General features: G+C 36.2%; 1 pseudogene and 1 gene segment (V, D, J or C); both read right to left on the reverse strand.

Moving 5' to 3' along the window:
* Nucleotides 1–21,152: 21,152 nt before the first annotated feature.
* On the reverse strand, nucleotides 21,153–41,503 carry LOC127510210 (sodium- and chloride-dependent GABA transporter 2-like; annotated as a pseudogene).
* A 5,323-nt stretch (nucleotides 41,504–46,826) lies between these two features.
* LOC127509953 (Ig heavy chain C region-like) lies at nucleotides 46,827–50,876 on the reverse strand. The segment is given in 5 exon segments: nucleotides 46,827–47,615; nucleotides 47,830–48,147; nucleotides 48,246–48,536; nucleotides 49,211–49,501; nucleotides 50,717–50,876. Coding segments are annotated over 5 exon segments (1,323 nt in total).
* Nucleotides 50,877–69,600: the final 18,724 nt, after the last annotated feature.

Consider the following 69,600-nt stretch of genomic DNA (forward strand, 5'->3'; position numbering starts at 1 on the left):
GCAACCATTTAGAGCACCCTAGCAACCCAAATCCAAAGAGGGATATCTTCACATCTGAAAGACATAGAAGCATGGGGATTGGTTTGTATCATTAATACTGACAAGCAGCCTTTGGAGTATCATCATTGGCAGATGCCATGCGACTCCCTAGCAACCAAACAAAGTACCCTAGCAACCATTTAGCAAGACCTATATCTCTGCATCAGAACATCGTAGAGACATGGGGGTTGGCTCTTTTTGACTCATGCTAGCAAACAGGACTTCCAACATGCTACACATGCTAGCAGTGAATAGCTACATGCTAATAGCAATTATCTTAGGATAAAAACATGACACAAACAAGTCAAAATGTGCTGGCATCATGCTAGCAGCATGCTAATCGTGTTAACATCACACTAGTAGCATGTTAATCATGTTAGCATCATGCTAGCAAAATATGCTAATCATGTTAGCATCTTGTTAAAAACATGCTAGCAAAATGCTAATAATGTTAACATTTTGCTAAAACATGCTAGCAACATGGTAATCATGCTAGCATCATGCTAGCAACATGCTAATCATGGTAGCATCTTGTTAAAAACATGCTAGAAGCATGCTAATGATGTTAGCATCATGCTAGCAACATGCTAATTATGTTAGCATCATGCTAATCAAGAGTGCTGAATTTTGCCACTGCAAGCACCATTCACATTTTCTTCAGGAAATGTACATTCTAGTTATGATTTTGTGCTAGAATATTTGAGAGATACAGATTTGATTAGAATAATTTAGTTGTTTATTTTTATTATTATTATTATATATATATATATATATATATATATATATATATATATATTTTTTTTTTTTTTTTTTTTTTACTGTATATAATACTTTCATTCATCAAGGCCTCAAACTCCATCCCAGTAGGTGGCGGAAATGCACCTTAAGCTGGTTTGCCAACCGCCATTAAACACAAAAGAAGAAGAAGAAGACGAAGAAGAAGAAGAAGAAGAAGAAGAAGAAGAAGAAGAAAGAAGGAGTGATCTTGAGCGTCGTAGTCCAGGTGGAATTATTTTAAAATGATGCTATATAATTTTTTATTTATTTATTTATTTATTTTTTAGATGAGACTTTGTTTTTGTGCAAACCAAAGAAAATGTGAGGCATAAATTGAAACTTCTAGTTTGTTTCTGCTAACAAGTGCTTTAAGTGCAGAGTTTCCAAACACAACTTTTGCATACAGCGCAAATAACCATGAGCAATTGGCAAATAAAATGATTTAATTTGTTATATATTTAAGAACTACTTAGTAATTTATTCTTGTTAAATCTTCTTTTGACCTGATTAAATGTACAATACAATAAACTGTATTTGAGTTCCTTACTTGTTGAGTAAAAATAGTATAGACAAAAATTTACAGAAAATGGGCTTCATTTATCAATCTAACGTAGAAATTAGTGCAGATCTGAGCGCAGAAATCATCTTACGACTGGGCTTACATGCGATTTATCAAACATTCGTATGCTGGCAATCGTATGACTGATCGTACTTTGATAAATGTGGCGGCTGAAAACTGTCGTCATTTAAATATCACGCCCCAAAATTTAGAAGCCTCGCCCAGTTTACGACACAGAGAAACGTAACCCAGCCATGAAGAGGAAGTAATCTCATGAAAAAGAAATTTATCTTACTCTAAAAACGCGCCTCAATGCAACAATAAAATTAATTTAAATAAAAATACCGGTAAATAAAACGAAACACTTACAAACATTATTACAGTTTTTCTCAGTCACATTTCTCAGATCAGAACTGAAATTCTCAAAACTACTTGTTCAACCTCCACATCATCTAGTCACTTGTGCACATCATAAAAGTAGTTTCTTATTCTTTCGAACAAGTTGCAAATGCTTTGGTACATTCATGCAATTGATTATGTACAATTGTCTGCTATTTCCAACATTATCAATAGCTAATGTCATGTTGCTCAAAATGTATTATATGGTTCTCTGTTGAATAGTCTTACCCCTCAAAACATCTAGGCATTAGTTCATCACGTAAGTCATTAAATGCAAAATGGTTGACCTAGTTATCACAATGTCAAGTATATTATCTATACATTTCTATTAGACTTTTGTAAATGTGTCCTGAATTGATGAATTTTGCAGGTGAATTCTGAATTTCACTAATGTATTCAAGGGAATGCAAAGCATTAGATTAACCAATGACCCAACCAGTTCTCTAAAACAGCTCAAAGATGCATGTCATGAATCTTCAACTGGAAAGCATATATAGCAACGTGATCTCATGAGAATACGTGTGTATTTTTACGTAAATTGTGGTTCTACCACACGTACATTTACTTACGTTTTCATACACACAAAAACGTACAACATTGACTTATTTAGAGGACTAAAACGTAAAAATGCTTACGTATTAACAGCAATAAAAACGTAAATCATGTAACGTAAAGTGTGAATGTATATGAATTCCCATGTATTAATATTAAAATCGTGGCTTTAATGATTTAATTTTGTTTTTAGTCGAATTTATTGAAAGCAGTTTACTCATGAAATAACATTTCTGTTCGTGACTTGTGCTGCTCGTTTCAGAGGATTGCATAATGTTAAACAAGACTACAATTTAAAACCTTATGAATAAATTTTCTGTAATTGTTTAACCATTTTGTAATATTTAGTGTGTTAGCTGTGCGACACAGAAGGCGTTTTCTCCTATGCAGTGACTGACAATACAACCATAAGATACACCAAAACACAACATAAATTCACAAATCACATCAATTTTATGTGTTCGCTGTACTCCCAATCTTTAGAATCCATATGTTTGTAAGGAACAGATCCAAATTCAGCCCTTTATCCATCGATCTTCATCTTCATTCTCAGCAACAGCGACAGTCACAGTCAAAGCTCACGCTCGTTATGATTCAAATTTGAAAGTGGCGCCACCCTCGAGAAGCGTTACGACATGGTTTACGGCACTGATATCGAACGCTCATTGGTTCTCACCTGCTTCGTCACAGATTGCGACATGCCGTGTTTCAGTGGATTGATATTTGAAATGAGTGTCGCGCCTTCACGGAGAGAAGCCGGATTCATCATATTTTCATGGATTAATAAGTTAAATTCTGCTCTGTACCCTATAAAAACTATTACCGCCAGAGAAGACTGACTGGAACTCATCATCATTTTAACTACTTTTGGTACCACTTTTGACATTTTCGCAAAAAAATAAATTATTGTGATTACGCTTGTTTGTCTGTCATTCTTTTATTTATATTAGTAGGTAGTTTAAAGAAATGGTTATGGGTAGGTTTAGGGGTAGGTGTAGGATTAGTGGCTCAAAATATCGTTTTAATGTTATATTTTTACTAAAATTGTCATTTTCCTACACATTTCTGCCCATTATGTTTTATTCTTTTAACATTCTGTATAAAATGGGTAGGTTTTTAGGTTCGGGATGGGGTTTAGGGATCTTACATTTATCTACAAAACGATAAAAGGGAAATTATACATATATCTTTAATACATGATAAGATTCGTAAATATTTTACGTTTTTTTCGCTGTAAAAACGTAAGTATTTTTACGTTTTAGTGCCATAATTACGTCAATATTGTACGTTTTAGCACCTCTCTAAACGTACAAAAATGTACGTTTTGTGTCTTTGAAAGTTACGTATTAATACCTACGTATTAACAATGAGACCAGGCTGTATATAGACAGAGTACAACACAAGAGTTACAATATCTGATAATGGAAGAACAACATGGAAACAAATAGGGTCAACAGCTGGGAAGAAGAAGAGGAGTAAGGATGTGTAGTAAAACAGAGGAAGAGGTAGATAAGGCAAAGGGCGCAGGCAAGTTTCTGGTGAAATAAGGGCCACTATTGTGAACTATGTTCTCAATCATGACCTTACAATGGCTTATGCGGGTCTAAATGTGCAGCTGAACGTTTGGAGAAAAACCTTTTCCTCAATCATTCAAGCATTTCGTAGACATATCAGGTATGTATTTCAGCAATGTGCACTGTACTCTAATATGGTATGCATGCTGTAATCTTACAGTTTTTCTCGATTGCTTAAACACTATAACCAGGCTTTTGAACTAAAATTTCAAAACCTTCAATAGAACCTTCAATAGATAGATAAAAGAGCCCGAGTCAGTTTATTCAGTTTTGGAACAATGGATCCAGAGAGACATGACTGAAAAGGTCGAGGACACCAGAGAGGAGAAGGAAGAGGATGAGCAAGAGCGGTAAAGAGTGGAGGAAGAGGTGAGGGAAGAGGAGGAGGACGAGGATGAGGATAAGGATGAGGTGCAAGGAGACAAGGAGTCTCAGATGAAATTCGTGCCACTAGTTGACCATGTCCTTGTCCATGGTATGACTATGAGGGAGGCTGGGCAATGAGTTCAGCCAAACTTAAGTTGCTTCACCGTCGCCTCGATCATAAGAACCTTCAGGGAGGAAAACAGGTAGGTGTACCTCAGTGTATCTACTGTAACTTTTGAGTGTTACAACACATGCATCAAAGTGCCTTACATACCGATAGAATTTCTGTCTGCTTCCATTTTGTAAAAAGGATGTGTTACAGTTACAGTAATCAGTACTTCTATTTTTGTAGGACACAGAGACGATGGAATGGAAGAAGCCTGACTAGACATTTCAGTTGATGCGTGCCAGGGGTGGATCAGGCATGCTAGAGGATTTTCCCCCCGCTGCCTGAATAGGGCTGGTACAGCCTGTGAAGTTGAAAAGATTCTCTGGCCTGTCCCAGACCAAAAATGTGATGCAAAGTTTTGCGGTTTTGCGTTGTGTATAACTGCATGGTGGCTTAAGCTGTTGTACTCTAGTGACCTCGGGACAGGCGTCCCAAGATAAAACAGAAAAGCAAATGGAGAATAATTAGCGTAGCTGCTGTTCATAACATTAATCAAAGATAATCATGTGCAAGTGATCTGATATGAGATGCATTATGTGAATGCTTGGCTAAAGAGATGCGTCTTTAATCTAGATTTAAACTGGGTGAGCGAGTCTGAGCCCCGAACATTATCAGGAAGGCTATTCCAGAGTTTAGAAGCCAAATGTGAAAACGCTCTCCCTCCTTTAGAGAACTTAGATATCCTAGGTACAACCAGAAGCCCAGAGTTTTGTGATCTTAAAGAGCGTGAAGGATTGTAGGGCGATAGAAGATCGGTTAAGTACACAGGAGCTAAACCATTTAGAGCCTTATAGGTCATTAGCAGTACTTTATAATCGATACGGAACTTAATAGGTAACCAGTGTAGAGATGATAAAATTAGGGTAATATGATCATATTTTCTTGACCTGGTAAGAACTCTAGCAGCTGCATTTTGTACTAATTGTAGCTTGTTCATTGAGGATACAGGACAACCAGCTAGAAATGCATTACAGTAATCTAGCCTATAGGTCATAAATGCATGAACTTACTTTTCTGCATCAGAAATAGATAACCGTAGCTTAGCAATGTTTCTGAGGTGGCAGAAGGCTGTTTTTGTAACATATGAAATATGATTTTGGAAAGACAAGTTGCTGTCTAATATAACACCCAGATCTTTGACTGTAGAGGATGAAATAACAGTGCATCCTTCTAAATGCAGATTGTATTCTAAGAGATTGTACAGGTTTTTTGGTCCAATAAGTAATACTTCAGTCTTATCTGAATTTAATAGAAGAAAATGACTGGTCATTCAATGTTTTATATTTTTTTATATTTTTTTCTGTCAATTTGGATAATTTAGAGATTTCATCTGGTCATGATGAAATGTATAACTGAGTGTCATCAGCATAGCAGTGGAAACTAATTCCATGTTTTCTAATAATATTGCCAAGTGGCAACATGTATATTAAAAATAGCAGAGGGCCTAACACAGTTATTACTCAGTACTTAATTACACTGTACAGACACCTTAAAAAAAAAAAAAAAATACTGTCAGTCATCACTAGTACACAACTATTATGCAACAGCCACATGAATAGTACTTTATGAAGTTTTTTTTTTTTTTTTTTTTTTTTGAATGTGCAACACTTCTGATTCAATATATGTTAAAAACTAGAAAAATAATGAGCATAAATAACTGGAATTTATAATTTAAAACAATTGAACTCTCCACTTCTGTCTGTAAGACATTCATATTATAGTCCTATAAGATACAACAAAACATGCTATATGATATCAAAAATAATGAGAGAGCAGTAACATTAGAGGTGAATGAATAATGACTACAGTATGTGTAACTGCAGGCTTTTCTACTGTAATATCTGGAGCTTCAGTTCTACAGCTTCACCACAAGTGAGCAAATTTACACTTGCATTATTTGCAACTTAAACATTACAGTTATGACACTTGGTTTTACTTTTATGTAAAGCATGAGGGATTTATATAAAATGTCTTATATAAAAAGGTTCACGTGCATGAAACTTAATTGGGCTTTTCGTCCTGTTTACTGGTGTAATTGAAGTAATAATTACCTGAGAATCAAAAGACTTCACGTCCATCTCACGTTCTCCTCGTGTGTTTCTGCTGATTTTACTCATGAAGAAATTGAACATGATATGATAATATTCAAACAAGACAATGTGAAAAGTGGACACCCGTCAGATACTATACAGAACACAAACTAGTCATCAGTCATCAATTATAACAATATCACTGAAAACTGAAATAGACAGATTTTACTCCATCTGTTTTTGTTGTTGAAAGTCTTTAAGTTTTTTTTTTTTTTTTTTTTTCTGGCTTTGTCATTTACACAAATTATTCCTCATTCTCACAGGAAACATAGCTTGAACTTTTTGCTGCATTTGTTGTCAGACCAGACAGACAGAAACAGGTTTATTATTTTTTTCCTTCGACTCCACCCAAAAACTTCAGTTGCTTGCATGTTGGAAACAAGGAAAGAAACGTCTAAGCATGATGAGACCTTGGAAAACAGGTATAATATTTTATTATAAATACTCTCTTTATGTTTGTTCTATAAACGTTAATTGTAATGTGTAACAATAAATAATGAGTTTGTTTTAAATATGAATGTAATTATTAATTGTATGAGCTCCAGTAACATCAGTGAGTTTCACTTTCATCTTCTGTCACATAACTGAAGTAAATCTGTGTATAAAACACTGTTCAGTGTTGAGAAGCACAAATATTGCTGTTTTCATATTGTTTTCTTGCTACAAATCCATGTACAATTGTATTAAGAGATGCTGGAGCAGAAAATGATGAATTGTTCTATATGATGTTGCTCAGCAATGATCTCTTTTTATTTTAGATTTTATTATATGAAGGAGCAGATCATTCATCTCCTTCAGTCATTTAGTTTATTATGGTTCAGTATAGTTGATTATTTACATGATTGTGTGTGATGTGAAAAACATCCAGGCACAACTGATTTTTCTGTTGCACAACTATGGTACGGTGTTGCCTCCAGGCAACATGGCCTATTTTAGTTTGTTTTTAATAAAATAAGGCACCAATTGATTGATCAAATGTATCTCAGGACAGAATGACTAAAATACTAATCAATAAAAGTGCAAAAAAGACCAAACAGGGGTCCATTTTGTGTCCTGTTTCAGCACATGTGCATATATCACATGGCTCCATATTTTCTCCAATGAAAAGTGCTTTTTTCACATGTTTGTATCCATTTAATCACCCACAAAAAAATACGAGTCAACTTCACTGGCAAGTAAAGAAGTATTTTCAAGAACTTTACATTATATATCATCAAATGTTTTGGAGAAAATAACAAAAACCTGTGTGTTGCCTCAAGGCAACATTGTACCATACACTGTAAAAAAAAAAAAAAAAAAAAAAAAAAAAAAACGTAAATAAAAGGTGCAATGCATGACAGCACAGGGTGCCAAACGTTTGCCATTAATGGGAATAACAGTGATACACCATGAACTGAAGTTGTTTACACAGCAACATGAGAAATGGTACATTGACTATACAATCCAAAAAAATGCTTAAAGTGTAATCTGACATGACATGTTTTGTCTGTGTAATTAAGAAACATTCATAGACCATTAAATTAAATACCATTCTTTGACTGAAAATGTAAATAACATGTTTGAACCCTTATTTCATGAAACATGTTTTAACTGTAGATGTAAAAAAACATGGTTAAACAGTTACTTAACTAAACCAGTTTTGACTATAGATATACATAACATGTAAACCCATTACTTAAGAAAGCATGTTTTGACTGTAAACTGAAATAAAGTTTAAATCGTTGTTTAACAGATTTTGACTGTAAATTGAAATAACATGTTTCAGCCAATATTTTAAAAAAATGAACTGAAATACTGTGATGAGGAAGATAAAATCATAGTGACAATCCGTCAGGGAGAGAGTGAGGGTGAGAAAGAAGATGGAGATGAGGATGAAGATGGATATGATAACTTGATATAATAACATAATAATATGATGGTTTGGTAAAACTTGTGTTCCACTATGGTAGAATGTTGCCTGAGGGCAACAGCTGGATATAAAATGTTACTTTTTATCAAATATGAAACTTTTAATACATTAATAACTGGATAAATTTGTTTGTTTAAGTGTCTAGTTAAAGAAATTGATGTTTTCAATAAATACAGGTGCTGGTCATATAATTAGAATATCATCAAAAAGTTGATTTATTTCACTAATTCCATTCAAAAAGTGAAACTTGTATATTATATTCATTCATTACACACAAACTGATATATTTCAAATGTTTATTTCTTTTAATTTTGATGATTATAACTGACAACTAAGGAAAATCCCAAATTCAGTATCTCAGAAAATTAGAATATTACTTAAGACCAATACAAAGAAAGGATTTTTAGAAATCTTGGCCAACTGAAAAGTATGAACATGAAAAGTATGAGCATGTACAGCACTCAATACTTAGTTGGGGCTCCTTTTGCCTGAATTACTGCAGCAATGCGGCGTGGCATGGAGTCGATCAGTCTGTGGCACTGCTCAGGTGTTATAAGAGCCCAGGTTGCTCTGATAATGGCCTTCAGCTCTTCTGCATTGTTGGGTCTGGCATATCGCATCTTCCTCTTCACAATACCCCATAGATTTTCTATGGGGTTAAGGTCAGGCGAGTTTGCTGGCCAATTAAGAACAGGGATACCATGGTCCTTAAACCAGGTACTGGTAGCTTTGGCACTGTGTGCAGGTGCCAAGTCCTGTTGGAAAATGAAATCTGCATCTCCATAAAGTTGGTCAGCAGCAGGAAGCATGAAGTGCTCTAAAACTTCCTGGTATAAGGCTGCATTGACCTTGGACCTCAGAAAACACAGTGGACCAACACCAGCAGATGACATGGCACCCCAAACCATCACTGACTGTAGAAACTTTACACTGGACCTCAAGCAACGTGGATTGTGTGCCTCTCCTTTCTTCCTCCAGACTCTGGGATCCTGATTTCCAAAGGAAATGCAAAATTTACTTTCATCAGAGAACATAACTTTGGACCACTCAGCAGCAGTCCAGTCCTTTTTGTCTTTAGCCCAGGCGAGACGCTTCTGACACTGTCTGTTGTTCAAGAGTGGCTTGACACAAGGAATGCGACAGCTGAAACCCATGTCTTGCATACGTCTGTGCGTAGTGGTTCTTGAATCACTGACTCCAGCTGCAGTCCACTCTTTGTGAATCTCCCCCACATTTTTGATTGGTTTTGTTTCACAATCCTCTCCAGGGTGCGGTTATCCCTATTGCTTGTACACTTTTTCTACCACATTTTTTCCTTCCCTTCGCCTCTCTATTAATGTGCTTGGACACAGAGCTCTGTGAACAGCCAGCCTCTTTTGCAATGACTTTTTGTGTCTTGCCCTCCTTGTGCAAGGTGTCAATGGTCGCCTTTTGGACAACTGTCAAGTCAGCAGTCTTCCCCATGATTGTGTAGCCTACAGAACTAGACTCAGAGACTATTAAAAGGCCTTTGCAGGTGTTTTGAGTTAATTAGCGGATTAGAGTGTGGCACCAGGTGTCTTCAATATTGAACCTTTTAACAATATTCTAATTTTCTGAGATACTGAATTTGGGATTTTCCTTAGTTGTCAGTTATAATCATCAAAATTAAAAGAAATAAACATTTGAAATATATCAGTCTGTGTGTAATGAATGAATATAATATACAAGTTTCACTTTTTGAATGGAATTAGTGAAATAAATCAACTTTTTGATAATATTCTAATTATATGACCAGCACCTGCATATTTCTTTTTTTCTACATGAAAATGCCAAATGTTTAAATTTTTCCAATGTTGCCTCAAAGCAACAAACTTAAAAATAAATAAATTAAAAATTTATGAAAATGTTGATTGATATTGTTAAAGTGTCCAATTTTAAGCAGGAAAAACAACACAAATAATTTTTTCCTCATTGATATCATATTGCATACCATAGAGGGTTAAATGATTTTTTGAAAGCATACACCAATTTTGTTGTGTTAAAAATAAGCCAAAAAATAATTTAAAAGGTGATTATCTAAAGCAGATGAGGTTTTGTTTCACATAAGGTTTTGCTGCTTCTTTTCACTGACACTTCCCTCATGAAAAATGTCCTCCAGCAAGACGAGCAAGGAATGAAATGCATTGTTGATTCATTCTCAGAGTTGAGCAATGTACAGTAGAATTCGCCTTTCTTTCTTTTTTCACAGTTCGATTCTATATTATAATATTCTTTATATTATTTTTTATTACACCAATCTTCATTCCACACATTTCAGATGGCACTTTGCATCTTTTGCTACATTGTTACATTTGATTTTATTCTGATTTACTCTGAACTTATTTTCTAGTAGATTACGTTGTATCAATTGTAACCGCAAATCTACGACCAGGGTTAAGTACATACTAAATCTCGGATTGTATGGAGCATGAGGGGACATCAGGCGAGATTCTAGTTTCCTGACTAACTGCTTGACTTTAAGTTGTTATGCAGTCATATTCACAATAGGGGGCTAAATAAAAATACTAACGAGGTCATAGCAAGCATGGGGCGGCATTTCTCCTAGTACTGGCCATAACCATTCTTTTGTCACATCATATCTCCATAAGCTGAAGCTATGCAGTGTGTACCACCGGAAACAGAATTGATTAGTTCGCCTCTCGAGTCTTTGATTATTTTTGATTAAAATAACCATTATGACAGAAATTCACAAATGTATAAACTGTAAGAAATAAAAAAGCTACAATTTGAGACCAGAAACGCATTGCATAACTGCAAGAGTTAAAAAAAAAAAACTGACTACCCATGATTGTAAGGAATTGTTAACTAAAATTTCTGTATCCAATATGACTGTCATGTAATGTGACAAAAGAACGAACGTCCCAGACCCGAACTCAGAAGTGACCTGATCATTTCTCTTTCCGGTAAAGACAGCATAGCTACTATGGGGGTGTCACAGGATGAACAAACGACTTGGACCCAAACCCAAAGAATTGAGAGGTGAATAAATAATTAATTTTTCTTGTACAGAACCTATAGGATGTTGGTCAACCTAAAAAAATTAACCAATCCCTCAATGAGACAACACGATGTTCCCGAGTCATATTAAAGATTCGTTCAATTTGAACAAATCGTTCATGAATGCATCCCTAATGTTTGTTCATTGGGAATCAAACCCGTGACTCACAGCAGGTGTGCAGCTCCATATGACACAGTCTGATGAATCTTTTACAGGACAATGAACAGATAGACATCAGGAGTCAGAAAAGATTAAGCTGAAACTAAAGAAAGACACTGAGGAGAGAACAGAATATCAACATGTCAACTGTTGAAACCAGAGGTGAGAGTCACAGACAAATCCATTTTAAATTATTGCTCAAGTGCATTCTTAACTGTCAATACAAATTGTTTAAGTAGGCTATGTCAAGGAAATGTCAAGATGGAGATTTAAACACACACACACACACACACACACACACACACACACACACACACACACACACACATTATCACTGTTGCCTTAATAAACATAATTTTATATATATATATATATATATATATATATATATTTAATTATGTTTATTTATTAAGGCAACAATGATAATAACTGATTACACTTTCTGAAATGCAATTTCTATTTTCATCTCACATTCTCTGACTAATATAGCTATTTGCAAATATGATTAAAATTATTTCTGCTGGTATGTGTATACTGTGATGAAAGAACCAATTGTAATGTAAGACTTTTGTTTTATACAGAGAATGATGCTCACAATCATCCTGACAGGAAAAGATGGAGCAAAGACGAACCTCTTAACTGTAAGTCGTGATAAACAAGTAGATGAAATGATGACCCAGCTAACATAACATTTTCATAACTTTGGCAAACTCAAACTCCTAATGTACTGCTTATTAATAGTTGGTAAGGTAGTTTTTGTAGAATTTAAGTTTAGGTATGTGTAGGATTAAGGGATGTAGAATAAGGTCATGCAGAATAAGGCATTAATATGTGCTTTATAAGTATTAATAAACAGCCAATATCCTAGTAATATGCAAGCTAATAGGCAACTATTTAAAAGTGAGAATTGAACCTCAAAATAAAGTGTTACCATGATCTTCCAGTAACATTCATAGAATTCTTTGAACAACATTCTTTGATTCTCCTTGAAATATTAAGGATGTCACGTTCAGTTCTGTTTTGTTCAGTTTCATGGACTTTCAGTTTGTTTTCATTTGTCACATGTTCCTTTGTTCAGTTTCCCCCAACTCGTCTGTCTCCTTGGTTACCGTCATTATTAGTTCACATGTATCAGCTGTGTTCCAGTCTTTATCCTCATTTGTGTTTGCCTTATAAGTTGGTCCCTCACATTCATTCCTGGTCCGTTCACCGTAGCGTTTACTTGTGTTTACTTTGCCTGTCATCATCTTGCTGATGATGACTCTGTGGTCAGTCCAACAGTCAGCTCTGCACATGAATTTTGTCACCCGTACATTCTGTCTGTCCCTCTTCCTAACAATAACGATAAGTCAATAAGATGGTTTCAGGTATGATGCACAAACTTTATACATGAACACTTTACAGACTGTAATTCATTCTCTTCAAATACTATAGAGCTTTAAATTATGGTATATTTTGTGTATGAGCATACAGTAGGCTAAGTGAAATATATAACAATATTAACATATGACTTGACAGTTTATTTTATTCAATATCAAGAATCTAAAAGGTGTGCATCATACCTGAAACCTACATGAACACTTTACATTTGGTTTCATGACTGTAAGTCATTCTCTTCATATGCTATTGAAGTTAGAAATGTTGTATGTAACTTTAGAGATGATCCCTAAATTTGCGAATATCGACCGTCCAATGTCAAGCCAACTTTATGCCAGTATTTCACTTTGCGTCAAACTTTGCGCATTACATTCATATTCTGAGTCAACCTGCTTGCCTGTAGCCTATAGCCTACAACCTCAATAATGTGTGAGTTTGGTGGTCTTTTATATCACTGTATTTAGTCTATAAAGATAAGTTAAGCATTCTGTCCCGACGGCATGGGAATCCAAGAGTATGACATATTAAGGGAAATCCACTACTGCAGCACAGCCGCGATATAAGGAAAGTTATATGTCTATCTCAGATTTAACGTTTGAACTGTACATCAGCATCAGGGAATAACGTTATAATCTTGTTCACAATAGAGAAAGCTGCTTACATGTAGGCTACACAGGGAAAGTAACAGTGAAGACATTAAATTAAATGTAAACACAATTTTTGTCTTTTTCAGCTTTTCTGCATATATACTGGCCCTGATAATCATCACACATGCACTTACTGCTTGCTCTGTTAATGTAAATCCATTTTAATGAATGAATAACTGTTGCTCTGCTCTTTGTCAACATGCCCATATAAATGCAAGCCCTAAAAATACAATGTATTAAAATACAAGCACGGTTAATGCAATGCATATTTTTTTCAAGTTGTGCAATTCAAGATGCTTTTTGTTTCAAAAACATATGGTATTACTTTACTTCCATACACAGTCACATAAGACACATTTTAACCTGCTCTATATATAAAAATTATTTTATGTCTATTAGAGTTTTAATAGGTTTACATGTTGTATTTGCCATTTTATTCCTCAAACCTGTTTTAATGTGTATGTCTTTAAATAATACTGGATCTGCCTGCCATGTGACTGATCACATGACGGGAAACATGAAGTAAAGCAGCATAAAGGAGGCAACATGGCAAACAAACACTCTCTCTGTCACAAACTCGTGATCACTGACTGGCTGGACCGTGCAGTCACTTTTAAAGGACTTACCTTTCCAGAACTTTATTGGGTTATCACTTTTGTGGACTTTGAATATACACCTGACACTTTCACTTTAGGATTATCGACACACTGGGGCGTTGCTGGGGTCAGAAGAGATAACGGGCTTAGCCCCTAAGAACTTTTTATTATTGCACGCTATAAACACATGTAATGTCTGTTTCATTCATACTGTAAGCTGGAGGGCACCCTTGCACAGAAATTCCAAATATACCTCACAGAAGTAATATAACTTATGATGTTCCAGGAAATCGTCTCAAGTTACGTATGTAACCATGGCTCCCTGAGAACAGGGAACGAGACACTGCGTTTGACATGCTTTGGGGAACGTCATCACGTGAACCGGTGTCTGAAAGCAATTATCAAATATCACCAATCCTATTGGCCAGCGACAGCCTATGACATCATAATAGATGCGACCCGGAAGTATATAAGTAGCGCCTAGAGAAGCAGTCAGTACCTTATCGTCTGAAGGGACTGTTCAGCAGGCAGCCCCAATGCATGACAGGTAACACAGTGTCTCGTTCCCCGTTCTCAGGGAACCATGGTTACAAATGTAACCTGAGACGTTCCCTTTCGAAAGGGAACTCAACACTGCGTTTGACACGCTTCGGGGAACGATATACCCACGCCGCCATGCTTGAGGGGAGTGGATGCCAAAAAATGAAAGCATCTTGTGATGAGATTAGCCTGTGATCAATGGGCCGTTGATGTCATCTTTCCTGTCCTCCACCTTTGGCAGTCCTGATTACAATAGTCATTTAGTTGTCGTTGAGGGTCTTATCACACTCTTTTGTATTAATCAAAGTGGGACAAAAGGATGTTGTGAAGCTCTGGTGCCATCACGTCTGCTGTTCACTACAGTGTGTACTGGAAGCTTCTGTCACCAGAACAAATTCCTTGTGTGTGCAAACATACTTGGCAATAAAGCTCTTTCTGATTCTGATATTGTTTTTTAACAAATTTAGGTAGCCTATGACCATCAGTGATAATCTCTTAAGTAGGCTATATGTCCTTTAATACCGCATAGAGAGTCATTACCAGATAATGACTGCTGAAAAAATAGCCTGTGTACTGTGCACATACTAGAGGAAGATAATTGAATAAACATGGCTTTGATGACGTAAAAAAACAAAAACACTAAAAATAATCCAAATAATAAGGTACTAATGCAAAAATAGGAAAAACTAGTAACTATTGTGATGAGGAAATCTTTGTACTTACAGAAAATGCTCAAGAATGAAGCCGGGCAGACGGGAACTTTCGTTTTATCTTCTTTTAAAACGGCATACTTGATCGATATATATCTTTGTCGTCTCTTCTCTTCAGCCTCCACTTTTTGCCTCCTCCGTTTATATGGCATAGCATCCATATGAGACAGAAGAATGGCATCTTGTTTGACTTTGTCTTTGGTGAAATAGAGCTGTTGTTTGATGTATAATAAATCTGATTCCTTCAAAGTAATGGCACTGTACGAAGAACTGTTATGAGTGCATTCTACACTTGCGACTAAGCTATTTCCACTGTATCTATTTTCTTTTGCCGTATGACGGGCAGAGTTTTGAGGTGAATAACGTTTTTCTTCTGCCATTCACTGTCAGTAGGACAGGCTCACCATTTCATCGTACTCCATCTTTTATGTTAAAAATCTTAATCTGAATCTGAATCTAAAACAATCTCCATAAAAATCTCCTCAGCGCGCCGCTGTATTGAAACCGCTCAAAATAATATGATTCCATTCGCGCCTTCTGATTGGTTCTCGGAACATAGTGGCTTTTGCTGCCAAAGGGAAGTGGCGTCTAGAGGCTTTTGCCAACAAACCGATATTTCTGAATGGGCTGAAGCTGGGATTTAGAGGATTTGAAGCAAGTGATTTGTTGAACGTGTACTACGTGCCGTAAGCATTCGCTCAATGTCATTATCTCATTTTTGACGGAGATGGCGTTTAGCGGCTTTTGCATCTGAACTTTTCATTTTCTTTGAAAACATAATTAATCCACCTCTTCTTCAGCGGCTCAGATTTAGGGAGTAAATGGCGAGAGCTATGTGGACACCTAAAACGCTTAGGAGACTATTACGCCCTAGGGGGAATCGAAAAACTCCAAACGGGCATAATAAAGAAACTGGGTCATGGTAGTGGAATCCCAGTTACAAATCACTCCAGTTGATAATCAAACAAATGCACAAAACTACTTAAGGAAAATAATTGAATTTATTAAAAATAAATATAACAAGTGAAAGAGAGCATCTCTTCAGGGTGTCCAAAGGCTAAAATAACAAACAAAACAAATCTAGAAAAGAAAAGAGGGAGGGGTTAAATAACCTAAGTAAATATAAAAATAAAATACATTTACCTTCCCTAACTCCCTAACGAAAAACAAAGCACAAACCAAGTTACCAAAATAAATAGACAGGACATCCCTACGCTCCACGTTCTTGAAACATAACTTTAGGAACAGTTGAACATAATCAACAGGTTGTACAACCGGTACACTTTTTACTTGGAAGTAACAAGTTTGATCAGGAGCCAGGAGCGCTCAACCCAAACGCGGCCGAAACAACAATGAGCTCCATGTTGAATGCCGGCAGTGTCCTTATAAAACCCATGCCTCTTCTGAACCGCCAATAGAGAGAGTGTACACCATCACTGGATAACCTATTAGAACACTGACAGAACAAGAGGGAAAAGAAAACAAACAACACATACCAAATACAAGAACGCAGGTCGTAACAGACATTCTCGTCAGTGCAGCAATGGCGGACTGTACAACTCGCTGTGAACTCGCTCAGGGCGGTTCTATGTTAAAATGGCAGTGTCTGTCAACATTTGTGGGCGGGGCCTGTGGCTAATGTGATGTCACATTGCCAGGAACCTGAAAACGGCTTGTTCTGAGACACTGCTTATGATTTATGGGGATTAAAAAGAAAGTATATAGATATTATATAGTCAAATCGGTAACACTTTATAATAACGTTCAGTTATAAGTCATTTATAAATTATTAGTTAATTATTAACTAATCATTTACAAAACAAGACTATACATTCATAAATTATTAATAAGTGATATGTTAACATTTTATGAATGTTTTATTAATTCAGTTATAAGTCATTTATAAATTATTAGTTAATGATGAACAAATCATTTACAAAACATGACTATACGTTCATAAATGATTAATGAGTGGTATGCTAACGATTAACAAATGTGTGGTAAATTATCTTAAAGAAAAATTAAATCATGAAATAAATCAAACAGATCATTAGTAGATGGTTGTTAAGTTACTAGTTGATACATTATTTATCACTTATAAATAATTGAAGTATTTATGTCAAAATTGTTTTGTATCATCTCAATAAACAATTGTTAATCATGAACAAATGATGAAAAAACCATTAAATGATCAGTATATGATTTATTGATTAAGTTGTAAGCTGGTCTGTGTTCAAAAGCACAAACATGCAGCTATGCTAAAGCACTATTTTTAAGAAGAGTCATTTATTTGTTAGTGGATAAACATTTATAAATGCCTTACAGTCAGGTGATTCCAGTGGATTATGTTAAATCCTTTCACTCATCAGCACAGACTTGTGGAGTGTGTGGAGTGTGTGGATCTAGTGATAAAGTGAACCTCTGAACCAGTTTTACCATCCACTGAAGCTCACATCAGGTGCACAGAGTTAAAGACTCCATGTGTGTCAGAGAAGACAGTTGTCTATACCCTCACCAGTCAGCACTTACACTGCAGTACACACTATAGATGATGAGTAAACGCATGAAGAAATCATTTACAAAGCTTTCTGCATCCCCTATTCTAAAGTGTAAACTATCCATCACTTGTAAAAGTGTTACATATCATTTGCAGATCTTCCTGTTACATGATCCATCTCATTCCATCACTTTACCCAAGCCTGAACTTTAAATGTTTTAAAAAATAAATTAACACTCTGACACCGTTTTATCAGTGTCACGAATGTGGCTCCCTCGGCCCTTCCTCCGGACCGCCGGAGGGAGCCATCACCGGAATACTGATCAGTTCTCATTCGGACTACGTCTCCCATGGGCCCTCATTCCTGGGACTGATTGCACACACACCTGCACCACATCACACTCACACTATTTAAGACACACTCACACACACACACATCGCGAAGTCTTGATTTGCCTTGGTGATCATTTCTGAGCGTTTTCCCGTGGACTGTTACCTGTTATCGTTTGGACTGTTTATTCTCTGTGACCCTTTGCTGCCTGCCCTGATCTTTGCCTGTTTCTTGGACTGTGATTGTTTGCTGCCTGCCCTGATCCTTGCCTGTACACTGACTCTGTTTGTCTGCCGCCTGCCTCGACCATTGCCTGTTACTGTTTATGCCTCTGCCTTTGCCCTGTCTGCTCTGTAAGTTCTCTTAATAAACAGCTGCAAATGGATCCACATTCTGTCGACTCATCATTACAATCAGCACTTAATAATTTAATTTTTATTTTGTTTTTCACGGGACAGCTCCTCACCATAACACGAAAACGCACCATAAACTGATCATAAACGTAGTCCATTATTTTGTGAATTGTATTCCAAGTCTTCAGAAGTCGTATGATACCACTGTGTGAGGAAAAGATTCTTATTCCGTAATATAATCATTAAACATTAATAATCGTACATATCCGCCATCTCATCCATTAAAACTTTCAAAATTGGCGCTTCAAACAATACGACAGGTTTGCGGCAGTGACGTCAAACCTCGCTCCTTATTGGCTGTCACTTGTGTTTTGAGACTAACATTGTTTGTGACATGCCAAATTTGAGTTGCTGTGTTGAGAGATGCAGCGGTACGCTTTGGAGGACGGAAATGCAGATCAGGGGAATGTTTACAGCGATTAAACACTTTAATTTAATTCTGTAACTCAAAAAACAATAATGTTTTGCTGTCAAAGCACTAGTAATGTAGCACACGCGTCGTTTTATCTGTTCTTTATACTGCTTTTTGTAATGTTTTAAATAAATGATTGTGATTAACATACATTTATCTGCCTGTTACACTTAATATTTCAAAATGGTTATGCTTAAAGTTATACGGTGGAGTAGGGAGCTTAAAATTATACGTTTTATACGATAGTATATTAACTAAGATAACAGTCATTGTAAATATATCTATATTGCTTTTTTTTTTGTGAAGTGGCTAAAAAGTGGTCATGTTTAGGTATAAGGGGTGAGTTAAGGGCTTAAAAATATATATATATATAATAGTAAAATATATTTGCATGAAAAATTATTTATCATTTAATTATCATATAAGGGATTCGTATAGATTTTAATATCCTGTAACTGAAAGGTATACCAGAACCTTTGCATATGGCAAATAAATGGTAAATTTACAAATTGCACATAATATTGTACATAATTTATAAAGATCTGCAAATGATATGTAACACATTTGCAAGTTATGAATAGTTTACACTTTAGATTAGGGGATGCAGAAATCTTTGTAAATGATTTATTCATGCCACAAAATGCATGATGGGAGCCATACGTTTTATACTATGGTGTCTCCCAGCATGCACTGCAGCATGAAACATGTCACCATTGTTGAGATTCATATGCTGATTCTTGATGTCTGTGTGTGTCTGAGCATTTTTATCCTAAATATATTTAAAAATCAAAATTCAGAATGTCTTATCTCTACCAAACCAGTACTGACAGTGAAAAATAAAAGAATATAAGTAACCACTTATGATCAGTAATGTATTTTTTTTAAACTACTTTATGATGGTAAAAATGATATCACCTGATCATCTTTGCTTATGGCTGCTTTTCCAACAAATCATACGTTTCAATAAACACACTGTTAAAAAGACCACAAACATATAAATCCCCAGTTTCAAGAGCCCAACTACAGCAAACACTGGTCACGACAATGGTGAGTACAAACCAAACTATTACGAAATGTGCGCATCGTATCGAATACCCGGTTCTTTGAAATTTGGAACCGGTTCTCGATACCCAACCCTACTTATAACACTCTGAGTGTGGACTCATATAAACCATGAGCAGTGTTAATTTAACACTGGGAAATTTGCTGTGTAGAAACTGACTTGCCGAACACTAGATAACATTACAGTAACAAATGTTATCAGACAGGTGCCTAACTGGCTATATCATATCTATATAAAGATAGTACAACTTTATTTCACCAAAACTACACACATTGTATATCGTGAACAATTATTAAGCTTAGTTAGTAGTTAGAACTTCTCAGTTTTGTGGAACAGTTGTATTATTATTACCTCTTCAGCTCTTCTAATAATGAATGCATGACGATGGTTCAGTGGCAGGTTTTTTTAAGCTTGCTGTCTGACAACAGTCTCACCTGCCGGTAGAAACAGGTACTGTTTAACAGCTGACTATTTAAATACCCAACACAAAATCTGTGTTTGGTGAAATGTGCAAGTAAGATAAATGGTAATCTACCACATGTGCTGTAGCAGTGCAGACTGCTTTTCATCTCGGACAGACGGATTTTAAGTACAACGCCACTGCATTACACATTGAATAGTGTTCATTTAACACTGAGGATTTTGCTGTGCAGAATGTTGAGTTGCTAAAAATTAAGTTGAAAGAATGTTTCAGGAATATTATTCTAACCTTTAAGTTATGTTCTATGAACTTTGGAATGTAACGTTCTTAGAGTGTTGAGTTGTTAATAAAAAATTAAGTTGGAAGAGTGCTTCAGGAGCATCATACTAACCTTAAAAAAAGGTCCCTTTAACATAAAGAAAACTGGACATTTTTACATTTCTATAACCAAAACAGAATGTTTGGAAAACGTCCTCAGAACAAAATATTGTTAGCTGGGCAAGAGCGTGTGCTCAGTTTATCTTCTATAACACAAAAGAGATAAATTTAACCTCAAAAACACATCCAACTGTGATGTTGAATTAAGATCTAGATCTTGGTGTCATTGACTTGTTACATGTGTTTGTTTCAGTGAGTGATCTGAGGATCGTTCTGCTGGGGAAGAGCGTGTCAGAAAACAGTGAAGTGGGAAACTTCCTGTTGGGACGAGCAGCGTTTGACAGTGAAGCTCCTCCAGATGTTGTAGAGAGAGTTGGAGGAAGATTGAAGGACAGACACATGATAGTCATCAACAGTCCTCAGCTGCTCCAGACAAACATCTCAGATCATCATATCACACAGACAGTAAGAGAGTGTGTGTATTTGTCTCATCCAGGACCTCATGTGATTGTTCTTCTCCTCAAACATGATCAGTGTTCAGCAGAAGATCAAGAGTGTGTGCAGAAGGTGCTGGACTCTTTCTCTGAGCATGTTTATCAACACACCATGGTGCTCACCACACAAGAGCCCACTGAAACCAATGACATCCTACAGAAAATCATTCAGAAATGCTTCAGACACTTCAGTCTTCAGAGAAGCAGATCTCCTGATGATCTTCTGCAGGTGTTTGAGGAGATTGTGCAAATGAATGATGGACGTCACCTGGTTTGTGAAGGTTCATAGAATTTTTTTTAACTCAACAGGCCACAGAAAGATATGAGTGGGATAATATTATGATGATATTTGTTGTGATAAATGAACTTTAATAAGTGTTTTAAATTTCTTATCACAGTTTCAGATGGTGTGAAGCTGAATTTAGTTGTGTGTGGTCGTGACGGGACATTAAAATCCTCCATATCAGAGCAGATCCTGCAGCAAACAGACAGAAGATCAGAGTGTGTGAGGAGAGACGTGCAGCTTCATGGCCGTCTGATCAGTCTGGTGAAGCTTCAAGCTCTCAGTCGGCTCTCAGAGGAGGAAGTGATGCATCAGACTCTCCGTTGTGTTTTTCTCTGTGATCCTGGAGTTCATGTTTTCCTCCTCATTATTCCTGACGGTCCAATGACTGATGAAGACAAAGCAGAAATGGAGGAGATCCAGAGGATATTCAGCCCAAGGATCAACAAACACATCATGATCCTCATAATGCAGAATTCAGAGCATCAGACAGCAGAACTCAATGAAGAAACAAAGTCTGTCATTGAGAGTTTTGGAGGACGACATAATTTCTTTGGTCCCAACACACAAGTGTCCACATTGATGGAGAACATTGAGCAGATGGTGGAAGAAAACAGAGGAGAGTTCTTCTCCACAGAGACATTTTTTGATGCACAGATGAAAAAAATACAGACAGACATTCATTTTCAAGGTAATGATCATGAAGTCAATAGCTGTGTCCCAATTCAGGGGCTGCATCTTTTGAAGGCCGATTGAATCACAGCATCGTGATGAAGGCTCTCTCATTTCAAAGGGTCCTTCAAATGCAGCCCACAAACTTGTCCTTTTATTCCTGAGCCACAAAGGATAGAACGAATGAATCCTTCACGGCCCAGGCTATCTCAATATTTATTGCACACCAGTGACAGTGGGATATATATATATATATATATATATATATATATATCTTTTTTTTTTTTTTTTTTTGATAGATCATGCTAGATTATACTTAATAAATATAATATTAATATTAAGTAATTGGTTTCATTCTACACAAATAATACAAATTTTAAAAGAAAAAAAATATGTTGTTCAAGTGTAGATTTTATAGATAGTATATGTAGTATATAGTTTTATATACTTTTTATTACGTACATAAATGGACCAAGCTGAACATGGTTAGACAGGTTGTGAACCATGTTTTGTTTTCAGTCAGCTGTCACAGTTGCTAGGAAACAGGATTAACAATTCCATAGGCTAGATCGTCCCATTTAACAACTGTTGGTCAAACTTTCATGGACTGTAGTGGATTGCATTATTAAGACAGTAATGCTCCTGGAGATCTACCTTCCTACAAAGTTTAGTCCCAATACACCTGATTCAGTTAATCAAGGTTTTTTGATTAACTTGAACCCATTTCTGATTCCAAATGACACTGAGAAGGGCTCAATACTTGTCCAGGACAAGTGGATTTTTGAACTTGTTTAAATAGGTTTTAAGGACTTATGCAATTCTTCTTTTACAGGTTCAACAGAGAGAGAAGATAAAATAAGGATTGTGCTGCTGGGAAAAACTGGAGTTGGGAAAAGTGCAACAGGAAACACCATCTTAGGAAGAGACGCGTTTAAAGCAGAAACATCTCAGCAATTAGTGACTAAAGAGAGTCAGAGAGAATCATCTGAAATCAACGGTCGACACGTTACTGTGATCGACACTCCAGGACTGTTTGGTACTGAACTTACCAATGAGGAGATCCAGAGAGAAATCAGCCACTGCATCTCCATGATACTGCCTGGACCACATGTGTTCATCATTGTGCTCAATTTAGGACAACGCTTCACTCAAGAAGAAGAAACATCAGTGAAGATCATTCAAGAGACATTTGGGGAGAAATCTCTAATGTACACCATGGTGCTCTTCACCAGAGGAGATGATCTGAAGGATAAAACAGTTCATAAGTGTTTGGGGAAACCTGGATCTCCTGTGATGAAGCTGATTGAAGCGTGTGGAAACAGATTCCATGTGTTCAATAATAATCAGACTGGAGACCGAACACAGGTGTCTGATCTATTGACGAAGATAGACGCCATGGTGAAAGCAAACGGAGGGAGTTTCTACTCATGTAAGATGTTCAGAGAGATGGAAATAGAAAAACAAGAACAACAAATGAAGTTCCTGATGGACAGAGTCAGAGAAGAACTGGTAGGCAAACATGAAGAAGAGATTATGAAGATGATGATGGAGGAAGAAAGACAGAATCGTGACAAAGAGAGAAAGAGAAGAGAAGAGCATGATGATAAAAGGAGTGAGAGGGAGAAACAGATACCTGACTATCAATATCTGAGACTTACTAAGAGTAAAGAGATGAAGATGTGCTCTAAAACCGATGATTCAGTACAGGTGAGTGTTCAGTACAAGTTCTGTTATTACAAAAAAAAAAAAAAAAAAATTGTAACAGAAATAATAACCCACCAAAACTTGCCAAAAGGTTATTGAATGATTTGTGTTGCTTTTAACTCCAAAAGGTCACAGCCTACAGGAAACTGGAGACTGAACACAGCAAGTGGTCCTGGAGTCTTCACAGCACCATGATGGAAACTGAGAACAAACTATACAACAAAATAGAAAATGAAGCAATTCACGAGGTTGATGAAACTGATCTTCAAAGAGAACTGAAGAAGACAAGTGAAGAAGTGGAAAAATCAATGTCTGAATTCTTTGAGAAAAACACAGGTGCAGATATACTGATTCAGTGGAAAACATCATTTGAAATCAAAATCAAAGAGATTCAGGAAAACATTGTGAGAGAAAAAAAGAGGAAATTAAATGAGATTCTTCAGCAGCGAGACCTGAAGAAAATTATTGATGCTCAGAGGATAAATCATGAAAACACTCTCTATGAAAAGAGCAAAAAACTTGCCTTGAAACTCAAAGACAAAACAAATGATGAAGAAACACTGAAGAAAAAGTTTGATTTGTTTTTGGAACAATATGTGAAGAAGATCATAGACACTAAACCAATCAAAGACATTGACATAATGAGAGATGTGAAAAAGCACCACAGTGACATCTATAGAGGTGTTTTTTTCAATCACTGGATGGAGAGCAGGGACATTTTTTCTGTGGCAAGTTATTCTGATTATGTAAAGGGAAACCGGTCCAGTGGATTTACAGGAGATTTTAAAAATGCCATCAAATTAGCAATAGGGAGATTTGGTTATGCTCTTTCTAAAGAGGATGAAGCCCAAATAAGATCATTACTCACAGATGTTGATCAGCAAGCAGACAAAATTATTCAGTCATTTAACATTTCAAAGATGGGCTACAACATCAGCTGCATTCCACAACTCACAGATTACATCAGGGTAAGAGTAAAAGAACACGAGGAAGGACCAGTGAAATATGTGTTTAAGAGTAAATTTGTCATGGACTTGGTTTATTCCATCTGTAAGAGAGCAAACAAGATGATCAGTGACCAACATCGGCTGTTCAGAGAAGCCAATGATCCTGAAATATATGTTAAGAAGAAGAGAGAAGAGTACTATAGTATTTTCCAGAAATACTGTCATGAAGCAACATCACCTACCATTTTTGGTGAGATCATCTGTCAGAAACTTAAAGAGTCCATTGAGCAGAGTGTCTACAAGAAGACTGCCAGAGATCTGACAGATGAAATCAGATCAAACTGTGAATCACTGAATGGAAACAGATCAAATCTGGAGAAACACATCTTGAAGACACTGGCAGAAGAGGAAGATTTTGGAAAATACATGAACTACATTCATAATCCCAAAGATCACTTCAAGAGTTTCATCAGAGATGAAGTCAGTCAGTACATCATTCATAAGTTCAGTGTCAGTGTTTTACCCAAGATGAAGGAGAACATTAAACTCCTGCAGCAGAAGATCATGAAAGCAGCACATGAATCTACTGAACATGTTCAAGTGAACAGAGGAGATGTTGGTTTGTGGTTGAAGAGTTTCACACAGCAGCTCTCAGATGAGCTGATCTTCTCTGAAAAAGACCTCAGTGGAGTGAAACATGATGTTGTTGATGATTTTACGCTTCTAGAAGATGTGATGAGAAAACAACTTCCTGCTATAATGTCAGACATCAGCAGTAGATTCAACAGAAAGACATTTCTAGTAAATCTTGACTATAAGGACAAACCACACCAGATTCTGATTGATCACTTCAGTCAGTGCTGTTGGGTTCAGTGTCCGTTCTGTGGAGCCGTCTGCACCAACACCATAGAAAACCATCATGAAGATCACAGAGTTGCTTTCCACAGAGTGGATGGAATTAATGGCACATATTATGGTTTAACACAGAATCTTTGTACTGATATTTGTACAAGTTTAGTGGGAAGTGATCAGCATTTTAATACACCAGATGGTCAGTTTAAATATAAAGAATACAGCACAGCAGGAGGAGTTTATGCAGAATGGAGCATCACCCCTGACCACTCCGATCAGCCCTACTGGAAGTGGTTTGTGTGCAGATTCCAGAAAGATCTGGAAAAAAGCTACAGTAAAACATTTGCCTTTAAGGGTAAGATTCCAGACGAATGGAAAAAATACACAAAACAGGATGCTATTGAGAGTTTGGATCAATGTATCTAATGGAGAAGAATAGAAAAATGAAAATGAAACTTACTTCTCCTATGATCACAGTAAGAGTTTCTATTACACATGACAGAGATTCTGAAGTCATCAACATCTCAGCAAATATGAGAGCTTGACAAGATTCAATTACTCATAAAATATATGCTACATTTAAATGTGCAGTATGCGATTTCTGAGAAGAACTGTTTATCTTTCAAATCACCATAATAAACATGTCCCTACCCAGAGGGATCACACCTCTATTGTGGTAGAACTCACAAACTCTCAAACACCATGCAACACAGACACCTCCCCCATCATGAGTGGACACACCCCATACTGATGATTGGCTACAAGTGTGTTTTGGTGCTTGGTCTGAACCACTTTCAACAGCGTTTCTCAGAAATCACTTACCGCACTTTCAACAAAATTTAATTTAAAATTGAATTGTTTTTGTGGTGGTGAATTTTACAGAGTTTTTTCCTGATTTTTTTAGAGGTGAAATTAGCTGTAGATATACAGATAATGAAATAACTTTAATATTTCATATGATGATATCAAAATTGAAGATTAAAAAAAAAAAAAAACCTATAAAAAAACATTTTGCCTAATGCTGCATTTGCTTGTGTAAATCATGTAACAAGTATAGTAAAAAAAATAAAAACAAAGAAATAACACATTTTCCCTCTTGTCTTATTGAAGCCCTGGACAAATCCTGCATGCAGCTCAAGAGATGAAAGACAAAATGTTCTGACCACTGTCTAAACGTTTACTTAGTGTATGAATGAACACTAAAGAAAAACATTTCAGAATATCTAGATTCGCCCCAGTCCAGAAAGAGACTCTGCTCAAAAATCCAGCATAAATAAGCATTAATTACATGCTGGTCCAGGTTGGTTTATGCTGGTTAGTGCTGGTCTGGCTGTTGGACCAACATAGTCATACTGTTCTCAATCAAAACAGAGCTGGTGAAGCTAGTTCACAAGCATTGTCTTGCAGAGTTGAGTGTGAGTAGACCAGAGTTTGTATGCAAGCAGTGTTTTGGGAACAAGCATTGTTTTTGCTTGTATATTTCTATATTTAACACACTATGTAAAGGAAAACAATATAAGACTAAAACATTTAATTTATTGTAATATACATAATTATCTTTATTTTTTGCTCCCTCTTTTGAAAGTAAATGAAAATACAAATAGTTTCAGTTATGATTACGTTATTAATCAATGTCATCTGTAGTTTTGAATAAAGTAAAAATTCAAACTGGTAAAAATTTTAAAAAGACCAAAGAGATTTGTCTCCTGTTTCAAAGGATCTGTTCACAAATCAGTTGAAATCAATTAAAAAAGCTTGTGTGTATACATAGCAAAACAAAAACATTTTGAGATATGAAAACAAAGAAAAACGTCAAGTTCATTGCCGTTTTTAGACTCATGCTTCAAACACCAGTCATATCAGAGGCATTACCCATTGTGCCCTCCAGTGGATGCAGTGAGTTCCCATTCAAAAGAGAACAGCAGAACATCATGTGGATTTGATAGGTTTAAAGTGGGGGGAAGTAAATGATAAGCGCAGGATGAAAGCAAGAAGTATCATGTAGGAGATCACGTGACCTACTGACAGAGATTCCTTACAAGAAAGAACTGCAGTATATTGAAGTACACCTCTTAATCAGTAACACTTTTGATAACATTCAATCAGCGGTTCGGAAAGTAAAGCAGGATTCGGCTGAAGTTAAGCTAGCCGTAGACATGCTACAAGACAAGATGGCGAGACTGGAAGATAAGAGTTGGCAATCCAACATTAATTTCGTTGGCCTTAGAGAAGAGGGCACCGACCCTGTGGGCTTTGTGCAAACACAGCTATCTAAGTGGATTCCTTCCCTTAAAAACAAATCAGTCGAGATAGAAAGGGTGCATCGCATCTACACTAGTGACAGTATGTACATTTCTGAAATACATTACTTGGACACAGTGACCTCTAATGACAGATCACTCTAAATTGAAATGTAGATACATGAATATCCGTAAAGCTGCTTTTGAAATATGTATTGTGAAAAGCGCTATACAAATAAATGTGAATTTAATTTTACTGCCAAAGCAGGTATTTTGGCCATTACTCCCTCATCAGTTTTCAGAATAAACCTTATTCCCCACTGTCGCAGCAGTGATTTCGGCCACCTCTCTTGCAACACTCTTCAGATCAAACTTTATTCCCCACTGTCACAGCAGTGATTTCAGCCAGCACTCTTGCATCAGCTTTCAGACTAAAACTTTATTTCTATCTACCACAGCAATGATATCTCCCCCACTGCTCTCTAAACTTATTTCTCACTGCTGCAGCAGTGATTTCAGCCACTGCTCTCGAAGCAGTTCTACAACCATCTCTAATCATTCTCTAATCATCTGTAGGAACAGGAAAGTATTCCTTCACTACCCCAGCAGTCATTTCTCTCTCTGTTCCTGCAGGAGCCCTCTCTTTTCTCTTTTAGCTCCCATAGGAAATTCACTGCACAAGCTGCCTTATTTTTCCCCCAATATGGCAACAGCAAAAAATATTCTGCTCATTTTTGTAATTTGATGCTCTCATTATATAATAAATAAAAGTAACATGTTATCTAACCATATTATAGCATTATTAGAAACATCTCACAGAGAATGTGATTTTAAAAAATAAGCTCTGTAGTTTTGTTTTCCCCAGACCCCTCTACAATGTATAAGGCTTATTTTAAGATTAAATGTGGTTAGGCCTTTGTGATATCAGCAGGTGACAATCTAGGAAGACCCCCAAACTTTATGGCACAGCAGAAATGCCCTCAGTCAGGTTACGGTTTAAAAATGTCAGAACGACATTTACAGACATTTACAACAAAAATCTTGACAGGATCTTTCACAGGACATTAGCTGTTTATCATCCACTGTTGTGCCATTGCTATGTCTAGCAGGAACAGAGGAAGCCCACAAGTAGCCACAAACACCAGGTAGGGTATCAGGAACGCACCTGAGAACACACTAGTACAATAATATATTATTAAATTACCACTGACACAACGCTAAGACAGAGTGTGTTGTTAAATGTATTGAAAATAATTTGATTAAAAATCATTTCTTTTTGTAACAAAACAAACAAACAAAAACCCAACAATTGTGCATTTGGACTGCCTCATACCTCCTCCGTACTTGTAGCAGAGGTAAGGAAACCTCCACACGTTACCCAGTCCGACCACATTTCCTGCCACGGCTAAAATAAACTCCGCTTTACTCCCCCAGTAGCCTCTCTCTTCTACCTGTCCTTCGATTGTATTCATACCGTCACTCCATTTTCACCAGTTCACTCAGATCCTGCTGTCCAGATGGCAGTAATTCTACAGTGGTGAAGAATGAACTGAATTCTGACAAAGGCATAATTTGAAAAACAAATAAGACAGTGGGGAAGTCGGGCAGAATTCTGGTAAAATATTTATTTCAAAGAAACTTCAAAGCTTCAAAAATATTTACTATAAATATGTAAAACCTACAGCCCTGCCCTACAAAGGCAAAAGACCTTAACTCACTAGAGTGTGGAACTGTGAAAAAATGACTTTTAGTTAGTTTTTTAGTTGTCCAGCCAAATTATTTAAAGGTAGACACTGGAAATCTGGCAATTCAATGTTTTAGTAATGAAAATTTTCGGTAACGCTTTAGATTACAGCCTGGAAAATACTGTATAATTACAACGAATTTACAGCGTAACTTTCTATAATTATAGTGTACCTATAAAGTAAGTACGTGTACGTATAGGGGAACAATATGAAAAGTCTTGGGAATAAAGGGGTAACAACCAGGAAAATAACAAATTATTTATACTGTAAGTATTTTAGAACTAAGGGGTACTTATACTATTATGAAAGACAACAATCTTATGTTTGGGAGCAATTTAGCGAGAAAGTGCACTGATTAAGTTGTTTCAAGGCAAGTAGAAAGAACTATTGCAAACTTTTTTAATACATGGGGAAATATACTTTTGTTTCATATAGTTACAGGGTAAGTATGACATTGCGGGCCGTAAATTAAAGTGGTGCTTGTTACACTTTTGTTTCATATAGTTACAGAGTAAGTAATAAAACAAAACGCAAACAATCTGATTGTCACGATCACCGGCTGTTCCTGCCGGTTCCTGGACTCCATCTCCCATAATCCTCCCTTCCAATCACATGCACACTCCACACCAATCACCAATTGCCACACACACCTGCAGATCATTACCTGGTCTATTTAAGTCACACACACACACTCTCTTACCGCGAAGTCTTGATTTGCCCCGGTGATCATTACTAAGCGTTTTCTTGTGGACTGTTTCCTGGTTTCCGTCGGATTGTTTATTCTTTGTGATTCTCTGCTGCCTGCCCTGAACCTTGCCTGTGTACTAGACTGTGTTTGTTTGCCGCCTGCCCTGATCTCTGCCTGTGACCCGATACTGTTTGTCTGCCGCCTGCCTCGACCATTGCCTGTCCTTGTTTTTGTTCCTGCCTTTGCCCCTGTCTACCTGTGTAAATACTATTCTTAATAAAGCTGCAAATGGATCCCCGCTCTGCCGACCCTTCGTTACACTGATATCACTGACTCCGAAACCTTTATTTGAAAAACAACTTAATTAAAAACAGGTCTGCAACACTTATTATTCATTTATTCATTTTTTTTAAATCAACTTTTCATTTCAAGTTCTAAAGTCCTGACAGAAAGTCACACGTTTTTGTTCCTTTTTTTGTTGTTGTTGTTTCTCTTGCTTGGCTTCCTCCTCCTCTTGTTTCTCAACTGATGAATCTTAAGAAGGAATCCCTTTAAAAGAAAATACAGTACACCCAGAAATGTTCTCATGGTTTAGGCTATTCATCTTTTCGCCTCCGACCAACTTTCACCAGCGCCTGCATGAGAGTCGACTTTGAGTTTGACGAAGCATATTGTAATGAGCAACATGAAGCTTTCATGAAGTTTCACTTCAGAAGACATTGATTCATCCATTGGGGTCGTATGGATTACTGTAGTTATTGCTGTATGTAGTGTTTGATGCTTCGACTTTTAGGAACACACTTGCATAAAGCGTTCCCAGAGATTATTTGTTTTTCTAAAAAACTTTGTTTGTGTTCATCTTAAGAAGGAAAGTCGTATACATCTCAGATGGCATGAGGGTAAAAGATGAGTAAACGGTGAGCACATTTCCAGGTGTACTGTATTTTCTTTTAATACAGAATAGCAAATGACATGGGATTCCCTCTTAAGATTCATCAGTGGAAAGAAAGAAAAAGAAGAAGAGGAACAAGGAGGAGGAGGAAGCCAAGCAAGAGAAACGAATAAGAAGTGTTGTAACTTTAAATCTGTTTTTAATAAAGTTGTTTTTCAAATAAAGGTTTTGGAGTCAGTGATATCAGATTGTTTGTGTTTTTTATTTTTATTTTATATATATATATATATATATATATATATATATATATATATATATATATATATATGTATATATATATATATATATATATATATATATATATATGTGTATATATATTACTTACCCTGTAACTACATGAAACAAGAGCGTAACAAGCACCACTTTAATTTACGGCCGCAATGTCATACTTACCCTGTAACTACATGAAACAAAAGTATATTTCCCCATGTATTAAAAAAGTTTGCAATAGTTCTTTCTACTTGCCTTGAAACAACTTAATCAGTGCACTTTCTCGCTAAATTGCTCCCAAACGTAAGATTGTTGTCTATCATAACAAATTATAAATAATTTGTTATTTTTGTTACCCCTTTATTCTCAAGACTTTTCATATTGTTCCCCTATACTTACACGTACTTACTTTATAGGTACACTATAATTATCGAAAGTTACGCTGTAAATACGTTGTAATTACGCAGTACTTTCCGGGCTGTAATCTAAAGCGTTACCAGATATATTATTTCTATAAAAATATGATTGAAATGTTAAAACATAAACATTAATCCCGCATCAAAATGATATACATTTAACCACAAATGCTCGTCTTGTACTGCTCTGTGATGTGAAATTTTAATTCTGAAGTGAACTAATCCTTTAAGACTTCATGCATTCTACATAGTCCTTACTTCCTTACCTTATTTATTTTTACTATACTTCACATTTCATCACTTAGATGCAATACTTAGTATGTTTAGTTGGACTTAGTCATATTTTAAAATTAGTACTTAGATTAAGTAATAAACCCTAAGTGTATTAACATGATATAACCAATCAGGAGATTAAATTACCAAATCATCTACAATTTAACACATCACTGTTAGATTTTAGCTGTATTTGGCTGAGCAGTCTTTTGGGGTGGCTCGCCAATATATTGGATTTCTTTAATACATAAAATAAGTAAGCTTGACCATAGTTCATGTGGGGAGAAGAATTTATTGAAGGTACTAGTGTAGCACAGTTCAGCATGTCGGCCTTCAAAATGTCTTAACCCAAAGTTCTGTCTGTGGGACAGAACTTTATACATGAAGACAAATTGGCTACAACCAATAGAAAACTGTTAGGACCTCCCACAAGAGATTTATATATCATGCATTCTACTCTGAACAGTACTGTTTCTTTGTCATTCACACCCATTAGTTTCTGTGGGCCATATGTCTGTATGGGCCATTTGGTTCACACCTTTACAGACACAGGTAGAGTTGATTGCAACTAAGGCAAAGTCACAATGTAAATGCATCTAACTAAAGATGATGAAAATACACATAACAAGGAGCCATGAAGAGTATGTCCAAAGAAAATTTCTGCAAGACTAAATCAAAGGGACTCAAAGCAGCCTCACACTGCTGTTTCCAAACAGAGTCAGACTGGTAAACGAAGATTGGGTTCGATTCTCAAAACTGGCAGGAAATGACTGAGGTGCCTTGAGCAAGGCACCTAACCCCCAATCACTCCCCGGGTGCCACAGCAAAATGGCTGCCCACTGCTCTGGGTGTGTGTGTCCACAGTTTGCAGTGTGTGTGTTCGCTACTCACTACTCCTGATGTGTGTGCACTAACTTGGATAGGTTAAATGCAGAGGACAATTTCAGAGTATGGGTTATCATATTTGGCCTTCACATGTCACTTTCATTTTTCACTTCAAGTGAACCCTGGGACTCAGGGTGATAAGCACTAGAGACTCTGTGCTGAATACCCAATGCGTCCAAAACTTGTTTGAACACATTCGAAAGAAAGTTTGAACCCTGATCAGTCTGGAGGATTTTAGGGAGACCAAATTTTTTGTCAATGCTTTTACCACTGAAGTAGTAGTGATTTTTCGACTTACAAGATAATGTCAAGTCAAGTCACCTTTATTTATATAGCGCTTTTTACAATGTAGATTGTGTCAAAGCAGCTTTACATTGATATCTGGTACATTATTTGGCTGCACAGCAGCTCTTAAAGAATAGTGTCAATGCAGGCAGATCAAAGCACTGTTGAATATCAAATGTCAAGTCAAATGTCAAGTGTCAAGTAGAGACTGTGCCTCAGTCCAAGAGAAGACCAAGAACACTGATTATATGTTAAGGTAAGTGAATGATAAGTTGTATGTTGCTTTATTCAAAGGCAGTAACTGTGTAGTTGCTGATGCAGTGAAAATTTCTTAGTTAATTCCAGTTGCACATGCATGTGTTCTATTGTTAGCTAGCAGTTATCTGCAAGAGATTTAAATTAATTTGATGCTTCAGTTAATTTACCTTTAAGTAGTAATATTTTTAGTGGGCTCAAATTAAATAAATTCACAGCATTAATATGCTCACATTACTAGCACATTATAAATATTAGTTTAAAAACTTAAATGGCAGATTCTGCAAATAAAAATTAGTTAACTCATGTTTTAATTTAGTGCATGGCATAGATTATGGCAAAGAACTGTAAAATTAACAGTAAATTACTGGCAATTTTTTGTTAAGTATTTAACTGTTAATTTACAGGACTTTTTTTTTTTTTTTACAGTGGAGACATGTTCCCAATTATATTGCCATCTACTGGCTTTTAAAGGCTCTGCTTAATTAGACATATTTAAATTATTTAGAGACTAAATGGAAAATAATCAGGTCACTGACTTGGGAGTGGATGGTCGGACATGCTGTGCTGGCCACTCTTTCTCAACAGGGACTAGATGTGGGGGCCTTTGCTCAGATGTTTTCAATGATGGCAGCTGTCCTCGGGTATAACGATGCTGCCCTTAAAGACAGAAAGTGATCAAACAGAAAACTTGGCCTGATGCCAAGCTCTACAGACTCAGGTAAACCATATGCTTGCCATAGGGATAATAGTGGATTCCCACAGAGAATATATTTACCTTTATTCGTTTTGCACCTTCTATCCTAAAGCAATTTACAAATGAGGAACATCACAAGCAATTTGTCATAGAAGTATGTGCAGAACACAGTGTCAAGTTTTAAGTATATGTTTATTAGTATAAACATAAGCTAGAGCAGAAGTGAAATGCAGAAATTTATTTTTAGATTTTCTAACATATGTTTCTCAAACTGTGCTATATGCACCACCAGTGGTAGAGGGAGTGGAAGAAGCACAGTACTCGACTTTTTTTTTTAAAGTTATTTATAATTTTTCAGTGTATTTCAATTATTTTCTAACTTTTGATTTATTTAGAGAACAGCATATGCAAAAAAAGTGTTGAAGACTACATAGAAAAAAATTGTGCTAATTTCTATGCATAGTGAAATATTTCCTGATGAGAGCCAGAAAAGTTCCAACAAATAATTCACAGGGAAGGTCCTTTTTTGCCAGTGTAAATTAAAGAATTAAGAACAGAATTATGAAATTTGTCCGTCTGGTTTAGGAATGTCATCTGACTCTGACCGGGGAATTGAGCAGATACTTCCTGATGCTGGAGATGAAAAAATGTGCCCTGTTTATACAGGTTTTGCTTCATAGCTGTTAACTAGTATAGTTATGAAAAGATATAAAATACAGTTTTTCTTTCAGTGTCCGTTATCATTTTCCTCTAAATTCATCCTGACTAAGTCTTTCATCTCTGTGGTGAAAGCAGTTTCCTTCATTTCAGTTCGTTGCTTACTGGTGAGAGGAAGGTTTGTGTCTGGATTACACAGGTGAAGCCAACGCTGTCAAGACACACAAACACAGGGAAACAACACTTTGCTGGTACTGAAGTGGTTTATAGAGATTGAATTGGTTAGTTGTGTATAGATTTGCTTTGGTTAAATAGTTAGTAAACATTTGCATCCCTGTTTTGATGAGATCTCAGTGGCTTGTTTATCTGAAGAGACACTTTCATCCTCACCTGTTTCAGGCTTCCTTTCCCAGCAAACATTCGGCCCATAGCCCATCCAGGCACCAGCAGAATGGAGGACAGGGCCAGTAACCAGCCTAGTGCATATGCCCAGTCTGGGTACACGTACCAACGGTTAAAAGTCAGGGGCTCGTACTCCACCACAGAACAGACAAAAGATGCCTGAGAATGAACAGAAAAGAAAGAGAAGTTGATGGAAAATGATAGGGGGAAAAAAAAGAGTAAGAACTGATCTTAATTTAAGTGGTTATGGCAAAGAAAAGCCTCAGGTAGGAATATAAAACCAAAAAAATACTGATTGGCTGTTTTGATCAATAAAAGCATAAGTGAAGCCTAAACAGACGAATCAAGTCCAGAGACACTCACCAAGGACACAAGAGGAGTCAGGTATTTCCAGCACAGCATGAATATGTAGTTGGGTCTTGAGTTGGTCATGTCTTCAATGATGTCAAACATTCTCTCAGCTCCTGTGGTTGGACAGCAAAATTATAAATCACTACCCAGATAGCAAGCAACCATCAAAACAATGTTAAATCAATGTTAATGTGTCAACGTTAACCACATTGAATTAGCATCACTTTTGCACACGCAATTAATGTGGAAAAATGTAGAAACTTTATCAAAAAATAAATGGTAATGGCATTGAGTAAATGTTACAATGTGATGTTGGTTCAACATCATGCTTGCTCTCTCAGAAAATGAAACACAACAACTACAACTGACTTAAAGCCACACAGCCTGAAATCAACTGAAGATAAAAGAAGACATTAAATCTCTCCAGATCTCAGCAGAGAAGGATTAAACAACTCCACAAACAGCATTACCAGCTTCACTTATTAATTACCAGATTGACTTTATTTCTTTCATTCATCTTCAGAAGTTCTTTTTGAGAATTTAGATGTTTGTGTTTTATTGAAAATATTTCCTTTAGTTGTGCGGTTTGACTCTTAGCTTTTTAAATACACTGTGGGAAAATTTTTTGACACACACAGACATCAAGAATCAGCAAATTAATCTCAGCAATTGTGACATGCTCCATGCTGCAATTCATGCTGGTCATGAGTTTTATACTATGGTGGCCCCCAGCATGCATTGCAGCATGAAGTATGTCACCATTGTTCAGATTCATATACTGATTCTTAATGTCTGCGTGTGTGTCTAAAGATCTTTTTTCCATGATGTATTAAAAAATAAATAAATAAATAAATAAAATTCAGAATGTCCGATCTGTGGCAAGAAAGTATTGTTGGTGAATATAATCTATTAATAACAAACAACCACTTTTGGTCAGGGATAAGATTAATAAATGATTCTACTTTATGATTATGAAAACTATATCACCTGATTACCTTTGCTTGGGGCTTTCTTTGTGACAAATTATGTGTTTTGGTAAAAAGTGTTACAAAAACCACAAACTCACACAAAAAGCCAAGAGTCAAACTGCCCAACTAAAGGAAACACTGATCACCATAACAATGACGAAACATTTTCAATAAAACATCAACATCTAAACATCTGTTGATTCTCAAAAAGAATTTCTGTAGATGTATGACAGAAATAAAGTCAATCTGGTTAGTAATAAGTGAAGCTGGTAATGCTGTTTGTGGAGTTGTTTAATCATCCTCTGCTGAGATCTTCAGAGATTTATTGTCTTTTATCTTCAGTTGATTTCAGGCTGTGTGGCTTTAAGTCAGTTGTAGTTGTGTTTCATTTTCTGAGAGTGTAAGCATGATGTTGAACCAACATCACATTGTAACATTGATTCAACATGCAAAAGTGATGTTTATTTAATGCAGTTAATGTTAACACATTAACAATGATTTAACATTGTTTTGATGGTTGCTTGCTATCTGGGTAGCTTTCCAATACTGCCATTGTATTCTGTTGGCTTTTAAAGTCAATTTTTGATGCATGTGTGTGATTCACCAAAGATCCAACCCATGGCCAGAGACTCAAACACAGACAGAAAGAGAAGACAGGCTCCACTGCAGGCATAGTAGTCAAACAACTGGAATACATACATCCCCCCCTGCAGGTGCAAGACCAAAGCCCACAACGCAATTAAGTATAAGGACTGAGGAAAGGGAAAACACAGGTGTGCCCTACACAAAACACCTGTTGTATAGTATGCATATGATCTGCCACGATTTCAAATAATTAACAAAGAAATTTGTCATATGTAAATCCATATTCATAATAGAACCATAATTCATAAAATCTTTCACTTGGAAAGCTGAGTCAGAACTGTTATCTTTAACATAAGGCCTGACATTTATATGTTTAGTTCATTTTTCACACTTTTCTCTGACCTCTGTAACCATGAAGAGCTGCCCAACGAAGCAAGTGAGACAGAAGAACAGGAGGAAAATTTCTCGGCGTCCCATTCTACGCAGCACCGCGGGGAACAGATCGATCACTGATGTAACGACAGCTTCCACTGCAACAAACTTCAAAGGGAAGCATAACAAAAGCACATACACTGTAAACACAATAGAAGATAATAAAAAAAATCCATGTGTTTTGTAATGTCCAATGTTCTGTAAAATATCTTGGTTTATGTTTTTCAGAAGAAAGAAATGCATACAGGTTAGGAATGACATGAGGGTGAATAAATGATGATAGAATTTTCATTGATGGGTGAACTATCCCTGTAACGCAAAACTAACCCCGTGATTTGTTTGCAAGTCTAAATTTAGACTTGTAGATGTATTTTAAATCAAATGCTTAAAGTAAACATTTGTTGTCATTTCCAGTTTCTTCAGTTCATGTATTACAATGTATGTGTGCGTTTAAGCTCACATGAGTATCTAGCCCCAGTAAAATAATCATGATGAAGAAACAAACAGCCCACAGCTGAGGGAAAGGCATCATGGCTACTGCCTGTGGATAAGCTATGAACGCTAGTCCTGGACCTGAAAGAGAGAGAAAGATCTGATGTTGAGTATTGCTTAAGTACATTCTCTGATAATAATAATTTTCACCTTGATTTCATTGAATGTTGCCATACCTGATTCTGCCACCTCGTCAATGGGGACGCCCTGTTCGTGGGCCATGAAGCCCAGGACTGAGAACACAGCAAATCCAGCCACCAAACTGGTGCCACTGTTCAGAAGGCAAAGCCAAAATCAGTCCCTGATAGACATGGATAATATAAACACATACACACACATCAAACTCATTTACTGAGTTGTGCATGACAAGAAATACTATACACATTTTTCAAGAACATCCATCATAATACACAACCAAAACTTTCTGTACCATTGACTCATTCATTTGCCTATTCGTCAGTACTGTCATTTTATTAAAAGCACCAATACTAACCTGTAGCAGTTGTTGTTGTATTTATTGTAACTGCCCAATACAGTGAGAGTGCCAACAGACAGACTATAGGAGAAAACAATCTGAGCTCCGGCCTCCATCCAAACCTACACACACACACACACACACACACACACACACACACACTTGTTGGGTTTCCATTTTTAATGGGGACATTCCATAGACATAATGGTTTTTATACTGTACAAACTGTATATTCTATCCCCTATCCATACCAGTCACAGAAAACTTTCTTCATTTTTAGATTTTCAAAAACAACATTGTGCATGATTTATAAGCTGATTTCTCATGGGTACCAAAAATGTCCCCAAGGTCAAAAATTACTGGTATTGCCATCTTTGCAGGGACCTTTTGTTCCCATTACATTTCTTCACATCATGCCTGCCAAGCCTAAGCCTGCTCATGTCATGCCCGCTAAGCCAGAGGCTGTTCACGTCATGCCTGCCAAGACTGAGTTTCTTCACGTCACATCATGCCTGCCAAGCCTGAGCCTGTTCACGTCACGTCATCCCTGCCAAGCCTGAGCCTGTTTACGTCATGCCTGCCAAGCCTTGGCTATAGGTATGTTGCCCTGGAGGTGTCCTAGCCTGCCAGCATCACCCATGTTCCACGGCCCAGGTCCACCCATGCTCCACGACCCAGACTGCCTCCACTCCACCACCCTTCTGGACTTTCTTCTCATGTCTAGTTTTGGTTTTTTGTTGGGTGCTCCATAGAGGGGGGGATCAGTAATCTACAGGTTTGGTTTTTTGTTTCATGTTTATGTTTCATGTCTCATTGTCATGTTTCCTGGTTTGCCATGTGCTGTTTTTTGTCATTTGATTCCCTTGTCCTTCACTAGTCTCATGTGGTATGTAAATAAACTGCACATGGGTTTAACTGCAACTTGCCTACAGTGGACCTTATGACAGGGTATCATTTTGACAACATTGTCATCTGTACAAAAGAAAAACTTTTTCATTTTTAGTACATTGTTGTGGTGTAAACTTACCCTTAATGTGAAAAAGGGTTACCTGTGAGTCAGCAAGAAGGGACGGTTCAGGGTACAAGTAAAACACAATCCCCTGCAGAGCTCCAAGAAGAGTCAAACCACGAATTAGCAAGACCAGCAACATCACGTAAGGAAATGTAGCTGTGAAATACACCACCTTCAGGCACAATACAAGAAAGCCTCATGTTAATTTAATGCCAAAAAAGTAACAATTTTTATTACAAAGGAATGTCTTTTTTTTCCTTCTAGCACACAACTTAAACTTATTCGTTGACCTTTAGAAAATAATAGACACCAGTGAAGTCTCATACTTACACACCTTGCCTGTAGATTTGACTCCTTTCCAGATGCAGAAATAAGATACGATCCACATTGCAATGAGACACAGAAGAATCTCCCAGTTTATCCTACCAACCTCATCAATACCCCCAGAGAGAGCCAGTACTCTGCGTCTGTATAATTTGACATGATAAATAGATATAGAAAGATTTTTTTATTTCATTTTTTATTGAATTTATTTAGCTTATTGCTATAAAATGTGTTAATGCAGAATGGTCAGGTCAGACTCATTAGGTTGCTTGTACACAAATATATATTTTCTATGCACATAAGAACATCTGTATGTACTGTAGTTATCAGTAAAAATGATCATATAATTTGTGTTTACTCCCAGAACTCAGTAGCTGCAGAGGTTGAATTAATCAGTGTTGTCCAATTGAGGGTCAGATTCTTTGCAGCAAGATTTACACAGTCATCTACAACAGAGAGTTAAAAAAAAAAAAAAAACTTTTTTTATTACAGCATATTATTCAGATGTAATGTGAGTTTTGTTTGATTCATTTATTATCACCTGTGTTCCACATGTTGTCACAGCTGGCCCATGGAAGTTGGGAACTGAAAGAGAAGATGAGGTAGAAAAGCGCCCAGGCCAGAATGATGATGTAATACATGCAGCTGTACACCTGAATAAGCTGTCCTGCATAGCCGATACCTGACGTAAAGTAAAAACACATGTTGTTAAGAGCTTTAAGGTCCCTCTAGGAAGCAGTTTTGCTGCTTTATGACTCTCACCCTCAGCCAGTGGACAGAGACGACACCAACATGTAATGCCTCCTTCCTGTGTGTATTGTCCCATTGCTGTGTCTAGCAGGAACAGAGGAAGCCCACAAGTAGCCACAAACACCAGGTATGGTATCAGGAACGCACCTGAGAACATGCCAATACAATAATATATTATTAAATTACCACTGACACAATGTTAAAACATAGTATGTTGTTAAATGCATTCAAAATAATTAATTTTTGTAATAAAACAAACAAACAAAAATCCAACAATTGTGCATTTGGACTGCCTCATACCTCCTCCGTACTTGTAGCAGAGGTAAGGAAACCTCCACACGTTACCCAGTCCGACCACATTTCCTGCCACGGCTAAAATAAACTCCGCTTTACTCCCCCAGTAGCCTCTCTCTTCTACCTGTCCTTCGATTGTATTCATACCGTCACTCAGATCCTGCTTTCCAGATGGCAACAATTCTACAGTGGTGGTGAAGGACAAACTGAATTCTGACAAAGGCTTAATTTGAAAAACAAATAAGACAGTGTGAGAATTCTGGTAAAATATGTGTTTCAAAGAAATTCACTTCAGAAATTTTTAAATATGTAAAACCTACAGCCCTGCCCTACAAAGGCAAAACTGGAGAAACTGGAGTGTGGAACTGAGAAAAATGATTTTAATTATTTTTAGGACAGGTAGGACACTAGAAATCTGGTAATTAGTGGCCTGTTGCATGAAGCTTGTTGAACAAACTCTGAGTTTCAGAGTAGGTTTGCAGTTGACAAATCCAGATAAATCCAACCTGGTTTAGATCAGGTTCAACTGTTGCACAACGCTTGGTATAAACTTTCTCTGTCAACTCAGGTTTAATCCAGAGTTTGCAAAGCGTGTGCACCTAAAAGTCTGACACGTGCGGCAAACAGCCAATCACACGGAACAAGGAGAACGTCAGTTTGATTCACTTCTCGCGAGAGAGCCGCGCAATTCATGTCTCTTCCGAAGATTAAGAGATCGTTATGAAAAATATGAAATTAAACGCATTTAGAAAGCAGGAATAAACACTTCTGCTGCAGTGAAAGTTTGAGAATGCAGCTGAAAGAAAATATCTGACTATATCAATGCATGTGAATCAAACAAATAGACCAAATAATTAATATAGTTTCACAAAGAGCTCAAAAGAATACATGTAAGCTTAATCTGTTTAAAAGCTTTATATATTACGCATGTATTATATTTATTTTAATTTAAAAGCAAAGTTTAATATTGTCAATTAATATAATCGGCCTAATTATATGAATATGTCATGAATTATTCATAATTTTAATTTATTTAATATAAATATAATGAATAATTAACAGCAAATGTTGAGAAATTTTGTCTCTAAAATGTTTTCACTATAAACTGATTTAATTTGGAGCGAGAGATACAGGGGGAGTGGCTTTATTGCATCAGATACATGTCACTTTACTCACAGCTGATTGGTCGAGTTTGGGTTTGCGATCTCTAACCCAGAATAAAACCTGCTCCGGAGCAGGTTAGCTGTGTAGCGTCAGTTACCATAGCAACAAACCCCACTAAAAACCAATCCACCTTCATAAACCCGAAAAAACAGAGTTTGCTCAAACTAATCTTGAACTTACCTGGGTAGAAACTGAAACCGCCTTTGTGCAACAGGCCATAGATGTTTTAGTAATGAAAATTATCTCTATATATATATATATATATATATATATATAAATCTTGAGCTCAGACTTTTGACCACTAGTTTGAAGTTACTGTACTCTGCCTTTGTATTGTCTGCAAAAATTGTCACACTAATGCAAATGGCAGTAACTTCCACATTATAAAAATTTGGTTGCTAATCACCATTAACAAAATCATTATAGTAACACCTGTATGAAATCTAGTGATCATGGCATTTATTTTGGATGATTTACAGTTGCTATCGTGCTGATATATAGAGCACGAGCAGTTTGGTAGGCTATTCATTGGATAGCTGACTAGCCTATTCATAGGCTGCTAGCTAGCTAAATGAAGTAGATTGTGATCTATCAAATTTGTTTGTCTAATGCATCTTTTGTGATACACAATTTCTTACACTGACCTTGATGTCTGCGTTTCAAAGCCATCTCAACCATCATTTCCCCTCGAGAGCAATGGGCCATCCTTAAAAGATATTAGTAAAAACAACCACTCAACTATTTGTTTTACCTACACTTTTATTCAGGTATAATGCGTGTCAGAAGCGCTTCAGTGACAGATGTATGACACAGGCTACACCATAATTTAAACGCAGCAAACTTTAATGGACAGTAAAAAAGGCAAAATACTGCAACTCCAGGCTGGCACAGTAACTTCCAAACAATGGCTAAACATTATCAGAGTACCTTAACTCAATTTGAGCATTCCAAAACAAAGGCAAAGAGCAGTAACTGGTGTTATGGTGTTTTGCCTTGGTTTCTCTTAGGCTTTTGGATGTTACTGTTAAGACAACCCATTATTTTCTCGAAATAGCAATGGAATTGACTCAAGATACTTGAATGTCCCAAAAAAATGAATAACTCATTTTCGACCAAAAATGAAGTTACTGCTTTTTGCCTTTGTAGGGGAGAGCTTCTAGCATGCATTCATTCATTCAGACAGCTGCTGCTACTGAGTTCTAGCAGGTTTAAGGGTTTACCGTGAAAGAACCGAAAACCCCACTCATTTGGAAGTTTTTGACCCTATTTACTGCCCCCATCAGGCTTTTCACTACATATATTTAATTTCTTCCCCTTTTCAGTAAGGTGCCATAATCTGTGTACAATATCATAAACCACAACATATCATTAGTCTTCTCTATATCGAAAAACACTCCAACTACTACCTCTTTATTCATTTGGGCATTTTTAATATCGCTGCCTCCAGACTGGCTGCAGAATCCACAGTACTTTGCCCCTTCCTAAAACTACTGGTATTGGGAAAATAACCCCTTTTTTCTCAATAAAATGCAACAATCTTGACATTACCATTGTCTCCATAAGTTTACACAAATTAGAGGTCACTATTGACCTATGTAGTGTACTTAGGTGTACTTACAGTTAAGAAACATATAAAAGTATGTTGTTGGAATAATAAGCTTGAATAAATGCCATAGGCATAGATTGTTTATTAGGGAAGATTGTATTTATGACAATCTGTTACATATCAGTTAAAAAAGTAGAGGAGGAGTGCCCCCTCCTGTCTGATGTAGATAGTGCCGGCAAACTTGTTGATTGTTGGGGGCATGCCCTTGGAGTCAGTTAATACATTTTGGGTTCTTTCTTCAACCATTGCATCAGTGAGTCTTCTTAGAAATCCCAGGTGGTTACTTGCCACAACAGCCTATAACTGATGGGTCTAATCTTTCCCTGGCTTAGCAATTGGCATTATGATCCCGTGTTTCCATTCGAATGGAAGTTTCCCTGTTTACTATAATTTATTAAACAATCTTAGTATTATTTTTAGTGAGGTTTTTGATCATTTTTTAAAAATATCTCAACAAAAATGTTATCTTTTCACCCTCGATAGAGCTCTCTTCATTTCATACAATGTAAACTCCGCCTCTATTACACTACCTGCATGCCCTCATTTTTCTAAGATTTTTCTCTAGTTTCCTGTATCTTCTCATTTCCTCAGACATATTGTCATTACTATGCACCTCCATGAATGTTTCTGGTTATAATTCTGCTTTTTCTCATCTGTAACTGCTAATTTATCTTTATTTGTTAGAGCTGGTATACTATTGTATCGCTGAATCCCTCTCATTTTCCTAATCATCCCCCATATATCAATTTCCCTCCAATATTTTCTCTTTGCTGTTCTTATAACATGCTTCACAATTACTTGCTTGTGCCCTCTTATTGTTTATTAAATCCATTAAATTAAAATTACTTCTTAGCTTTATTCCTCATTGAAACTACCTGCTTTCTTTTTGCAAACTGCTTCTTCTGCTGCTCTCCGTATCACCTTGCAATTCTTTTGATAAACTGATCTATATCCTCCATTTCATCTGACAACCCCTCCAAATGATTTTCACAATTAAATTAAATTTAACATAAAATTTAACCCATTTAGCCTTTTTTTAAATTTCCATCTTTCTACCTATTCTTTTTGAATATGAATCCATTTTTTTACAGAAAATTGGAAAATGATATTGTTATTGTTAGTTAACACTATCTAAGTACTCTTTCTTGCTAAATTATCTGATACCAGTGTTAAATCTATCACTGACAACTTTCCGCTATCTATATCCATTCTTTGTTACAGACCCATCACTTATTCTCTTAAATCTAACAGTCGCTCTTCTAACCCTCTCTTCCTTTCCCTTTATACCTGTAGAGGACTCTTTACCAGAGGAGACTGACCCCTACTGATTAGGAAGAAAATTACAATTTAGCAGAGAAAATGTCTTGATCCGTTACAATTCAACATGTGTCAGATATGGACCGGATCTCCCTCTTAAGAATAATAATCGTTACATTCGAGCTTTGTTTCAAAGGGATATTGTCTCCAGACCTGCTCTTGTATCATTTTGGAATGGTTGTGTTGATGGTCTATTGTGGAGTAAAATCTGGAAACTTCCTCATAAATATTTAATCACAAATAAAATCAAAGAAATTTCTTTTAAACTCATTTATAAATATTACCCTTGTAAATACTATCTTGTAAACAGATTTAATTTTGATATTGAAATATTTTGTACATTTTGTGGTTTACATGCTGAGACATATCATTTATTTTGGAGTTGTCCTCATTTAGTTTGTTTTTGGTCAGATTTCTGTCCTTTTATGAAGGCTCACATCATGCCCAGCTTTGAACTGTGCTTTAAAAATGTTTTATTTGTTTTTTCTCCTATAACAAATGTTATCCTAAGGAATATTATTTAATTAATCTGCTGCTTCTTTTAGCTAAATTTAGTATTCATAAATGTAATTTTGGGGGAAATAAGCCTTTGTTTTTAATTTTAAAATCAGAAGTTAAACAATACCTAAATACAATGTTATGTTTAAAAAATAAGAAAGCTGTAAAATGTGTTTGTATTTGTAAACATTTTCTTATTATTTAACTTTTATTTTTTATCTTTTAAATTTGTCAGTTTTATTTATGTATTTGTCTTATGTTTGTTTATTCAATGTACCCCCCTGACTGTAATCGAAATTCTTTAAAACAATAAAAAACAAAAATAAATAAATAAATAAAAAAGGCCAGATCTGGGTTGCGAACAAGTGGCTAAATGGGACTACAGAGGTTGATTATTAAACATCATCATACTTAACAGCAAAATCTACTCACAAGTCGCTTTTACAGCCTTGTTGTGTTTATGATAATGCTCTTGCAAACTATTCTAACTCAGACTTTCAGGGAAATGTTTTTAAATAAAGACTGAAACTTTCAGGTCATAATAATGTTCAGCTGTCTGTTAGTCATTTTTAGTGCATTACACCATACACTTGATAAAAATATGCTTATTCTTCTCTTTATAATACTGTTGTCAAGTAACTTTCAACTATCAGTATCTAATGCTGATATACAAAATATCACACATCCTTACAAAACATCTGTGCATTGCAATTTATGTTAATTTCAATATTTACTTTGATGGTCACTTTTAGAAATGAGTATGAGGGTTTACTGTGTTCAGAATCACAAAAATATTCTTCTTTCTCTAAATACTGATAAAAAATGGACCAGAAAATTAACCACATGAATGTTTCTGATGTTGAGAACCACACAAACTCAATCGTGCAAACAGAAAAATGTATTGCTTAATATTTTAAGACAACAAAAGCAAATCGAAATGAATCGTTCTGGATTTAAAATCATAATTTCTAGAGAACAGAATGTGAAAATGTTAGAAGGCATGAACAGGCTAACAGTATCACATTCACAATACCTTTTTTTCTCTTGAAAACTTGATTTTTCACACTATATTGTGTTGACTATGTTTTCATGTGACCATATTTATTTGCATGCAATAACAAATTAAACATAGTGTTTACTGTAATTTAGCATTGAAGTTGAAGACTCTTGCAGAACATTGATACAGATAGACAAAAAAATGCATAAAAACAACAACAAAGATATATAAGCTGACAAGAGAGCAACAGGACAGAAGCACTGGAGTACGTACAAGTGAACAACAGATAAACTTCATGCTCTTTTGAGAGAGTTGCTGTACATTAACAAGCATAATCTCTATTGCACACTGGACATTCTGCCTGTTTCCTTTGGGATGTTGAAACTTGTAATGCAGATCCTATATTGCTCATGTTGGCATGTTTGACTGCACAGGTGATGGTAGTTCTGGGATCTTCATACTCTTGTTTCGACACTGTCAGAATACTGAGAACAGAGATGGAGTTATTTCGTTGAATGGGAGCGCTGGTTGAGCCCTTTATGTAAGACTCTTTGTTCACTTTCCACATGATATAGACATGGCCAAGTTTAGGGCTGGTGACCTCACACACCAGAGAGACTGCGTCTGTGTGGTTAATATCAGGTGTGTAAATGACAACACTGGGTTTCCGTCCATCTGAATTGGAGAAAGTGATAAAGAATAAATCATAAAAAAAATCAAATATAAGTATCAAACAATATTGAATAACAAGAGTTTAACAAGCCAGCTTTTGACAGTGTGTCTAAGCATTTCAAATGTGCTTTTTTGCCATACAAAAAAATCATATCCAACCCTTCATCATCCATGAATGCACACAGAGCCACACAGTTGATTAACTGGAAAGACTCACCGCCTTTATCAAAGCTGATCTCCTGCTTGATGTCTCTATTGATGCCTCTGTCATGAATGCTGCAGGTGACCATTTCACTATTAAACCATTTCTCTGTATCAACAAAGATGTAGTGGGTTCTTATAAACTGTGAAGCGCCTTCAGGAAAGTTTATATTTCCTGCAACACTGGTTACAGGTTTATTCTTCACTTTGCACGACACTGAAGCTTGTTTCACTGTCTCTAGTTCATCTCCAGAAACAACAGCTTCCAAGACAACTTTATTATTGACAAATAATTCTCTCTCAATTGGTGGCTTCAGCATCAGTGTGAGTTTATCTGCAAAGGAATAAGAAAGTAAATATGATTTAATGTGTAAATTTGTATTTACAGAAGTGAGAGCGTATAAGTGAGCAAAGTAACATTAGATGACTTACCTTTGAAGTTCTTCTTCACTCTAACCACTTTTCCCAGGTGGTTGACCACACAGGTATACTCAGTATTTGCATTCCACGTCTCACTGCTGACTTTGCACAGGCTGTGTGTGTTGTAATGACCTTCAGCATTCAGTTCGTACTCCAGGTTTGATTGTCTCGAGCAGTTAGTATCATTTACTTCCCACTGCACAGTGAGGTCTTTGGGGTAGAAATCCTCAATAACACACATGACAGATGCACTTTTCTGAGTTATTACAAGAACCAAGCTCAGGGTTGGTGGTTGTGGGTTCACTGAAATGAAAACAATTTTGATTTATATACAATGAAACAATGTTGAAGACATTTGAAATTTTGCAACAACAACTGTTATTGTCTGTCCTTGCCTTTTCTGAATGGTTGTGTAACTGTTAGTGCTGTACTACACAAGTTATATTGCTTTTCATTTCATTTCTCTTAATGTCTTTAGTTGTATCCTGTCGGGTACTGGTTGAAATCAGTCAGGTCATTTCCACTCTGATCCATCCATTTGAAATCAAGAAAACTGGCAGGCGCAGCCATCAGAAACCAACAGCCAAGATCAGGATTTTCATTAAATAACACATTCAATTTTGGCTGACGCCCTTTAATGCTGCTCAAACTAACTACTGCAATTAATAAATCAATAAGCAAACAAATCAATAATATCAATAAATAAAATAAAAGAAACAAGTGCAGGTTAAGAACAATAGTGCTAGATCCTGTACAGCTTCCCTTTGGAATATTTTAAGTGTTTTAAATGACATGAAATTCAGTTTTAACATGAAACTGTCATTCAAGGTTTGAAGGATGACAGTGGTTTCAAGCATTGCCTGGGCTAAAAAAGCCAGTGTAACCTGTCATGCAGTTCACTTTTTCACCATCAGCACATGGATTTATAGAAATGACAGTGTGAACTAGAGAGAGCAAACCAACATTAGATGACTTACTTCTGAAGTTCTTCCTCACACTAATCAGTTCTCCCTGGTGCATGGCCTCGCAAGTATAGTCAATATTTGCATTCCACGTCTCACTGCTGACTTTACAAAGACTGTATGCTGTGTAAAGACCTTCAGCATTCAGTTTGTACTCCAGTTTTGATTGTCTCAAGCAGTTAGTATCATTTACTTCCCACTGCACAGTGAGGTCCTTGGGGTAGAAATCCTCAATAACACACATGACAGATGTACTTTTCTGAGTTATTACAGGAACCAAGCTCAGGGTTGGTGTTTGTGGATTCACTGAAATGAAAACAATTTTGGTTTATATACAATGAAACGATGTTGAAGACATTTGAAATTTTGCAACAACAACTGTTATTGTCTGTCCTTTCCTTGTCTGAATGGTTGTGTAACTGTTAGTGCTGTACTACACAAGTTATACTGCTTTGATTTCATGGTAACACTTTATTTTAGGGTATTTTAACTATTTGCTTATTAGCATGCATATTACTAGAATATTGGCTGTTTATTAGTACTTATAAAGCACATATTAATGCCTTATTCTGCATGACCTTATTCTACATTCTTAATCCTACCCAATACCTAAACTTAACAACTACCTTACTAACTATCAATAAGCAGTAAATTAGGAGTTTATTGAGGGAAAAGTTGTAGTTAATAGTTTATATGTGTTCCCTATAGTAAAGTGTTACCGATTTCATTAAATATTTATAACACTGATTTTAAATGATTTGTCTCTAGTTTTACTGTAGGATACTGGATGAAATCAGTCAGGTCATTTCCACTGTGATCCATCCTTTTTAAATCAAGAAAAATGGCACACGCAGCCATCAGAAACCAACAGAAAAGATTGTTTTTCACCAACCGTATCGTAAACCCCAGAACAATTGAAAATTATGATACGTGTTCTGTGATGCTTTCTCATCTTTTTTTTAACCCTTTAAATGCATGAATGTTTTGCTAATCATTCTTACATATTCGGGTCTTTAGCGACTCGGATCTATATCTAACACTGATGGATCTCTACCTGTCGTGATAATATAAAACTCCTCTGATATTAGAGTAACAGTTACAGAAGAATAAAATAAAGCATATTTCAAGTTTGAAATTCAGTTTTAACATGAAACTGTTATCTGAGGTTAGTAGTTTGACAGTGGTTTGAAGCATTGCCTGAGCTGTCTTAAAAAAGCCAGCGTAACCTGTCATGCAGTTCACTTTTTCACCATCAGCACATGAAGCTCTCACAACTAGTTTTATGTTTTCATATATCCTCTCAAAGACATGCTGAGAGGCAGAAACAAACATTACTCAAAGACATTACTGTCTAATGTATATCACACGCTGAAGTACAAGCTCAACTCTCTCTAAAGCTACATGAGGTCAGTTAAATGTTACAGGAAGTTCATATAATACTGTATGAGTAACATTTACATTCAAGTCAATAAAATGTAAATGAAAAGAACAATGAAAATAAAGAACAACATCAACACTTGCCTTGACCTCGCACAAAACTGAAGGAAAACAACCAAAAGAGGAAGCCGAGGACTTTTAGTGGACCTGACATTTTGAGCTCACTTCACAAGTAACTATTTTGGTCTTTGCTCTCTGAAACTCTTCTGCGCTTGGGGATCAAAAAGTTGATCAAGTTAATAATTTACAAAAGTCAAAAAGACGTATCTTACAACAGACTTCTCTGTGCACAGACAATATTTCCTATAAATAAAAACAACACAAAATCCTATCTGAATCAGCCATTAATATCTGTCATTTGGAAACACCAGAAGAAATGTTCTCTTAGTGAAGTCAAACTTCTTGAGTCACATTTATGTAACATATGAAAGTTAAGGCCATGTTCACCGCTGACCTCTGTAGCCTAAACCTGTTAGATGTTTTTCATGTATTTCATTGATTTAAGAAGTATGGAATTTGACAGATAAATCTGACCCACAGAGCACTGTAAAGAAAATAAATAAATAAATAAAATTAAGAAATAACTGATATGAAAAATGTTTCATAATGGCCTGGTTTCACAGACAGGGCTTAGACTAAGTCAGGATTAGGCTTACCGACATATTTTAAGGTATGTCAATGCAAGTTGCTTTCTGTTAAAAAAGCTCAAACATGCATTTTAGTCTAGGACTAGATTAAGCCTGGTCTGTGAAATCAGGGGAACAACATGTTCAAGCTTCCAAACATTGCAATGGTACAGCCATTGTAAAATATATTTGTAACTTCCACTGCAAAGCATGTCGTTTAGAAAACTGAGCTATCTATTGAACTGATAAAAACTGAGAGGTAGAAAAAAGTTTGACAAGTATTTGAATGTGCTTAAATAGGACAAAACTAAAGTTGCTGTTGTCTCCCACATTACCTAGATGATCCTCATCATCTCAATCTGAATATAAATATAAATAAAATGCCATTTACAGGATCTTGGACTTTTGATAAACACTGAAAATGTTCAACTCAAAGGTCTTTCACTTTATTTGCAAATGGTTATTTGTGCTGAGTTTGAATCAAAGGTTGTTTTGTAGTAAATGATAAACTTATTTTCCTAAATTTGTTGGAAATATTGTTTCCTACATCACAATCATGATGGAGACACAACATAAACAGAGAGTTTAGAGATGATCACCACATGAACTATGACCTATGCAGTATGAACTACTTACTGCTGTTTACTGAGTCAGTCATCACTAGTAGGCCTACACAAGTATTTAAGTCCTGAAATTCATATGCAACAGCCAGCATGCATGTACATTATAGCTTATCATCCCAGCAAACGCAGTTACATTGTGAAGTAAGCCATTTTTTGAATGTGCACATCTTCCGATTCAGTAGAGCCTATTATGTCAATAACTAGAAGAAAAACAAAGTGCAGTAAACGCCTAAATGATCGAACCATTGGCACTACAATCCAGTATGTTTAAGATTATGATAATGAAATTAAAATTATATGATAATCAAAAGTTTGCAATATAAAGCAGCATAACAGACTGTTTTTGCACAGGTAAAATTACTGGAAGTGAATTACACCAAAAGGTAAATAAGGAGAAAGAAACTAACTTGTGAATTTACAATCAATTCTCCTTTACTTCATCATGATTCATGACTATCACCTGCTGGGATCTTTATATATAACTGCATTCAAAAGCATCTGTCATGAACCACTGTGATCATCACTGTAATGATGGTAAATGTGTCAAATGGGACACTCATTAAAAACTGATCAAATCACTTCGAGTTCTGATTAAACTCATGATGCACTTTCAGTTGATCTCTTTCTGCTTCTACTTGCACGACATTTTCACAGTACTATAAAATACAACAAACATATTATACAATAAAAAAATAAAATAGAGCAAATGGCTCATTAACTTTATAAGTAAAGAACTGCAGTTTGAGGTCTTTTCTATTATAATATCTGGAGCTGCAGTTCAACAGTCTCACCACCAGAGGACAGAAACGACTCTATATTTACACTTTCAACTTAAAAAAAAAAAAAAAACACAGAAACATGACACTTGGTTTTACTTACATTTAACACATAAGTGGTATTTATAAATTCATAATATCAGTGTGTATGAAACTTTTTGTTTTCTGGTGTAAGTGAAGTGATAATTACCTGAGAATTGAGATGAGCTGTGATAAAAACACTGGGCTGACAATTGAAGCTGATGGAAACAGAAGATTGTTTGTGCTGATTTTAATCATAAAGAACATGAAATTGAGGATGATTTGATGATATTTAACAAACAAGTCAATCTAGAAGGTGGACATCTGTCAGATATTTGCTATACACAACACAATTTATCCACCAGTTAAAGGGTTAGTTCACCCAAAAATGAAAATAATGTCATTTATTACTCACCCTCATGCCGTTCCACACCCGTAAGACCTTCGTTCATCTTCGGAACACAAATTGAGATATTTTTGTTTAAATCCGATGGCTCAGTGAGGCCTGCATAGGGAGCAATGACATTTCCTCTCTCAAGATCCATTAATGTTCTAAAAACATATTTAAATCAGTTCATGTGAGTACAGTGGTTCAATATTATTATTATAAAGCGACGAGAATATTTTTGGTGTGCCAAGAAAACAAAATAATGACTTATATAGTGATGGCAGATTTCAAAACACTGCTTCAGGAAGACTCGGAGCGTAATGAATCAGCGTGTCGAATCATGATTCGGATCGCGTGTCAAACCGCCAAACTGCTATAATCACGTGACTTTGGCGCTCCGAACCGCTGATTCGACACGCTGATTCATAACTCGCCAAAGCTTCCTGAAGCAGTGTTTTGAAATTGGCCATCACTATATAAGTCATTATTTTGTTTTTTTTGCCGCACCAAAAATATTCTCTTCGCTTTATAATATTAATATTGAACCACTGTACTCACATGAACTGATTTAAATATGTTTTTAGTACCTTTATGGATCTTGAGAGAGGAAATGTCATTGCTGGCTATGGAGGCCTCACGGAGCCATCGGATTTAAACAAAAATATCTTAATTTGTGTTCTGAAGATTAACGAAGGTTTTACAGGTGTGGAACGGCATGAGGGTGAGTAATTAATGACAGAATTTTCATTTTTGGGTGAACTAACCCTTTAACAGAATATCACTGAAAATTCTCTAATAGAAATGAATAGACAGATTTAACTTTTGTCATTGAAAGCCTTTATGGTTAGCTGTTTTTATGTCTTTATCATTTATTCACATTGCCCCTCATAATTCTCACAGGAACTGCATCTTAAACTTTTACCTGCACTTGTCAGACCAGACAGACATAAAACAGGTTAGTTTCCTTTGTAACATGACTGCAAACTTCTAGCTGCTCTCGTTGGCAACAAGGAAAGAAATATCTAAGCATGATGAAACCTCAAAATAGGGGTATATTTCATTATAAACACTGTGTTTGTTCTATGAAAAGTAATTATGAGGTGCAACAATTGTGAGGTGTAACAACTTTGTATGGAAAGTAATACATTACTTATCTATTAAAATGTACAGAATTTCTCTCTCAAACACAAGTGTGTACCTGGAGAGATAAAAGACAGAATAAATGTCAAATTGTATTTATGCATATTAAAATACATATTTTACACCAGTAAGGTGAGTCACTCACCAACGTCCTGTCCCACGATATACATTTATGCATTTGACAGGTTTTATCTAAAAAGACTCAATGTTTGATCAGTATTTGTTCATTTGGAATCAAACCTGTGACTCATAGCAGGTGTTCAGAGATCCATACGACACAGTCGATGAAATGAACAGTTTCAGAACTGATGAATCTCTTACAGGATGATGAACAGACAGACGTCAGGAGTCAGAGAAGATGATCGACTGAACACTAAAGAAAGAGACAGTGTATTTTCATTGAATTGTTGATAGAATTACAATTTCTTTATGTAGGCTACTGGAGGAAATGTCAAGATGGAGATTTAAAACATACATAGGCCTACATAAATTTTGCAATTTGGTTTATTTACTAAGGCAACACTGACAAACTCTGATTAGGCTTTTTAGTGTCCTGCAGAGACCTGCATTTGCCTGTGTGTGTGTGTGTGTGTGTGTGTGTGTGTGTGTGTGTGTGTGTGTGTGTGTGTACTTGGGACCACGCCCCTTCACTCTTGCATATGCAAATTATTCATTTGAAATTACTGTATCAATTGTTACGATTCCTGGTCTAAGTCAGGATCGCAACATAAATGACACAACCATGATGACTTAATTACTCATTTTGATTTTCTTAATTGCTCTCTTGTTCATTTTTCGAGGCAGTAGTGGTTTTTGATGAATACAGGGCTTCCGGTTTGGACGGCAACATGTGAAGACGTGTTTGACTGGTTTCCATACTGAACTGTATTTAACTAGTTAAAAACAAATGCATTCTCGACCAGCTCATTGTGATTTCATATAGTTAAAAGAGAAGAGACCCTACAAAGTAAAGTTTGAATAAATAATCGTCTAATTCAGAGGTTTATTGAATATGCCCGGCACACGCAGCAAACCAGATAAGATGGCGGAAAACGCGACGATTGAAGTAGCGGAAAACAGAATGGAAACTAACCAAGAGATTATTCTCAGCGAGATACAAATGCTTAAAACGGAGCTACTTTTGAAAATAGACGAAAAAGCTGAGGTCCAGGCCACGGAGTTAAAGACACAATGTGAGCAACTGAGAGAGGAGTTTGGGACCGTGATGGGCCAAGCAGCCGCGAGAATGGCCACAATTCAGACGCGGGTGCTCTCGCTGGAAGAAGCAGAAAGTGGACATTCGGATAACGTGAGTACTCTGCAGCGAGAGGTGGCGAAACTATAACAAGATGTCGTTGCATTGGAAGCAAAAAATGAGGATCTTGAGGCCAGATCGCGCCGTTGTAATCTACGCATCACGGGAGTAAAGGAGAGGCGGGAGGAGGGAAAGCATATTCCCGACTTCATATCCGAGCTTCTCAAGGAGCGTTGCAGCTGGACAAGGCCCCTGTAATAGATCACGCACACAGAACCTTGAGATCGAGTGGACTACTCAGACGCTGTGAGGGTGTGCGCTACGGTCTGTTCTATCCTGCCGAGTTGAGAATCACCGCGAAAGATGGGGTGAGGCGGAGTTTTAAAGATCCAAAGTAGGATGGACTTCGTGAGAGACACTCTGAAACCCTAATACAAACGATATGCCCCTTAATATCTTGCTAATTAATGCATGGTGAGTTAAACTTATATCATTCGGACTTTGTTTGATTGGTTTTTGTTGATTATGGCACTAGCACACATACATCTGCAAGATGTCTGTTAAAGATCACTTCATCTGGAAAACATCTGCTGTTTACAAACATCTGATAGACATCTTTTAGATGTCAGTTTCACATACATTCTAAATCATAAACATCTTAAAGACATCTTCTAAACGTCTATTTGACATCTGACAGGAAACGTCCAATAGACGTATTCCAGATGAGCAAAGATTCTAAAAAATACATCTTCCAGACGTAAACACACACCTCAAATAGACGTCTCCGAGATGTACGTGTGCTATCAGGGATAGTATCTGAAGATAAAGTCGGTTGACAGTAATACATTTAAGAGATCCGTTCTTTATATCTCTAGTATTTAACATCTTTCTGTAAGTAAGAGAAATGCAGTTTGTGGCAATATTATTTTATTATAACAGTTCAGATTGGAGTTTAAGTCAGTGGGACAAATGACGTTAAGAGGATATGGTAACTGGTAGTATTAGCAGCCTTTGTTTAGAGGCCAGCTCAAGTTGTTGTTGTTGTTGTTGTTGTTGTGTTGTGTTGTGTTGTCTTTTTTTTTTTTTTTTTTTCCCTCCCCTTCCCAGGGAGCATATATTATGCAGCAAATAGTAATCACGGATGGCAAAGAGAGGCAGTACAGTAGTTTTAAGTTGGAATTGTTGGGGTCGTAATCATCCAAGAAAACGAAGTAAGGTTTTCTCTCACATCTCCAAGCAGAAAGCATCTATTGTATATTTACAAGAAACAAGATTCCTAAAGATCTCAATAAGTTAAAAAGAGGGGGCTTTCAAAAAATTTTTCATTCAAAGTTTACTGGAAAAAGTCGAGGTACTGCCATATTAATTCATAGAGATGTATCATTTGAGGAATCAAAGGTGATAGCTGATAAAGAGGGCCGTTATGTTATTGCCCAAGGAAAACTGTTCAACCAGCAAGTGCTGCTGGTAAACATACATGCACCTAATTGGGACAATGTAAAATTTTTTTAAAGACCTCTTTACACGTCTTCCAGATCTTGACAGTCACCAGCTTATTTTAGGAGGTGATTTAAATTGTACACTCCACCCAGTGCTGGACCGATCTAAAGCATCATCTGGGCCACTTAGTAAATCAGCCCGATGTGTCAGTGAGTTTATGCAAACTTATGGTATGGTCGACGCATGGAAATATAAGAACTCCAACTCCAGACTATTGACAGATGAGAAGTTTGTTGATTTCTTATCTAATCAGATAGATTACTTCTTTGAAACAAACCGCACACCAGGTATGACTCACTGCAACCTCTGGGAGATAATGAAGGCCTTTTTAAGAGGCCAAATAATTTCATTCAGTGTAGGTATGAGGAAAAAAAAGAATGGAGAGGATCAATCAGATTATCTCCATGATAAATGATATAGATCAAGAACATTCTAGAACCCCCACTGCTACTCTATATAAGGAGAGAGTAGTATTACAGTCAGAATTAGATAACCTGATTACAGAGGCAGAGGAGGCATTGTATCTGAGATCTAAACAGCAAGAATTTGAGTATGGTGAAAGGGCTAGCAAGTTGCTTTCTCACCACCTGAGACAGACAACTGAAGCTAATTATATAACTGAAATTCAGACAGCGAATGGAGTAACCACAGACCAGTTGAATATTAACAAGCAGTTTACATTTTTTTATGAGGAATTGTATACATTGGAGCCATGTGACAAGGCGAACATAGCAAATTTTTTGCCAAATTAGAAATACCTACCATCAGTGAACAAAATAAAGCCAATCTTGAACAATCCATATCAACAGTGGAGATTGAACAAGCTATTAAACAAATGAAAAATGGAAAAGCACCTGGACCCGATGGGTTTATAATTGAATTTTATAAGAAGTTTTCAGGAAAACTATCCTCTATTTTTAAAGAAGTGTTTAAGGAAATAATTGAGCAAAAAATTTTACCACCAACAATTATTACAGTTGTACACAAAAGAGGTAAAGATTGCCTAAAATGCAACTCATATCGCCCAATAAGTTTGCTTTCAAATGATTATATGATATTAGCTAAGATCTTGACAGTGAGGTTGAATCCTGTCATGCAGTCTATTATACATCAAGACAAGACAGGGTTCATACCTGGACGGCAGCTCTCAAGTAATCTGCGAAGACTTTTCAATATACTTTATTCACAAGGCAGCCCACGCCTACCAGAGGTTCTGTTGTCGTTAGACGCACATAAAGCCTTTGATCACATAGAATACATGAATTTATTCACAGCCCTGAAACATTTTGGTTTTGGATCTAGTTTTTGCACTTGGATCAGTACTCTATGCACACCCAACTGCTTGTATAAGAACCAAAAGGGTAATATCAGACTATTTTTGTTTGCACAGGGGTACAAGACAGGGCTGCCCCTTGTCACCACTCTTATTTAACATAGTGATAGAACCCCTAGCTATAGCGTTAAGGAAGAAGGCAGATCTGCTAGGTATAAATAGAGGTGGGAGCACCCACAAGATTTTGTTGTATGCTGATGACCTCATAATATATATATCCAACCCAGATATGTCCATACCTAAAGCGATAGAACTTATAAATAGTTTTGGGGAAATATCAGGATATAAGATAAATTTTAATAAAAGTATATTATTCCCAATTAATAATGAGGCAAAGCAGCTAGACCTCAAGAAATTTCCATTCAAAACAACTTATGAATCCTTTAAGTACTTGGGATTTTCAGTGACAAGTACATACAAAGAGCTATTTAACTGTAATTTCTCTGTATTGATGGAAAAAACTAAAAAAAAAATCTTTCTTCATATGGAATAAAAGCATTCCAAGAATCAGGAAAACATTTTTAGAAAGACAGAAGGATGAAGGGGAAATGGCATTGCCCAACTTTTTGTATTACTATTGGTCATGTAATATTGATAAAGTTATCTATTGGGCAGAACATTTGAATCAGGAGAACAAACCTGTTTGGGTGGAGATGGAACAGGCATCTTATGGTCCAGTCTCTCAATTTTCAATGCTCTGTGCCAAATTACCACTCAACAGGAAGTATTTGACAAGCAACCCATTGGTGACTAGCTCTCTAAAAATATGGGCTCAGTTTAGGTCACACTTTAAGCAAAAACAAGCACTTTCCTTGTTACCCATTACTTCCAATGCATTGTTTCCACCATCCTTAATTGATCATGCATTTCAGGCATGGTTTAGAAAGGGACTCAGGTGTGTAAGGGATTTTTTTTCAAGGCGGTAGTTTTGTCTTTTTTGAACATATGATTAAAGCATTTGATATTCCTAAATCTAATTTTTATAGATATCTGCAGGTGCGAAGTCTAGTCAAAAAATATTGCAATACCATTTTGGTCCCTCCTCCTCATTGTTGGATTGAGGAGCTCTTTGACTTGAGTATATCTGAGCGAGGTCTGATATCAACAGTGTACAGTCTGATTCAAAGAGCGGTCTCTCCATCTTTAGATTTTTTTAAAGAAACAGTGGGAAGAGGATTTGGGAAGTGTAGTCGCAGAAACAGTCTGGCCCGACGGCTTATACTTCTAAAATGGAAGTCAAATAAACCACCAACACATATTAAGTGGGTAGAAAGTATCATGGCATATTTAAAATTCGAGAAACTGAAGCATTCCATGCAAGGCTCTGTCAACAGATTTTTTAAAGTCTGGATGCCTTTCCTTTCATATTTTGAAGATAGTTTCAACCCAAACACTAATTGTAAGCTCCTCCCTTAATTCTGCCGGGAAATCTTGGGTCCTGCCATCCATGTGGATGTTACTTTGACACGTACGACCTACCTAAGCATTGTTGCAGACCATGTACACCCTTTCATGGAAACAGTATTCCCTGGTGACTGTGGCCTCTTTCAGCAGGATAATGCGTCCTGCCACAAAGCAAAAATGGTTCATGAGTGGTTTGAGGTGTTGACTTGGCCTCCAAATTCCCCAGATCTCAATCCAGTCGAGCATCTGTGGGATGTGCTGAACAAACAAGTCCGATCCATGGCCTAGAAACCGACTGAACTCCATCTTGAAAGCCATCTCAATTCTCTAATTTGACCACGAGGAGTGAGGAAGCTTCCTGAAGAGTCATGAGGGAGGATACACTGGTGTATCTTTTCCTCGCATCATAAGGGGGTGAAACTGAGACGCAAGGAATGGAAGTGAGAGAAGGAAATGAGTATGCATAAATAAGAAATGAGAAGCACCCTCTAGCTCAAGCCCTTTAGTGCCACCAACTGTTCCAATTTGCACTCATGTTTATGCTAATAACTTTTGAACGGTAAGGCCTAGAAACAAAATTATTTTTCCTTCTGATTCTTTGATTTGAATACATTATGATGTCACTGTCTATCATGATTTTTTTTTCCTGCCATTTTTAATTTTATGAAAAAAAAAAAAAAATAATTCTAACTCCTCCTAGGCTGTTGCTCCCATTTTCACGAAAATCGAATCAGTTTATCTTCAGACCATGCTGACAAAAATTTATGGAATTCAAGTTGATTAGTCAAACGGTTCTTGAATAATTTGTGATCAATCTATGAAGAGCATGCAAAAATGGATGTGAGGCTATCTCTGCAATGCTTTAGCATAATGAGATAAAACTTGGTACATGTTATCATAAGCATGACTTGAGGGTAGTTTCATTCCAGCACCACCTACTGGTCAGGAGATATAAAAATTTATTTTTTGAAATGGCATTTTGATGAGTTTTGCCTGTTGGCCCTGTTTCCACCTGGTGTTAAGATGCTTTTTGGTTGATCAGATCACAAATGGACAATGCTAAATACAGGTGTAAACGCGGTCTAAATTGTTTTGAGCTTGTCCACTTTCGACCACTTATTGAGGGAGTCAAAAATGCATCTGACCGGATTGCTTTCGTAGTGTAGACGCTTTAGGGCAAGTGCCACACTGCTCAGTGCTCAGCTGAATGTAGCTCTATGCCATGACTAGCTCCCCTAACTATCAAGTGAGACTTATGGAATATATTTCTTCTAAATAGCATTATTTCACTGATGCGTGTGGTAAATGCCGAATTTCAGAGCACGTCACTTGCTGGCCCCGCCCCCGCAATCCGCCTCCATCGAAGATGGACGCTCTCACCATGAAAGCGCGAGTCCGCCTCGCTGCGTTCAGACCGCTTTCACTGTAAACTGCCTTTGTTATGCCTCCCGCCACCTCTTTCAGTTCCGGGTGTTGGAAGCAATGTGTCTGTTGCAAACATTGGGCCCGAACATGTTCACGTGCCCATGCAACCAGTCACTGAATACAATAAAATACAAAAATACTCAAAAAGAGAGCAAATTTCCTCTTCCGCCTATCGTGAACGCCAGGCCCCTGCGCAGCAGCCTGTCGTCCGATCTGATCCAACCACTTGCCAAGCGGGCCAAGTCTGGCAGTGTCAAGCTGGGTGTTGGGGGTTATAAAACAAAGTTATTCACTCCAATTTGCTCAAAGTCCCCTCAAATTCGAGCCAATTGCCATGCAGTTTTACTGCGTTATTGAAAAAGGCTTCAGTAAATGGAGGAAAAGGAGTTTTCCCCCACATGCGTCTAGCGATGCAGTACTCGCTCCTGAACCGAGGTTACGTACGTAACTAAGTACGTTTTCTCCTGTAGATTTGTAACTCTGGACCACATTGGAAAGAGCGCAGGTCGGACAGTACTTCCATATATTTTCTAATGCCAATGGAGGTGGCACCGATGGCACAGTGGATTTACGTTTCTATATTCTATATCGGTTATAAATTAATTGTTGTTTAATAACACATTAAACATTAATATGCTTGTGTAGTAGTTCAAGGAAGTATTTCTTTCAGACTCAGCAGAGAAATAGCAAAACAGAAACATGATATTGTGATAGTAGAAAATAAACTACTGTAATATGATATTAAGTGTTTAATATTTCTTAAAGGCATTTATTATGAGGCATATGTGATAGAGGCGTTAAAATGCAATCATTTATGACGAGTTTTTGGGGGAAAAAATAAAATAAACACTGATGAATTAGCAAGGTGGCCTCATTGTCTGTCTTTAGTGTTTTAAAAACATAGTGTTTTTCTTTTTAGTAAGAGAAAGTGAAAGAAAGAGAGGAAGACTACTGATCATAGTGTTATCATTTCTATTGTTTTCGATCGTTTCGCTCATTTTCCATAGTGATGATTTACGATAACATGCATGAGAAGTGTCTTGCTATTTTACTTTCAGTTTTGAAGAATGCTGCTGCACTGGATGAGTTGTTCTGAAAGCGTGAGCAGCTGTTGTTGTGTAGTTTAATCTGATACACAGGCACGATTGTCGTACTATTGGACTGTGAGGGTTACTGATACGTATATCATGGTGTAATATAGCCAATATATTTAATAGGTGTAACAGGAGTTTGAAAAAGGTGGTCATGGTAATATGATATACCAATTAATGTGTAAGATATACTTTTAGTTCTAATTTTTCATTGTACAACAATTTACTTTAGACTCACACCAGCAAGCTGATAATGAATATTGTCAGCTTGCTGATGTTACAGAACAAGAATTAGAGAATGTTTTATCCTCCGCAGCACATATCTCTATCTCTAAATGAGGTTTGTGCTTCACTGAGAGTAACCCCCCAGTATTTTTACCATGATTCATAGAAACATGTAGAATTATGGGTTAATTATAGCTATATATATATATATATATATACATATATATATATATATATATATATATATATATATATATATATATATATATATATATGTATGTATATATGTATGTATGTATATATATATATATATATATATGTATATATGTGTATATATATATATATATATATATATATATATATATATATATATGTATCACATGTTCAGAGCTTTTAAGATAAAGGCAAAGTTTCTCATGCTAAAACGCGCAATGAGTGATGTGCGATACTGTGTACTTTTTCACCAGCATGCTCCAAAAATGTGATAAGATATGCAGCTCATTTGATTTAGAGAATTTACTATGCAGAAAGCCAAACATCTAAATCAGCCATACAATCTAAAAACACTGACACGGAAAAAAGAAAACATAATGCATATGCATGAAGTAGAACCCTTTTTAAACTCCTGATCACCCTCAGTAGGATTGATCATGTTTTATTGTTTTATAAAAGTCATTGTGGACTAATTTTGACTACTTAAAATTAGTCAAATAATAAATAATCTGTGAAGAGAATTTAGATTTAAGCCGGATGCACACTGTGCGATTTATAATAGTCCTTGGTTGCTTGTCAGACTGTACGTTCATGATCCTCATGTCACACTGTGGGATCTCAGCTGTCAAGACACGTTAAAAACGGACGCGCGCATGAGAACTGGTGGCTAACAAAGACATCTCTAGCGTTAATTTTGATCACGGCTTGTTTTGAAAAAGGAAGACAATTTGACGTTCGACTCGTAGGAGAAGTCACACTGCAGGACTGTGTGCCAAATCCTCAGATCCTCTCAAGCTCTGTCAGGTTGGATGGAGACTATTGGTGGACAGACATTTTAAGGTTTCTCCAGAGATGGGTTCAAGTTCAGGCCCTGGCTGGGATAGCAAGCAACCATCGAAACAATGTTAAATCAATGTTAATGTGTCAACATTAACCGCATTGAATCAACATCACATATGCACCCACAATTAATGTTGAACATTTTTTTGAAATCTCATCAAAAAAAAAAAATCAATGGTAATGGCATGAATCAATGTTACAATGTGTTGGTTCAACATCATGCTTGCACTCTCAGAAAATGAAACACAACAACTACATGTGACTTCAGCCACACCTTTTATCTTCAGTTGATTTCACAGTTGATGAAATCAACTGAAGATAAAAGACATTCAATCTCTCAAGATCTCAGCAGAGGAGGATTACATAACTCCACAAACAGCATTACCAGCTTCATTTATTAATAACCAGATTGATTTCTTCCATTCATCTACCGAAGTTCTTTTTTGAGAATTAACAGATATTTAGATGTTGATGTTTTATTGAAAATATTTGTGTTTCCTTTAGTTGGGCAGTTTGACTCTTGGCTTTTCCCACTCAAAGCGTAGTAACATCTCAAAGGTGATTCAGTGAAATTGGAATGATCCTGAGCTGAATTTCAAGTGTCACAGAAAAGGGCATTAATATTTATGCAATTAAATTATTCCAGTTTTTAATTTTCTTAAGTAATTTGAAAAAAGGTGGCACAAATCTTTTTTTTTTTTTTTTCTTTGTCATTGTGGGGTGTGGACTGTAGACTGAAAAAAGTAAAGTAGTTTAGCATAAGGGTGCAATGCAACAAACTGAAAAAATGAGGGTATAAGAATACTTTCACAAGGCACTGTACAGTAGCTTAGGCTAGGGTTTTTTTTTTTTTTAATACTTTTTTTAATAATTGTTTTTTAAAAAGTTATATTGGCCCAAGCATGGTAATGAACAAAAATGATAACATTGCTGATATCGAGTTTGACTAAATACATAAGTAAACTTGACATGAAGAGATAAAATCATGCTGTAGGTCAGATTAAAACACAGCAGAATAAATGTATGTGTATCGCAGCATGTGTGCACATCAAAACTATAGGTAATACTTTACAATAAAGTTTAATTTCTTTTACAGAATTAAAGAATCAAGCTTGATGTTAAATAAAAATCTATACGATTGTTTGTAATACATTAATGATAATTAATTGTATAAAATATGTAGAAATTAACAGTAACCTTGAATAACAAATGCTGTAAAAGTATGTTGATTGTTTGTTCATGAGACCTAATGTATTAACTAATGTTGAACCAGTTACCCCAAAATGTATTGTACATTTAGAGAGGTAAATTAACATAGTGACTGATCTAGATCTAGATTTTTATTTATTTATTTTTTTTTTTATGTTTATTTACATGTTTTATTTTTCTCTCATTTTAAACAAAGAAAATCTTAAGCACACATGAAAATGAAAAACTGGTTTAAGATGTTTAGAGATTACTGGTGATTTCAGTGTTGGTCCACCCACAGGTATTAATAAAGGCTGTTGAGATTGTGAGAGCTTCAGTTCAGCATCACTGAACTCTGAATCTCCCTGAGTTTGCTCTGCAGAAGCATTTCACCTCAGGTAAACTTATTTCTCTTCATTTCATCCCACTGGGCTCAAATCACTCTTTATATTATTGGATTTGATGGACTAAGATAATTTTGAAAAACATTAATTTTATATAAATATCTCTGAATGTTACTTCAAGTTTTTTTTTTTTTTTAATAAAACTTAAATAACTTTGCTTTTACAAATGTGCACCATAAACAAATAAAATCTAGCACAATAATTAAAAGAGACATATTTCATGTCTACCTATATATGTATCCATCACAAAAAAATAAGTATACTTCAAGTTCATTGTATTAAGTATACTTAAAGTTAAAGTATATTTTAAGTATACTTTATATAGTAAGTAAATTAATATCAATGTACTAGTAGTTTACTTTTAAGTGGCCCACTTTTTAGTGTATGAAAGTATGCTACACTTAAGTAGACTTTAAGTATAACAGTAGTAAACTTTGAGTATACAGCTAGTTTACAACTACATTTTCATTTGTACAGCAACTGTACTACAAGTGAACTTACAGGTATACTGATAGTTTAGCCTACTTTTAGTTAATGAAAGTACACTTTGAAGTATACTCGTAGTAAACTACTAGTTTAGTAGTTTTATACTGCAAGTATACTTGAAAGTTCTCTTTAAGTGGACTTAACATCATGCTTATGTTATAGTTCACTATTAATATATTATTTTCATACTTTGCACCCCAAAGCTGAATTGTTACTATATAAACTCAAACAGGTAAGTTTATAAGACATTTTGTAAATTTATGTGAAAAAAAGTATTTAATAGGCTCCTCAATCAAAAGAGTAAACACAACTACAAGCCAAGTGTACTTAGAATACTTCATTATACTTTTAAGTATATCTCTATTAAAAGATTGAGTACGAGTATGTCAATTGTAAATAATTTTCTAAGAAGTACAAAATCAGTCTACTTTTTATGTACTTCTCAGAAATACCAACCTGATCTCATGGCAATTTGTGCATATTTTATGAAGTGGCTAATTTGTTTGAATTCGTTCGACCAAAATATTTTTGCGATTTAGTTATTTCAACTTATTTCTTTCAGTAGAGATAACTAGATTGTCCAGACAACAAGAAATTTTAAGTTTACTTGTCCTCAACTAGACTGAGTTAAGTGAACAAGTATAATTGTTGTTTTAACTCAAAAACATAAGTTGAAACAACTGCTCTACAAGCGAGGTCATACGAATTTGTATGAATTAGCAACCTCGTAAAATACGTACAAATTGGCGTGAGATAGCGTTGGTATTTCTGAGAAGTACATAAAAAGTAGACTGAAAAGTATACTGTTATTTTTACTTCAAAACTAAATGTATACAATTGCACACTTAAACTTTTTTGTAAGGGTATTATGTGTGTGTGTGTGTGCAGGTGTAGGAGTTTGTCACTATGAGGTTTCTGATCTCATTGTGTGTGTCGCTGCTGATGCTGCTGATTAATTGTGAGTATTATCATCTGTCATGTGGATGGATCTACAGGTAGTTTAACCAACGGACAGTATTAAAACATTATGCTTTTGTATTTAACATGTGAAATGATTCATGGACAAACATGTTTCTAATGTTTTGTCACTTTATTGAATCTTTCCCCTTTCCATCCTTTGCTTTTTATTAAAAATGTGGTGGGAATAATTCACACCTGCCATATTAAAGCCTCTCGGATATTGGTTGATATTCATTAAGGGTGCTGATCAAATTAACTGATCAAATTAAAGCTGAAATTGCTGTATGAACTGTTATATGGCCATTCTCACATGGTCATTTTAAGAGTATGTAATGCATTGTTTTAAGATCAGTACCAATATATTGTAAGGGATAAGTGTAGGTCGGTCATCAAAGCAAAATTAACTTCTTGAATTTGCATCTAATGTATAGATTTGCCTTGAATAAAGAAGAAAAAAAAATGTTTCGGGTTATTTTATTTCTCGCAGTTGCGTTCTTATTTTTCATATTTACGATTACAATTTCAACTTTATTTCTGTTAATTATTACTTCATTTGGCAAAGTTGTGACTTAATATGTTGTTATTGCTAAAAGAGCAATCTCAGATGTCAGATGAAGATAATGACTTAAATAGGAATGTCTTGATGTTAAACACATAAGAAAAACAAGGAACGATCAGAACAATAAGAACGATAAGAAGGCAACGATTGTCACTATGATATTGAACGATCAGAACGATAAGAAGGCAAGATGGTAATGATGAACAGGTGAAATGGGCGGGGTTACATGTGAGAGTATCCCTGATAGACAGCAGAACAGTAACAACATCTTCCCCTGGTGGTCAGAGCAGGACCTGGAAAGCAAAAAGTGAAAGATAAAAGCAGACATAACGGTTGTCAAATTTTAAACATCAATTACATCAAATTTTAAGCAAATTAAATATTTATATTTCAAAGAGAAATATTTCAGGGTTTCAAAAGAGAGTTTCAAAAAGAATTCCTTGTATTCAGTTTATCAATAAGCATTTACATTTTGTAAATGTTTTTAGTCAAAGTTGCTATAGTACTTTTAAAAACATAGCAAGAATAAACAAATCAGCACAACTTTTAATTTCAGCATTATCTAGAAAAATGTCTGTTGTTAAATTAGTAATAATAAGTAATAATATTACTTTGTGTAACTAGTAGTGTAACTATTTACTAACAAGATTTCTGTAATAATTTTACAGCTCTTTACAGTTAGTGTTAATTTTGATGCCTCAACCCCTGATTTGAAATCCAACAATCCATCCATTCCTAGATTCATTTTTGTAACGTTCACAACTCGCACATGCATGTGACGTCACTTCCTACTGTGATCTGCACTGTAAACCCTAATGCTCAAAATACTTAATTGGTTGAGTAGGACAAACTTAAATTAAACAAATTAGTCCAGTTAAATTAACTGTTATGAGTATTTAGAACTTTTTGAGTTCACATCACTGAAATATTTCAAGTAAACTGAACTGTTTCATTGTTTTGAGTTGCATGAACTAATTTCTTTTAATTTAGACTAACTTAAGTTTAACTGAAACTGGGATGGGATTTCTATTTTCCAGCATGCTTTACCCATGGCACTCGAAAGGGAGAGTAAATGCTCAAATCAAGTGTTATATAATGTTTATTGTGTAAGATTAATGGTAAGGGAGCTTTAGAAGTGATTAATGTTTTGTTATGCTAATGTTATAGCTAGCAACCTATTTACGTTGAGATAACCTGATAATTTTAAAGGTGCCATATGTAAGAATTTTGCAGTAAAATATCCAAAAACCACTAGGCCAGTGTTATATATTTTGTTCACTTGAGTAATTGCAACATCCCAAATGTTTCCAACTATTTGTAAATCGTGAGAAAATTGCAATTTTAACCAAGGCTCCAGGACATGTGAGGAGTCGCCTGTCAATTGTGTCATACCTGCGTTACCCTCAGTTTCCGGTTTTATTTTGTAGAAACCATGAAAACACCAAAGACGCTTTAATATATTACATGTTTTAATAGACAAGGGAACAACTGTTTTGATATATTTATAGACAGAAAACATCTCGGGTTACTGGTGTAACCCTTGTTCCCTGAGTAAGGGAACGAGACGCTACGTCGAATGACGTGATGGGAACCCTCTGCGTGATTGCGTCGTGAAGCACTTCTGTATCTATCCAATGATGAGACAAGACATCAGAGGCAGGTGACGTCACGGACCAGGAAACTATAAAGCATACCCAGAACAAAGAACACTAGCTTCTGGATTATGACTGAAGCAAGACGCTCACAGGTACGCTGGGGGTACGGCAACGTGACGTAGCGTCTCGTTCCCTTACTCGGGGAACAAGGGTTACACCAGTAACCCTTGACATTCCCTTTCGTGGGAACTATCGCCGCTACGTCGAATGACGTGATGGGAACGCTGTCCCAACTACGCCGTATCACCGAGTACCTGTCTGTGATCTTGGTTGTAAAACCTGATGAATGTGTGCTGGGATGACCATCCAGCTGCATCACATATATCATTCAATGACACTCCTGACATTAATGTCTTAGAGGCCGCCATACCCCTGGTGGAATGAGCACGGACAGCTAGAGGACATGGCTGTCCAGCTGCTTCATAGGCAAGTGAGATGGCCTCGACCACCCACTTACTCATCCTCTGCTTAGATGCTGGGCCCCCTTTCTTAGGGGACCCATAACATACGAACAACTGGTCTGTTTTCCGCCACAGGGCAGCTCTGTGGACATATGTATCTAAAGCCCTGACGGGGCAAAGCAGATTGCGTTTCTCCTGGTCCGGATCTACAAAAGGAGGAGGACAGAAAGCCTGGAGTACAATAGGACCCGGGACGTTGGTGGGGACCTTTGGTACGTAGCCAGGTCTAGTGTGCAGGAAAGCCTTAACCATACCAGGCGCAAATTCCAGACACAAAGGAGCAACCGACAGTGCTTGTAAATCTCCTATCCTTTTAAGAGACGAGATTGCCAGAAGAAATATCGTTTTCAGAGTGAGGTATTTTTCTGACACTTCTTCTAGTGGTTCGAAGGGAG

Source organism: Ctenopharyngodon idella, chromosome 3, assembly GCF_019924925.1.
Source record: "Ctenopharyngodon idella isolate HZGC_01 chromosome 3, HZGC01, whole genome shotgun sequence".
Lineage (NCBI taxonomy): Eukaryota > Metazoa > Chordata > Actinopteri > Cypriniformes > Xenocyprididae > Ctenopharyngodon > Ctenopharyngodon idella.